A 72,089-nucleotide genomic window follows, 5' to 3' on the forward strand; every position below is an offset into this window, starting at 1 on the left:
CCCCCTCTCCGCACCGGCTCGGGGCTGTGCGAAAACTCCCGTCAACTGCCGGCGTCCCGTTCTTCCCTCTCTGTCTAGACGCGGCTCTAGCGGTCGCTTTTGAAAACTCGGCGAGACAGCGATAACCGCGCAAGGGAGAAATCCGCGCCCCTGGTGAGACGCCAGCTAAAGGTTATCGATAGCGGTGGCTTGCTAGGTCCCTCATGTCCGTTCCCAGTAGAACATGGATCGAAACAGCTCGGACGGGAAAATCCATCCCAGCGCAAGTATAGAGGATATTATAAGGATCAACTAGAACAATTGTGAGCCAGCATGTCTCTCGAAAGAATACAAGGCCGTTATGACATCCTTCCCAACCGAAACACTGAATGCATGATACCGATAATTTTTATTTTTTTCTGCCTAATTCTTTGTAAATTTTACTCGATATTGTTACGTAGAAGAAGGTGTAAGTGGATGAATGATGAACACTTACTTCATTTACTACAGCACTTGCACATACAAGAGCGCGAAGCGAACTGCCTCTGGCCAGAACACATACAGTATACGAGGGCAGTTCAATAAGTAATGCAACACATTTTTTTTCTGAAACAGGGGTTGTTTTATTCAGCATTGAAATACACCAGGTTATTCCCCAATCTTTTAGCTATTCAACACTATTTTTCAACGTAATCTCCATTCAATGCTACGGCCTTACGCCACCTTGAAATGAGGGCCTGTATGCCTGCACGGTACCATTCCACTGGTCGATGTCGGAGCCAACGTCGTACTGCATCAATAACTTCTTCATCATCCGCGTAGTGCGTCCCACGGATTGCGTCCTTCATTGGGCCAAACATATGGAAATCCGACGGTGCGAGATCGGGGCTGTAGGGTGCATGAGGAAGAACAGTCCACTGAAGTTTTGTGAGCTCCTCTCGGGTGCGAAGACTTGTGTGAGGTCTTGCGTCGTCATGAAGAAGGAGAAGTTCGTTCAGATTTTTGTGCCTACAAACACGCTGAAGTCGTTTCTTCAATTTATGAAGAGTAGCACAATACACTTCAGAGTTGATCGTTTGACCATAGGGAAGGACATCGAACAGAATAACCCGAAGTGATGAGCCCATGTTTCATCGCCTGTAACAATCTTTGACAAGAAATTGTCACCCTCAGCCACATGACGAGCAAGCAATTCCGCACAGATGGTTCTCCTTTGCTCTTTATGGTGTTCGGTTAGACAACGAGGGACCCAGCGGGAACGAACCTTTGAATATCCCAACTGGTGAACAATTGTGACAGCACTACCAACAGAGATGTCAAGTTGAGCACTGAGTTGTTTGATGGTGATCCGTCGGTCATCTCGAACGAGTGTGTTCGCACGCTCCGCCATTGCAGGCGTCACAGCTGTGCACGGCCGGCCCGCACGCGGGAGATCAGACAGTCTTGCTTGACCTTGCGGCGATGATGACACACGCTTTGCCCAACGACTCACCGTGCTTTTGTCCACTGCCAGATCACCGTAGACATTCCGCAAGCGCCTATGAATATATGAGATGCCCTGGTTTTCCGCCAAAAGAAACTCGATCACTGCCCATTGTTTGCAACGCACATCCGTTACAGACGCCATTTTAACAGCTCCGTACAGCGCTGCCACCTGTCGGAAGTCAATGAAACTATACGAGACGAAGCGGGAATGTTTGAAAATATTCCACAAGAAATTTCCGGTTTTTTCAACCAAAATTGGCCGAGAAAAAAAATGTGTTGCATTACTTGTTGAACTGCCCTCGTATATACAGCTACAGAACATTCCAGTACAATGATTCCTGACACTTGTGGATACTTCTAGAACGTACTCGAAACGAATATAGACGTGTTACGTCGTCCTAGTCCGGGAACGAGTCATCGGTCCTGCATACTCCGACTCCCAATAACTAATTCTCGCCCTGACGGTGGTCTTCTTAGAACTTCTTTTGCCACTACGCTCTTCCTCACCTTTCCGCTTGTTGCCTGTCGCTGGAGCTTCGTATTTACCCTGGGTTGCAGGATCCTTATTGGGCTTCATTCAAAGGACGTGGACTGTATGTCTGATCTTTCGTCGTCTTCTGTCGGGGTCGAGGTCTTCAATTTCATAAATAACATCAGACAACTGTGTTACAACCTTATAAGGTCCAAAGTAGTGCCTGAGGAGCTTATCAGAGAGTCCAACCTGACGAACAGGAGTGAAGATCCAGACGAGGTCACCAGGCTGGTAGACAACAGGGCATTGGCTCGCGTCATACCTTCGGCCATCGTTTCCTTGAGCCTGCAGCGTGCGGAGTCGAGCTAACTGCCGAACTTCCTCAGCTCTGGTTAACACGCGACCGATGTAGTCGTCGTTCACGTCATCAGGATGTAACGGAAACACAGTGTCCATCGTCGTAGTCGCCTCACGCACATGCACCAGGAAAAATGGCGTAAATCCTGTGGTGTCTTGTTTGGCGGTGTTGTAGGCAAACGACACGAAAGGTAGCACCTCATTCCAGTTGCTCTGCTCAACATTGACGAACATTAATAGCATGTCGGCCAAGGTCTTAATAAGGCGTTCAGTAAGCCCGTTAGCCGGCCGATGTGGCCGAGCGGTTCTAGGCGCTTTACTCTGGAATCGCGCGACCGCTACGGTCGCAGGTTCGAATCCTGCCTCGGGCATGGATGTGTGTGATGTCCTTAGGTTAGTTAGGTTTAAGTAGTTCTAAGTTCTAGGGGACCGATGACCACAGATGTTAAGTCCCATAGTGCTCAGAGCCATTAGAACCATTTTTGAAGTAAGCCCGTTAGTTTGCGGATGGTAGGCAGTCGTCATGTGGTGAGTAATGTTGCACCGACGGTTCATCTCTGTCACAAGATTCGATTGAAAAACGTTCCCTCGATCCGTTCTTGTTCATCTTCTTCTTCATCTTCGTCGTCACGGAGTTGCCGTCGGCTAAGATCGGTCTGCTGTCTTCTGGCGCGGGCGTCATCAAACATCCTCCACCTTTCTCAACAATAGCGCACCGCATGTCCCGGTCGTCCGCAGTGGGAACATACTGGTTGGTTATTCTGGGTCCTCCAGACGTCAGTCCTCCTTGGTGCCCAAAACGTTTCCTCATGCGGCACTGTGGGAACGTAACTCCGCCTGGGTGTCCATTTTTTCACCGTTTTAAAGGGAAATATACAATATAGAAATTAAAATTTTACATTCAAGGTGAGTTTAGATCTCACAACCCTCCAAGCCACAATTTATTATCATAACCACTACACCACGGTGCTACTCAGCTTTTTGTGTGACTATAATGTAATCACAGAAAAATACGTAAAGACATATAGGTTAAGTGAACATTTTAGAGACTTTGACACGTTCAGCCATAATATTCGGAAGCATTCGAACACGGAAAGCTGGCACGTGTGTCGACATTGATCAAGTTTCTGCCCAACGTGAGAAGGCCGATGACCAGCAGAGTTGGCGCAGTAGCAGTCAGCACTTCGACAGATGAACGACCGATCAGACGGGCAATGCTTCCAACGAGAACAGCGACCAGCGCTGTTCGCACATCAGCGGTCAATGCTCCCAGAGTTGTCAGCACACTGAACTCACGTGCGTGACTTATCTGACGACGCGGAGGAGGATGACAGGGCAATGCCCGACCACGCCAGCATAGAGACAAAACAATGGAAAACCGGCACGTGTGGCGACATTGGTCACGTTTCTGCCCAACGTGAGAAGCACGCATCAAGAACGAAGTCAGTCGCCGCCCTAGAAACTTTGCGGCATTGGCGAAAACACCGAATAAATATCTCTGACAAACGGGCATGAGGGGGTCCTTTTAGGGGAGAAGGAAGAAGCGAAGAAACGTCGCCTGGGCGGACGAACCGACGCTTAGTCAGCGGTCGTCGTACTTCGCTGCAATGACTTAGCCGCTACACTGCCCCACAGAAGATGATGTCGGTACCGCCCCAACAGGGCAACGCAGAAGATGCTAAGCCAGATGCTACCAGAAAGAAGTTCGTGTGGTACTTACCAAGGTGGCTGGTGAGGACGAAGGGACTGCGGCCTCACCAAATGGGCCACCTGTGAACCAGAGGTGGATTAACTCCGACAGAAGGCTCCGAACCTGAAGTCGCTGGTTGAATTCCGGGACAGAGCATTCCGCGCCAGGCCGTAACCGCTTGTTACTGACTCAACGAGCGAATTCACAAGGCGAAGACCGCTCCGCCGCCGTTGCGAGTCACGGGCACTGTACTGAATACACTCCTGGAAATGGAAAAAAGAACACATTGACACCGGTGTGTCAGACCCACCATACTTGCTCCGGACACTGCGAGAGGGCTGTACAAGCAATGATCACACGCACGGCACAGCGGACACACCAGGAACCGCAGCATTTGTGCACCGCCGCCGTCAGTGTCAGCCAGTTTGCCGTGGCATACGGAGCTCCATCGCAGTCTTTAACACTGGTAGCATGCCGCGACAGCGTGGACGTGAACCGTATGTGCAGTTGACGGACTTTGAGCGAGGGCGTATAGTGGGCATGCGGGAGGCCGGGTGGACGTACCGCCGAATTGCTCAACACGTGGGGCGTGAGGTCTCCACAGTACATCGATGTTGTCGCCAGTGGTCGGCGGAAGGTGCACGTGCCCGTCGACCTGGGACCGGACCGCAGCGACGCACGGATGCACGCCAAGACCGTAGGATCCTACGCAGTGCCGTAGGGGACCGCACCGCCACTTCCCAGCAAATTAGGGACACTGTTGCTCCTGGGGTATCGGCGAGGACCATTCGCAACCGTCTCCATGAAGCTGGGCTACGGTCCCGCACACCGTTAGGCCGTCTTCCGCTCACGCCCCAACATCGTGCAGCCCGCCTCCAGTGGTGTCGCGACAGGCGTGAATGGAGGGACGAATGGAGACGTCTTCAGCGATGAGAGTCGCTTCTGCCTTGGTGCCAATGATGGTCGTATGCGTGTTTGGCGCCGTGCAGGTGAGCGCCACAATCAGGACTGCATACGACCGAGGCACACAGGGCCAACACCCGGCATCATGGTGTGGGGAGCGATCTCCTACACTGGCCGTACACCACTGGTGATCGTCGAGGGGACACTGAATAGTGCACGGTACATCCAAACCGTCATCGAACCCATCGTTCTACCATTCCTAGACCGGCAAGGGAACTTGCTGTTCCAACAGGACAATGCACATCCGCATGTATCCCGTGCCACCCAACGTGCTCTAGAAGGTGTAAGTCAACTACCCTGGCCAGCAAGATCTCCGGATCTGTCCCCCATTGAGCATGTTTGGGACTGGATGAAGCGTCGTCTCACGCGGTCTGCACGTCCAGCACGAACGCTGGTCCAACTGAGGCGCCAGGTGGAAATGGCATGGCAAGCCGTTCCACAGGACTACATCCAGCATCTGTACGATCGTCTCCATGGGAGAATAGCAGCCTGCATTGCTGCGAAAGGTGGATATACACTGTACTAGTGCCGACATTGTGCATGCTCTGTTGCCTGTGTCTATGTGCCTGTGGTTCTGTCAGTGTGATCATGTGATGTATCTGACCCCAGGAATGTGTCAATAAAGTTTCCCCTTCCTGGGACAATGAATTCACGGTGTTCTTATTTCAATTTCCAGGAGTGTAGAAGAATACGCCGTTGGCGCGCGGCTGCAATACGAGCCGTCGCCGTATAAGCGGTCACTGGAATCTGCACGCAAAGACTCCGCCGCTCGGCAGCCGCGATTAACTGAGAAAGCTAAAACACATTGTATTACTTTGTTTGTTTGAAGTGTCTTATGTCTCAATAAATGACTGTCAGCGGAACCATCAATGTTCCTCTCACACTTCACCCACTAAGTCTAGAGCCCATTCCACCGCCCACAAAGTGTCGTTTTCCCTCCCGCCAATCCTATGTCACTGACGCTCAGTATCCAGTGTCACTAAATCACGACCCGCTATAATCTTAACACGTGTCGTATCGTCGTGTTCCTTCTTGTTCTTGTCAATGTATTCTTTATATTCGTTTCTCTGTCAATTCTACGGAGTACGTCCTCATTCCTTCCCTTACCAGTCCATCTAACTTTTAGTATTCTGCTGTAGCACCACACCTCAAATGCTTCGATAGATCTATGATCCGGTTTTCTCACCGTCCCTTATTAACAGCTACGCAATCCTGTTATATAGGCATACATTTTCAAAAATTTCTTCCACAAATTAAGGAGCACGTTTGACTCCAAAAGACTGCTCTGCGCTATTGTGCTTTTTATGACCTCCTTGATCTGCCAGTCATGGGTTGGTTTGCTTCCTAGGTAGCAGAATTCCTTAACTTCGTCTGCCTCGTACCCATCGATTTTGATGTCAAGTTTGTCGCTAATCACAGTTCCGCTACTTCCCATTATAACACTGTTTGTTTATGGTTCATCTAAACTTTTTATAATTTTTTTTCCTTTAAAAATTTCGCATATTGATACTATATCATCCGTATAGGTAAAGTGTGCTATACTCGACGTTGAAGTTCTTTGCATTGCCAAACGTTAGTACATATTTTAAACCACTAAATGAACTTCGAACTGAGTTGTCCTAGCTTCAATATAATATTATTCATACTGCGTTTCTTTCGAACAGCTGAGTAAGGAAAAGAGTTGAATAGCCTGATTTGCTTACCCGTTAGACATAACACACAGTCAAATCCTACAAGCTTTTCCTATTAACAGTGCTATCCTTCCATAGTGTACTTTATTTGGAAACTAAACTAAACTTAGTAAGAGGGTTACACGTGGCAACATAGAGACAGGATTTCTGTTGTTTAGGTACAACCATAGTAAGTTACAATAGTCGTGGTGGCTTTATACTTGGCACCTGATGACAGGACCTTTTACAGCAGTTACGAGTCCACAAGTAGTTAAGCACAGTTATAAAATGGTATTATTCAATTTCTCCAGGCGTATTTCACACTAAGCCGTTCACCCGAGGTTTATTTCGTCACAGTTACACATTTTACAGATAGGTAGGGTTCTTTTGGAAGAAATATGAATGTCTCAGGGGCACGAATTTGTTAAAGCGGTTAGGAGAAAGGTACAGCAGTATAAATTATTATATATGTGGTTTAAGTAATTATTAAAAATGGATAAAGATAAGTATATAGAGTATAGAGAGGTAAAGCAGGAGGATAATGGTGATAACAGTTCTGTAAAGAGTGATCAGAGGCGGGACACACAGGAATCCGTTTTACTGATGGAAAAGCAGGTAGAAAATATTGATTTGGGGGATGAGATTTGTATCTCAGATTACGAAAGAAGTAGGTTCAGAAGAGGAAGACAAGGGGGTAGACAATAATCAACAAAATGAACAACAACCGATTGACCTGTATGCATTACTACACAGTATGCATACACAGCTGATACTACAAAACTAGTACACTTCGGTTTTAAGCGAACAAACGCTAGCACAAAAGACGAACACTTCAATTTTAAGCAAACAAATGCAGGATCAAAACGAAAAACTTGAAAGTCAGAGTAAAATTAGTCAGGAACAGACTAAGGTTATAGCAGTCTATCTGAAAAAATGGAGACACACTCTAAAAACAATGTCAATATAAACGAAAAATTTAAGAAACAGAGTGAACAAATGGAAAGGAATAACCAAGAGTTAGAAAAATTAATAATAAAATTGATTTTATAGCTGAGGAACTGATTAACAAGAGTAAAAATGTGAAAGATTTAGGTGAAACGATTAGTAATATACAGGCAGAAATTGTGACTGGTTTGAAACCGAAGTAGAAAAAATACAGGAACAGGTCAAACCAATGGTAGAGTCAAAGGTTGAGGAAAAGTTTTGCCACGTTAAGAACGTAATAACGATAGATTTCTGAGCTGAGAATGACTGTTCACGAGACCGAGAAAAAACTAGAAAGGAAGGAAGAGTATTGGGAAGAGAAGTGTTGCAATAACATTTCCAGTATACAAGAAAACGTTGGTGACTTAGAAAGAAAGATTACGTGTAATGGCGCTTGTGTGGTCTACGAACACCAATTTACAATTTGTGAAGGATTTTATGATAGGAAAGAAGAAAGAAACCATCTGACTTAGAATGTAAAGATATGAATGCCATTTCATGGGAATATGTAATGGTAGTCCAGGACTTACTGTATGTGAAAGAAACAGAAAACCAAATTGCTGATGCACTGTCAATGCTACCTGAAGGCAATGAGCAAACCAATATAGTAACCAATGAAGATGGAACTTTTAAAATGTTATACTTAAAAGAGGTAGTTGGTAGCATAAGAATAGCCAATATATGTAAAAATATTAGCAGATTCCAAAACGGAGATGGTTTGGAAATCAGTGAAGGTCAAATTTGACAGTAATGATTGTCCACAGCTACCAAAATTTTACAAAATGCTTAAAAGGGCACTGTTTATTAGAAAAGGGAAAAATAGTGAAGGATGGCAAGTCGGTTGGCCATAACAGTCTGCAATAGAATTAACTGATTACTTTCATTTAGCATATGGACATGGTGGGGCGAAAAAGTGTCGTGAGAAAATTGCAAGTGTTGTCAAAATTGGGAGTAATGCTTTGAAAAATGTTACGGAACGTTTAAGATCATGCGATGTTTGTCAAAAGGCTAAAGTGGCCAACAATACCAACAGAGGTGCTATGCAGAGTCTCAAAACATTAGATATCTTAGTGCTACTGTCTGTGGGCCTTTATGGGCCCCTACCTAAAAACGCTGGAAATTTTATCTACATTATAGTTACTTTAGATGTATTTTCAAAATTTATTAAACTGTATCCAATCAGGAAAGCCACAGCTAAAGCAGGTTTCCATAAAATGTTAGAATACTTTAATGAGATAGGAATACTAAGGATATTACTATCTGACAATGGTTCGCAATTTATTGCAAAATTATGGTTAAAAGTAACGGAGCAAAAGGAATACTCGTAACACACATTTCAGCCAACTATCCATTAGTAAACCCGTAGCATGCTACCCGTATATGTGAGAATTAGGAAGACTATGCAGGACATAGTCATCAAAACCACACAACATGGGGCAATTTTATTCCAGAATATGAAATCACTGGTTTCACACCTGAAGAAATTATGTTAGGCCATAAAACTAAAAGGTTGATAGCAGAAGTGTTAGAATACTTACCCAATAAAGAAATTTATTTATTCCTTTATTTATTTATTTATTTATTTATTTAACCTGGCAATATTAGGGCCATTAGGCCCTCTCTTACATCTAAACAGGCATTCTATTTATTTTGCTTTCACATGTTTTGGTAGGCACGTTAAACTACATCTAGTACACAAAGTGAAATAAAAAATTACAAAGGCACACTTGGAAAAAGACATACATATACAGTTTATATTCATAGATGATCAGTACTGCTATAATTAGACATTATGACAGAGACAGATTTTAGGTAGGAGTGCTAGCAGCAGGGTGTATGAGGGAGACAGATGGTGAAGGGAGGAGAAGAATATGGACATGATGAGACATAATTAAGAAAATATAAAGGAAAAGAAGATTGCGTGGCTAATGGAGATAGACGAAGAGGAAGAAGAGAAAGGAGCAAGACAGGAGACACTAGCTTTGCTATTTGACAGAGGGAAGGATTGGCCTTGTACATTAATTTTGTGGAAAACATTATAAGGGTGACAGTAGGAAATGCTTCAACTTCTTCTTAAAAGTAGCAGCGGACTGAATTTTGCGCAAGGTAAGGGGTAGTTTGTTCCAGAGGCTAACAGTGGCAACTGAGAAGGAGTTTGCAAAAGTTTTTGCTTTGTGAGTGGGCATGAAAGTTGTTTAATCTCTGAAACAAGGTAGTGGGGTGCTTGCGCGACGAGGATCCAGTGAAGTAGACATAGAGTGTGGTAGTCACGCAATTTGTCCTGCCGCAGCCACCCTAGCTGGGATTATGAAGCACTGACATGATCATACCGACGAATGTTGCAGGTGTAACGCACACAGGTATTCATGGTTAGTTCTAACCGTCTTTTGTTTTCACTACCCAATTACATCACAACAGTAGAGGTTCGGTAGGACGAGTGCTTGCACGAGCTGGCGTTTCAAGTCCTGTGGAAATACGTTCCGAAACTTTTTCAGAGCATAGAGACAAGCAGACGTCTTTCGGCACACTGCGACTGTATTCTCCGCCCAGTTGAGATGCTCATCCAAAGTTACACCAAAGTTCTTAACTGTTTTCTGATATGGAATTGGAATACCGTCAAGCAGAATAGGAGGCAGCCATTCGCGGAAATCTGAACTTATTAATTTCTGATGAGCTATTAAAATTAATTGTGACTTTTTTGCATTTAGTTTAAGCCCCAGGTTTTTCGCCCATGTCACCACTGAAGACAGATCATCATTCATCTGAGCGATTGCAGTGTTTATATCTTCAGATCTGACGCTTAGGTAGAGCTGGAGGTCGTCAACACATTGCTGTCTGTCTTTTAAGTAGCTTTCAAACGATGACTTTCAAACCATCTCATTGCACTAACGGAGAAATTAAACTGTCGCATTTTTCTGAGCAATATGTCGAAGTTAACAGTGTCAAAAGCTTTGCTGAAGCCTAGTAGCGTCAATATTGTTGCCTTTCGGCTGTCGATGACATATTTCAGGTCGTCAGTTACTTTAATTAGAGCAGTGTTTGTGCTGTGATGTTTACGGAAACCGGATTGAAATTTGTCATATAGCTTGAATTCGTGCAGGTGTTCAGTGATTTGATCATTAACAATATATTCAAGCGCTTTGGAAACAGCAGGCAGTATGCTAATTGATCGGTAATCACTAGGCAGTTGAGGGTTTTCGATCTTAGGGATGGGTCGAATTATGCTTCTATTGCATGCAGTGGGGTATATTCCGTTCACGAGAGAAAATTAAATATGCCAGTTGAAACAGGTACTAAGATATCGGCCACATTCTTAATCATGGTTATACTGGTTCTGTCATTGCCTATCGCATCAGAAGAGATTCTCATTATTGCTTTTTTTGCCGTACTTATTGTTACGTGTTTTAGATGGAAGATATTGTTGTTAGTTATCAAATTATGGGATTTTTATGGACGGTAATTATCAGCCGTATGGGTACACAGAAGCTCAGAGAATAATTCATGTAATTCGTTAGCTGAGATATGAAAAGCAGTTTCCGATTTTGCCTTTCCGATACCAAGCTACAGAGACTCTTCCACAGAGTCGTGGGCGTCAGATCGCTGCATACAAGGGAGCGAGCGTGCCTGATTTTAGTATTGCGAATACATTGGTTAACTCTGTTCCGTAGCATTCTATATTCTTCGAAACGCTCGTGTTTCGGATCTGCCTTGAAACGCCTGTGGGCAGGATCCCTATTATTCATCATTTGATATAATTGTCAGCCATGAAGCAGGAGATTTTCTAACACGGATTGTGCGTACGGGTGCTTGTTTGTCATAGAGGGCAGTGAGTTTATCACCAAGTTCATTAATTTTGTCATCGATTGTAGGTTCTCTGATTATATGATGCCATGAGATTTCTGAGCTGTCGTCTGTTAGAGCGTCAAGATCAATACGTTTCATGTTCATGCAAGTTATGTAACGCGATTTGATGTTTGGAGGCTGCACAGAGTAGGCCAGGAATGTTACATCATGTGCTGAGAGGCCAGGGGCCGATGTTTGACCAACATCTATTACTTTGTCAGTCTGTTTCGTTGCGATTACGTCCATAAGAGTATGACTGTGCGTCTTACGGTGTGTAGGTTATAATGGAAGAATGTTCATGCTACTGCAAGTAAACAATCTTCTTACGTTTATTGCGGAGGGAGTGTCTCTTAGCAGGTCTATGTGCATGTCTCCCATTACGTATTGACACTGAATTGAATGTAATTCCGACTGAAAGGAAATTGAGCTTACTTTTGGCGGCTTGTACACGGCACCAGTCAAGCACTTCCGACTTTGTATATTTATGGATTTGTGTTTGGTAAAGCAAAAGGAAATGGCGAGAGAAGTAAGTAGAGGAAAAGCAGAAGAAAGAGTCAAAAGGCGCGATGAAAAGGTAAAATTTTCAAAATTTAATATTGGTGAACTGGTACCTAAATTGCACGAAAAATCTAGTGAGTTAAATCACAAGATTTCAAAATCTGAAATTCAAGGAATACCACACCCTAATGCATACTTTTTGGTTTATCCTAAGTCCAGAAAACTACTAGGAACTAGAAACATTGTTGACCTACAGAAGTACATAGCCAGAAATGTATAAAAATTTATAACTATTGTTATTGTCCAATGTCTGTGTTATGTATAAATTTTATTGCAACCATATTAATATCAGTCAAGTTTCAGGTTCTGAGATACTTTTGCATAAATGTGTAATGATGGAAAATTGAAACAAATGTGTCACTTAGAGGGCTGTTAAGTGAAATAATGCAGCCTAAGGGCCATAACAAACCTATTTTTTCACAAAAATTATGTCAAAATAAAAGGGGCAACCTGCGAGGAGGAATGCACAAAATGTTCATAAAGAAATTGTAAGATGGACTGTTTTTGATCTCATAAAGAGGCAGCCAAAGGAAAAGTGTATGCTATTGGTTCACAGGAGCCAAGGACTGCCATAATAGCTATACTGGGCGCAGCAAATTCTTCTATTAAAGTGTAGTAATTTGGTATTATTAATTTTAAAATGTTTATCTATAAAGTGTGATTTTATGATGTAACTTGTATCAGACTTAAGTATTTAGTGATTTTAATGTGTAATTAAGAGAGAATTATGGTTCAGGAGGACAATGCTTGAATGTAAATGAAGCAATGAGAACTATTATTTTTCGGTATTTCAATCATGCTTATCTCTAGGGGCACAAAATTGAAATAGGAACATATATAACATTATTTGTTTATGGTTCATATAATTTTTTCCTTTAAAAATTTCGCATATTGGTACTAAATTTTCTGTATAGGTAAAGTAAAGAGTGCTATAATGGAGGTTGAAGTTCTTTGCATTGTATGTGAGTAATTACGTAAAATACTATGTAAATTGTCTATTACATTAAATAATTTTCTGATAAATTTAATATTTAAAAATATTTGTGTGTATAAACTGTTCATGTTGATGTAAATTTGACAATTATAATAAATGGTCACGCTTAGGAACAATATAAGAAACAGGTGTTATGTAAAAGCCAGTGTGCTTTTGTTTGACATGAAAGTGGCTCTGGGGAGTGGAAAAGGTGGCAAGGGCGAACTTGCCCGCTACCTAGAGGAAATGCGGGAAGTAAGTCACACAGTCTGTAGGCAGCAGTGATTGAGGCAACACCTTTGTGGAGCAGGAGAAGCTTTCCCTGCAAATTTGGACAAAAATGGCTCGGATGAAGATTGAAAATGGCTTACGGCATAGTTTCGAGTTGTTAGGCTACTGTATGTAAAACTGAACCACGCTAAGAAGAGTAATTGAGCCCATACAGCAAGATACATGCTGGCAGTACTGTGGGTAGTGTAGCAGCTATAATTGTTCGCCACACCCAAGCCTATGGCCACCAGATAAGATTTTTTTTAATTCTTCTGTTTTCTTTTAGTGAATAATCATTCTTGAACTTTAAAGAAAGTGATTCACCCTGTTATTTCATCATAATCATACACCTATATAGGGCTCATTCCTGTTGTTTGATTAATCCGAGTATCCTGTTTTACAGACTTATGAAGTGCCGAGTTAATATAAAGAGGCACCATTTAAATTGGTTTTTGTGTAAATAATGAGAGTAATAGCTTATGAAAGTAAATTCCAGTAAGAAAGAGATTTTCTTGAAGTGAGCTGTTCAGTATAAAAAATGTGTGCTGTAGTATCTACGCGTTTTAGTATTTAAGTTTATTGATTGTGGAAAGTGCTTTCCTAAAGATCCCTCCTGGCCATTTTTTTTTTACCTTCCTTGAAGTTATCTACTGTTCCTTTTCTCTTCTGCAGTAATATTTATTTGAAGAAGCAACTTAAACAGTAGCAAGAAAGTAGCCAAAATTCATATTTCTGATTTTCCAATACTTTACTGTTCCATTGCCTAGATAGGCTGGCGAACGTAAGTACATATTTTAAACCACTAAATGAACTTGGAACTGAGTTGTCCTATCTTGAATATAATACAATTCATACTGCGTTTCTTTCGAACCGCTCGGTAATATCATAGGAAAAGAAATGAATAGTCTGATTTACCTATCCTTTAGACACAACACAAGGTCAAATCCTGTAAAAAGGGTAACTCGATTGATTAACTTTCTCTATTAACAGGACTGTCTTCCCATAGTTTACTTTGTTTGGAAACTAAACTAAATTTAGTAAGAGGGTTGCACGTGGCAACATAGAGACAGGGTATTCTGTTATTTAGGCCAGAGCGTACGGAATTACAATGGTAATAGTAGGGTTATACCATCACTTATTTCCTTGGTTATTCTCGGTGCAATTCTGTACTCATTAGACTGTTCATTCCATTCCAAACACGCTATAATTCTTCTTCACCCTCTCATTAGCGAATCTCATCATCTAATCCTTTATGTCTGAATTTTAATTCAAGTCTTCGACCTTTTTATTTTGTTTCCGTCACTACTTCTTCGATGTGAAGATTGAACAGCAGAGGCGAAAAACTGCATTCCTCTCTTAAGGCTTTTTAATCTGATCACTTCCTTCTTGATCTTCTTGTATTATTGTTCCCTCCTGATTCTTGCACGTACTGTTTGTTACTCGTCTTTCCCTATAACTTACCTCTATTTTTCTCAGAATTTCGAACATCTTACATTGTGGAACGCTTTTTCCATGTCGACAGATCCTAAGAACGTTTATTGATTTTTCTTCAGTCTTGCTTTCATTATGGAGCGCAACGACAGGACTGCCTCCCTGATGCCTTTACCTTACAAACTGATCGGCATGCAACAGACCATCCATTCTCTTTTGCATTCTTCTGTATATTATTTTCGTCAGTGGCTTGAATACAGGAGCTATTAATCTGATTTTGCGATGGTTGTCGCACTATCTGCCCTTGCTATCTTCGGAATTGTGTAGATGATACTTTTCGGAAAAAGTTTGATGGCATGTCGCTAGTCTAATACATTCTACACACTAAGAGGTTGCAAGCCTTCTGTCTTGAGTCCTTCCATTTATATGCTAAATTCATCTACCCCTTCTAACGACTGGTGATAGACCGGTTACTTTAGTTTCATCGACCTAAAAGTCTCATGACGTTATCTAATGCTGGGGAATGTGTTTCATAAAACTGCAGTGGTTGTCGGTCGAGGCATGTAGTTCCATTCTAAGAATGCGTGGGTAGCGCTCAGTTGGCACAGAGCTCAGAGAGCGAGAGGGGAGACCACACGGCATTCAGAGGCTTTGTTCCGGCTTACACGTGTCAGGGAGTCACCTGAGAGGGCTCATAGAACTCTACTGTCAATGAAACTAAGATGGGGTTCGAGGAATTCGATACGGTTCGTCGCTGTAGAACGCTGAGGGCGGTAGTCTGAAGTGTTGGCTGCCACCTAATAATTTACAATGAGACATCATAAGTCTTGCAATGTCTGTACCTAGCCGTCACGTTGGTCAGGCTTCTGAAAATTCAGAAGTGTTTTAAACAAGCTCTGATTCGCCCATCGCCTGCTGACTTCAGACGGGAATTTCTAGAGCAAACTGTCAAGGAAGAAGTGCTCTGATTGGTACACATCTGGAGACGTTATACCATGTGTCTGTATTAAACGTGACAGTCTTCACGCTATTTGAAGAAAGTCACATTTTTCCTGATTGGTGTTCGTGGCTGGCATGACCCAGACAGCAGAGTCGTGAGCAGGGGCTCGTGAAAACGGATACTCTGGGTTTGGATGTTGAAGATGAAAGGTCGCTGGTTCTAGTCGTCGAGGACTGTGTGTCCAGACTTTGTGGTGTCCGAGTCCTACCGAGCGAGATTCTCCTTCTTCAGAACCAACACGTACGGCCAATTTGCCACTACAGCAGACTAATGAGAGTATGCATCAGCACAGGCGATAATTGAACGTTGATGTTAGCAAATGACAATCACCGTTACTATCGCGTCATAGTATCGTCTCCATTTGTTATTCAGTGAACCAACTTTTGGTGGATTGCGTTCGTGTTAATCATTAAAAGTGCACCTAGGATACGGTAATGCTCTCCCAGTTGCTTCATACCTTAGTTACAATGACTTTTTCTAACAGTCATGTCACTGAGTCTTGTGCTATGCCATTACTTTTAACATAATAAAACACCAGTTTCATTTTGTCTTTCATTTGAAGTAAATTGTAGTTCTCTTAGGTTTATTATTATTATTATTATTGCATGATTGACTTTTCCGTCGGGTCTTGGTAGAATGTTATGAATGAAATACACACAACAATATATTACAATATCTATTATAATTTTTTATACTAATCAGTTTTCGGTTGTTATGCCATCGTCAGGTACAAAGACAAGCACATGATTCAGTAAAATTTTGTTGGATCGAAGAACTTAAACTAGTGCATGTATAGCGTATCTACATTTCCAGAGATGGAAATGTTAGTGTTAGAATAGGAATAAAACAAGCGGGATTATTTCAGTCTAAATGTGATGTAAGATTATTTAAATAAGACTAACTACGTGGAACATTAACTAATGAACTATAGCCAAATTATAAAAGTTGTACACAGAAGAACATACGGAACAATAAGCTTCGGTGACATATTCCAAAGATGTGGCTGATCTAAGTATGCTTAAAGAAGGCCATAGTTACGAGGTGAAACATGAAGTACTACATCACATCAACAAATGAAGTAACATGAACTGTCTTGAAATGATGGAAATTAATAAACACATGTCTATCATGCCAACCTAGTACTGAATTACCAGACGCAGTGCCTTTATTCGCCACTTCTAACTGCAAATACTACTCATAACCCCATCCAGGCCATGTTGTAAAATACCCCTATTACTCACCCGCGTCATCTACTTCATTTCACTTACTATAATTTTCTCTTTTTTTTTTAAATTACTTTGTGTAAACACTGTGGCATGACTCACCTGCTTAATATCACACCAAAGCTTATTGTTAAATTATTTTCTTCTGTGTGCAACTGTTGTAATTTGTCTATACTTCATTAGTTAATGTGCCACATATTTTATCTTAGTTCCCTAACCTTAGATGGCATTGACACCGCCATAACCACGCTTGTATTATTTCTGTTCTTACACTAACATTTTCATCTCTGGAAATGGAGACACTCTGTACAGCCACTAACTTAAATTCTTTGATCAAACGTAATTTCACTCCACGCCTTACATATCTTTGTACCTGATGATGCAGCTGGAAACCAGTTCGTGTAACAAATAGTAAATATGAAACTCCCTGGCGGAATAAAACGGTGTGCCGGACCGAGACTCGAACTCGTGGCCTAGACCTTTCGCGGGCAAGTGCTCTACCATCTGCCACGACACATCCTCATAACTTTACTTCTGCCAATACCTCGTCCCCTACCATCCCAACTTCACAGAAGCCCTCCAGGACAAGCACTCCTGGAAGAAAGGATACTGCGGAGACATGGCTTACTCACAGCCTGGGGGGTGTGTCCAGAACTATATTTTCACTCTGCAGAGAAGTGTGCGCTGACATTAAACTTCCTGGCAGATTAAAACCGTGTGCTGGACCGAGACTCGAATTCGGGACGTTTGCCTTCCGCAGGCAAATCCTCCAGCATCTGAGCTACGTAAGCAGAAGTACAGTTGTGAGGACTAGTCGTTACTCGTGCTCGGCTAGCTGACATAGTAGCCGGCACGGTAGCTCAGCCTGTTCGGTCATTGTCCTCTGTCACAGAAAAACTGAGTAAAGGAATCAACGATTAACTTGAACGAAACGAACAATACCGAACAAAATTATAGAAGGAAAAACAAAGAAAACATAGTACAGCACTTGCCCGCGAAGGGCAAAGGTCCCGAGTTCAAGCCTCGGTCCGACACACGGTTTTAATCAGCCAGGAAGTTTCATGTCAGCGCATACTCCACTGCAGAATGAAAATCTCATTCTGGATTGGTAAATATTGTAGAATAATACGCCAGTTTTGTGTGTGTTTCATTCATAATAATAATAATAATTATTATTATTATTATTATTATTATTATTATTTCTTTACTTGCTCAGTCGTTAAGTCTGGTTAAAAATGGAAAGTGACGCGGACCTTGATCAGGCGTCACTTCCTTTTAACAGTACGGTATGTGTTATATTGCATTTAGGAACTTTCGGGTAATTGAACATGTATCAATAATTACAGATTTCTGTAGTTGTATACATAAGTTTGGATGTAGCTGTATTGCATTGATGTACTGGTGGATATTGTGTGGTATGACTCCTGTAGTTGATAGTATAATTGGTATAATGTCAACTTTATCTTGATGCCACATGTCCTTGACTTCCTCAGCCAGTTGGATGTATTTTTCAATTTTTTCTCCTGTTTTCTTTTGTATATTTGTTGTATTGGGTATGGATATTTCGATTAGTTGTGTTAATTTCTTCTTTTTATTGGTGAGTATGATGTCAGGTTTGTTATGTGGTGTTGTTTTATCTGTTATAATGGTTCTGTTCCAGTATAATTTGTATTCATCATTCTCCAGTACATTTTGTGGTGCATACTTGTATGTGGGAACGTGTTGTTTTATAAGTTTATGTTGTAAGGCAAGCTGTTGATGTATTATTTTTGCTACATTGTCATGTCTTCTGGGGTATTCTGTATTTGCTAGTATTGTACATCCGCTTGTTATGTGATCTACTGTTTCTATTTGGTGTTTGCAAAGTCTGCATTTATCTGTTGTGGTATTGAGATCTTTAATAATATGCTTGCTGTAATATCTGGTGGTTATTGTTTGATCCTGTATTGCAATCATGAATCCTTCCGTCTCACTGTATATATTGCCTTTTCTTAGCCATGTGTTGGATGCGTCTTGATCGATGTGTGGCTGTGTTAGATGATACGGGTGCTTGCCATGTAGTGTTTTCTTTTTCCAGTTTACTTTCTTCGTATCTGTTGATGTTATGTGATCTAAAGGGTTGTAGAAGTGGTTATGAAATTGCAGTGGTGTAGCCGATGTATTTATATGAGTGATTGCTTTGTGTATTTTGCTAGTTTCTGCGCGTTCTAGAAAGAATTTTCTTAAATTGTCTACCTGTCCATAATGTAGGTTTTTTATGTCGATAAATCCCCTTCCTCCTTCCTTTCTGCTTAATGTGAATCTTTCTGTTGCTGAATGTATGTGATGTATTCTATATTTGTGGCATTGTGATCGCGTAAGTGTATTGAGTGCTTCTAGGTCTGTGTTACTCCATTTCACTACTCCAAATGAGTAGGTCAATATTGGTATAGCGTAAGTATTTATAGCTTTTGTCTTGTTTCTTGCTGTCAATTCTGTTTTCAGTATTTTTGTTAGTCTTTGTCTATATTTTTCTTTTAGTTCTTCTTTAATATTTGTATTATCTATTCCTATTTTTTGTCTGTATCCTAGATATTTATAGGCATCTGTTTTTTCCATTGCTTCTATGCAGTCGCTGTTGTTATCCATTATGTAATCTCCTATTATTAATATTATTATTATTATTATTATTTGTCTAGTGGGTTAAAAATTAGTCGTTGAAGACGATTTTATGTCAGTTCCCCACCTTAAGATTCTGTGTTAACGTCATTTTTGAGAAAGCGATTACGTGGGGAATTTGAAACTTAACATTCAGTCTTAAGGGGTGCGCGACAGAGTGTGGGCAGTTTCATCATTGGCGGTACGATTTCACATCCACACACCTACATCTACATCTGTATTTATACTCCGCAATCCACCCAACGGTGTGTGGCGGAGGGCACTTTACCTGCCACTGTCATTACCTCCCTTTCCTGTTCCAGTCGCATATGGTTCGCGGGAAGAACGACTGCCGGAAAGCGTCCGTGCGCGCTCGAATCTCTCTAATTTTACATTCCTGATCTCCTCGGCAGGTATAAGTATAGGGAAGCAATATATTCGATACCTCATCCAGAAACGCAACCTCTCGAAACCTGGACAGCAAGCTACACCGCGATGCAGAGTGCCACTTGAGTTTGCTAAACATCTCAGTAACGCTATCACGCTTACCAAATAACCCTGTGACGAAACGCGCCGCTCTTCTTTGGATCTTATCTCCTCTGTCAACCCGACCTGGCACGGATCCCACACTGATGAGCAATACTCAAGTATAGGTCGAACGAGTGTTTTGTAAGCCACCTCCTTTATTGATGGACTACATTTACTAGGGACTCTCCCAATGAATTACAACTTGGCACCTGCTTTACCAACAATTAATTTTATATGATCATTCCACTTCAAATCGTTCCGTACGCATACTCCCAGATATTTTACAGAAGTAACTGCTACCAGTGTTTGTTCCGCTATCATATAATCATACAATAAAGGATCCTTCTTTGTATGTACATTTGTCTATGTTAAGGGTCAGTTGCCACTCCCTGCACCAAGTGCCTATCCGCTGCAGACCTTCCTGCATTTCGGTGCAATTTTCTAATGATGCAACTTCTCTATATACTACAGCATCATCCGCGAAAAGCCGCATGGAACTTCCGACACTATCTGCTAGGTCGTTCTATATACAGGGTGTTACAAAAAGGTACGGCCAAACTTTCAGGAAACATTCCTCACACACAAAGAAAGAAAATATGTTATGTGGACATGTGTCCGGAAACGCTTACTTTCCATGTTAGAGCTCATTTTATTACTTCTCTTCAAATCACATTAATCATGGAATGGAAACACACAGCAACAGAACGTACCAGCGCGACTTCAAACACTTTGTTGCAGGAAATGTTCAAAATGTCCTCCGTTAGCGAGGATACTTGCATCCACCCTCCGTGCTTGGAATCCCTGATGCACTGATGCAGCCCTGGAGAATGGCGTATAGTATCACAGCCGTCCACAATACGAGCACGAAGAGTCTCTGCATTTGGTACCGGGTTTGCGTAGACAAGAGCTTTCAAATGCCCCAATAAATGAAAGTCAAGAGAGTTGAGGTCAGGAGAGCGTGGAGGCCATGGAATTGGTCCGCCTCTACCAATCCATCGGTCACCGAATCTGTTGTTGAGAACCGTACGAACACTTCGACTGAAATGTACAGGAGCTCCATCGTGCAAGAACCACATGTTGTGTCGTACTTGTAAAGGCACATGTTCTAGCAGCACAAGTAGAGTATCCCGTATGAAATCATGATAACGTGCTCCACAGAGCGTAGGTGGAAGAACATGGGGCCCAATCAAGATATCACCAAGAACGCCTGCCCAAACGTTCACAGAAAATCTGTGTTGATGACGTGATTGCACAATTGCGTGCGGATTATCGTCAGCCCACACATGTTGATTGTGAAAATTTACAATTTGATCACGTTGGAATGAAGCCTCATCCGTAAAGAGAACATTTGCACTGAAATTAGGATTGACACATTGTTGGATGAACCATTCGCAGAAGTGTACCCGTGGAGGCCAATCAGCTGCTGATAGTGCCTGCACACGCTGTACATGGTAAGGAAACAACTGGATCTCCCGTAGCACTCTCCATACAGTGACGTGGTCAATGTTACCTTGTACAGCAGCAACTTCTCTGACGCTGACATAAGGGTTATCGTCAACTGCACGAAGAATTGCCTCGTCCATTGCAGGTGTCCTCGTCGTTCTAGGTCTTTCCCAGTCGCGAGTCATAGGCTGGAATGTTCCGTGCTCCCTAAGACGCCGATCAATTGCTTCGAACGTCTTCCTGTCGGGACACCTTCGTTCTGGAAATCTGTCTCGATACAAACGTACCGCGCCACGGTTATTGCCCCGTGCTAATCCATACATCAAATGTAAACATTGCACTGACTGCAAAACCACGTTCGTGATGAACACTAACCTGTTGATGCTACGTACTGATGTGCTTGATGCTAGTACTGTAGAGCAATGAGTCGCATGTCAACACAAGCACCGAAGTCAACATTACCTTCCTTCAATTGGGCCAACTGGCGGTGAATCGAGGCAGTACAGTACAAACTGACGAAACTAAAATGAGCTCTAACATGGAAATTAAGCGTTTCCGGACACATGTCCACATAATATCTTTTCTTTATTTGTGTGTGAGGAATGTTTCCTGAAAGTTTGGCCGTACCTTTTTGTAACACCCTGTATATTTTGAAAAGCAATGGTCCCATAACACTCCCCTGTGGCACGCCAGAGGTTACTTTAACGTCTCTAGACGTCTCTCCATTGAGAACAACATGCTGTGTTCTGTTTGCTAAAAACTCTTCAATCCAGCCACACAGCTGGTCTGATATTCCGTAGGCTCTTACTTTGTAAGCGGCGTAATGTAACAACAACATGTACGTCGTATGGTTGCCACTTTCCCCAATAATTTTATAAATTCCGATACCCTAACAGGTCAATTCAGTTTCAGTTCCGCTCCTTGTGGGGCCTTCTTTTGCCAATTGGTGGAGACAGTAGAGACAATTGAGCAGGTAGCTGCTCAGAGACGGGATGGTTGGAAGTGGCGGCCCGGCGACGTGCTGTTCCGGCTCACGGACTGGTTGGGTGGCGCGGCGCGCTGCCCGCCATGACGCTGCTGTGTGCGGCGACCGCTCGGCTAATCCCGGCGCGTGGCGTCGCGACGCTGCGCTGTGTGCCGTCGTATATTTTTGCAGGCGCCGCAATCAGGGCGGGATAAGCCGCCGCCCGGCGCGAGCCCGGCTAAGCCGCGCATTAGCCCGCCCTCTGCTGTGTACCGCGCCCTCTGGCCTCGTCTGCATAGCACCCGACCGGCTAGCGGTCCGGTCACGCACACGCTGGAAGCCGTCTCGCAAAAGTATCTTCCATACTGCCTATCACTCCTCCAATTGCGGGTCACTGTTCGCGTTTTCCTCCGCTAGGACCGTCCCCATTTTGGTTATGCGGCATATGCGTTGGGGCGAACAACAGACAAGGCGGAAAAAAATTACATAAATTAGTGAAAAAAAATTCAATATTCAAGACCCCTCACACTATACTGGGTGGTCAATTGATAGTGATCGGGCCAAATATCTCACGAAATAAGCATCAAACGAAAAAACTACAAAGAACGAAACTTGTCTAGCTTGAAGGGGGAAACCAGATGGCGCTATGGTTGGCCCGCTAGATGCCGCTGCCATAGGTCAAACGGATATCAACTGCGTTTTTTTTTTAATAGGAACCCCCATTTTCTTATTACATATTCGTATAGTACGTAAAGAAAGGTAGGACATGTTCTGCGCCATCAAGGGATCACCAGTTTAGTATTGGAGGGCAGTGTGGACGGTAAAAATCGTAGAGGGAGACCAAGAGACGAATACACTAAGCAGATTCAGAAGGATGTAGGTTGCAGTAGGTACTGGGAGATGAAGAAGATTGCACAGGATAGAGTAGCATGGAGAGCTGCATCAAACCAGTCACAGGACTGAAGACCACAACAACAACAACGTAAGGAAATATGAATGTTTTAGTTGGACCACTTTTTTCGCTTTGTGACAGTTAGCGTTGTAATAGTCACAAACGTATAAGTACGTGGTATCACGTAACATTCCGCCAGTGCGGACGGTATTTGCTTCGTGACACATTATCCGTGTTAAAATGGACCGCTTACCAATTGCGGAAAAGGTCGATATCGTGTCGATGTATGGCTATTGTGATCAAAATGCCCAACGGGCGTGTGCTATGTATGCTGCTCGGTATCCTGGAGGACATCATCCAAGTGTCCGGACCGTTCGCCGGATAGTTACGTTATTTTAAGAAACAGGAAGTGTTCAGCCACATGTCAAACGTCAACCACGACCTGCCACAAATGATGATGTCCAAGTAGGCGTTTTAGCTACTGTCGCGGCTGATCCGCGCGTCAGTAACAGACAAATTGCGTGAGAATCGGGAATCTCAAAAACGTCGGTGTTGAGAATGCTATATCAACATCGATTGCAACCGTACCATTTTTCTGTGCACCAGGAATTGCATGGCGACGACTTTGAACGTCGTGTACAATTCTGCCACTGGGCACAAGAGAAATTACGGGACGATGACAAATTTTTTGCACGCGTTCTGTTTAGCGACTAAGAGTCATTCACCAACAGCGATAACGTAATCCGGCATAATATGCACTACTGGGAAACGGAAAATCCACGATGGCTGCGACAAGTGGAACATCAGCGACATTGGTGGGTTAATGTATGGTGCGGCATTATGGGAGGAAGGATAATTGGCCCCCATTTTATCGATGGCAAGCTAAATGGTGCAATGTATGCTGATTTCCTACGTAATGTTCTACCGATCTTACTACAAGATGTTTCACTGCATGAAAGAATGGCGATGTACTTCCAACATGATGGATGTCCGGCACATAGCTCGCGTGCGGTTGAAGAAGTATTGAATAGCATATTTTATGTCAGGTGGATTGGTCGTCCAAGCACCATACCATGGCCCGCACGTTGACCGGATGTTACGTCCCCGGATTTCTTTCTGTGGGGAAAGTTGAAGGATATTTGCTATCGTGATCCACCGACAACGCCTGACAACATGCGTCAGCGCATTGTCAATGCATGTGCGAACATTACGGAAGGCGAACTACTCGCTGTTGAGAGGAATGTCGTTACACGTATTGCCAAATGCATTGACTTTGACGGACATCATTTTGAGCACTTATTGCGTTAATGTGGTATTTACAGGTAATCACGCTGTAACAGCAGGCGTTCTCAGAAATGAGAAGTTCACTAAGGTACATGTATCACATTGGAACAACCGAAATAAAATGTTCAAACGTACCTACGTCCTGTATTTTAATTTAAAAAACCTACCTGGTACCAACTGTTCGTCTAAAATTGTGAGCCATCTATCACGAAGCGAAAAAAGTGGGCCAACTAAAACATTCATATTTCTTTACGTACTACACGAATATCTAATAACAAATGGGGGTTCCTATTTAAAAAAAACGCAGTTGATATCCGTTTGACCTATGGCAGCGCCATCTAGCGGGCCAACCATAGCTCCATCTGGTTTCCCCCTTCAAGCTAGACAAGTTTCGTTCTTTGTAGTTTTTTCGTTTGACGCTTATTTCGTAAGATATTTGGCCCGGTCACGATCAATGGACCACCCTGTATATAAATGACCTTGTGGATGACATCCGAAGTTCACTAAGGCTTTTTGCGGATGATGCTGTGGTATATCGAGAGGTTGTAACTATGGAAAATTGTACTGAAATGCAGGAGGATCTGCAACGAATTGACTCATGGTGCAGGGAATGGCAATTGAATCTCAATGTAGACAAGTGTAATGTGCAACGAATACATAGAAAGAAAGATCCTTTATCATTTATCTACGATATAGCAGGTCAGCAACTGGAAGAAGTTAATTCCATAAATTATCTAGGAGTAGGCATTAGGAGTGATTTAAAATGGAATGACCATTAATCGTCAGTAAAGCAGATGCCAGACTGAAATTCATTGGAAGAATCCTAAGGAAATGCAGTCCGGAAACAAAGGAAGTAGGTTACAATACACTTGGTCGCTCACTGCTGGTATATTGCTCACCGCTGTGGGATCCGTATCAGATAGGGTTGATAGAAGAGATAGAGAAGATCCAACGGAGAGCAGCGCGCTTCGTTACAGGGTCATTTAGTAATCGCGAAAGCGTTGCGGAGATGACAGATAAACTCCAGTGGAAGACTCTGCAGGACAGACGCTCAGTAGCTCGGTAAGGGCTTTTGTTGATGTTTCGAAAACATACCTTCCCCCATGAACCATGGACCTTGCCGTTGGTGGGGAGGCTTGCGTGCCTCAGCGATACAGATGGCCGTACCGTAGGTGCAACCACAACGGAGGGGTATCTGTTGAGAGGCCAGACAAACATGTGGTTCCTGAAGAGGGGCAGCAGCCTTTTCAGTAGTTGCAGGGGCAACAGTCTGGATGATTGACTGATCTGGCCTTGTAACATTAACCAAAACGGCCTTGCTGTGCTGGTACTGCGAACGGCTGAAAGCAAGGGGAAACTACAGCCGTAATTTTTCCCGAGGACATGCAGCTTTACTGTATGATTACATGATAATGTCGTCCTCTTGGGTAAAATATTCCGGAGGTAAAATAGTCCCCCATTCGGATCTCCGGGCGGGGACTACTCAAGAGGACGTCGTTATCAGGAGAAAGAAAACTGGCATTCTACGGATCGGAGCGTGGAATGTCAGATCCCTTAATCGGGCAGGTAGGTTCGAAAATTTAAAAAGGGAAATGGATAGGTTAAAGTTAGATATAGTGGGAATTAGTGAAGTTCGGTGGCAGGAGGAACAAGACTTTTGGTCAGATGATTACAGGGTTATAAATACAAAATCAAATAGGGGTAATGCAGGAGTAGGTTTAATAATGAATAAAAAAATAGGAGTGCGGGTTAGCTACTACAAACATCATAGTGAACGCATTATTGTGGCCAAGATAGACACAAAGCCCATGCCTACTACAGTAGTACAAGTTTATATGCCAACTAGCTCTGCAGATGATGAAGAAATTGATGAAATGTATGACGAGATAAAAGAAATTATTCAGGTAGTGAAGGGAGACGAAAATTTAATAGTCATGGGTGACTGGAATTCGTCAGTAGGAAAAGGGAGAGAAGGAAACATAGTAGGTGAATATGGATTGGGGGGAAGAAATGAAAGAGGAAGCCGCCTTGTAGAATTTTGCACAGAGCATAACTTAATCATAGCTAACACTTGGTTCAAGAATCATAAAAGAAGGTTACCTGAGTTTCTCCTGGCGTATACAACTTTCAAATAACTTCCGGGAATTCAGCCAGGTAACACTTTCAGCGACCGCCGATATTTTGGCGGGAGAACACCCCGCCATTTTCAAGGCAAACTGCAACGGGCAGGCGGCGTACATGCAAATTTAATACCTCGGTTCTGCGACAGAAGCAGGAAAGATAACACACACACTGAACACTAGTGCCACCAAAGATGACCAAAGTCAGAGCTATCGATAGTGAGACTATGAATTCACAGGTGAGGCAGCATTGACTCTGTTCCTCTGTTTTTTGACAAGGGAGAGAGCCGGATTCCAAACAGAGTTTAAACAGAAACCTCCATCCCTGTTAACGAGGTTGCTCGCTAGTTTAATCTCAACTGCCTCCCTAATGACACTGTCCCAATAGCTGGACGTGCATGCCAATATCTCGGTGTTAATATATAACATGGGGTGACCAGTATCCAAGCAATGTTCGGCAATAGCAGATCTATTTGGCTGCTGTAATCGTGTGTGCCGTTTATGCTCAGTACATCTGTCCTCCACGGTCCTGATAGTTTGACCAATATATGCCATACCGCAGCTACAGGGAATACGATATACACCTGCCTTACGCAATCCAAGATCATCCTTAACGGAACTCAAAAGTGCTCTAATTTTAGATGGAGGTCGGAAAACACATTTCACATCGTATTTCCGTAAAATACGACCGATCTTATTGGACGTGTTTCCTACGTAAGGCAAAAAGGCAGTAGACTTAGGTGTTGACTCAGAATTATCATCAATCACCCGATGTACAGTTGGTCGATAGCGCAACGCACGTTCAATCTGTCTATCACTATAACCATTTTGACCAAATGCAACTTCAAGATGGGACAGCTCAGCTGGCAAAGTCTCAGCGTCAGAAACGACATGTGCCCTGTGTACCAAGGTACGAAGTACCCCTTCACGCTGAGCCGAATGGTGACAACTATTAGCTTGTAAGAACAAATCGGTGTGAGTACGTTTCCTGTAGACTGCATGTCCCAATGATCCATCATCCTTCCTCCTAACCAACACGTCGAGAAAGGGAAGGCAACCATCCTCTTCCACCTCCATCGTAAAACGAATGTTCGGGTGGATCGAGTTCAGATGTTCTAGAAAGACATTCAAATTCTCCCTACCGTGAGGCCAAACAACGAAGGTATCGTCAACGTATCTAAAGAAACAGGTGGGTTTTAAAGGCGCCGACTCCAATGCACGTTCCTCGAAGTCTTCCATAAATAAATTTGCGATCACAGGAGACAACGGACTACCCATCGCAACTCCATCTGTCTGCTCGTAATACTGGTCATTAAATAAAAAGTAAGTGGATGTCAACACATGCCTAAAGAGATTAGTTAAATCAGCACCAAACCTGGCTTCAATTAACCGCAACGAATCAGACAGAGGAACACGAGTGAAGAGAGAGACCACATCGAAACTCACTAAAATATCAGAGTCATTCAGCCTCAGTCCCTCCAAACGACGTAAAAAAATCAGCTGAGTTCCTGATATGATGTTCACACTGTCCTACTTGTGGACTCAACAGAGAAGCAAGATGCTTGGATACACGATATGTCGGAGCGCCGATGTTACTCACTATAGGACGGAAAGGAACCCCTTCCTTATGAACCTTTGGAAGGCCATATAACCTAGGGGGAACGGCACTATAGGTGTTAAGCCTCTTGATTGTGTCCTGCGAAAAACTACTTTTCTTCAGGAGGCTGTTGGTCTTTCTCTCAACACTTTTCGTGGGGTCAGCATCGATTCTGCGATACGCTGAATCAGATAGTAAACTTTGCATCTTTTGTACATAATCAGGTTTATTTAAAACAACGGTGGCATTGCCCTTGTCAGCAGGTAAAATAACAATACTGGGATCAACTTTGAGAGAGCGTAAAGCAGCCCTCTCTGCTGCTGTTACATTACTCTTGGGTGGACGAGACCTAGTCAAAAGAGTAATGTAACAGCAGCAGAGAGGGCTGCTTTACGCTCTCTCAAAGTTGATCCCAGTATTGTTATTTTACCTGCTGACAAGGGCAATGCCACCGTTGTTTTAAATAAACCTGATTATGTACAAAAGATGCAAAGTTTACTATCTGATTCAGCGTATCGCAGAATCGATGCTGACCCCACGAAAAGTGTTGAGAGAAAGACCAACAGCCTCCTGAAGAAAAGTGGTTTTTCGCAGGACACAATCAAGAGGCTTAACACCTATAGTGCCGTTCCCCCTAGGTTATATGGCCTTCCAAAGGTTCATAAGGAAGGGGTTCCTTTCCGTCCTATAGTGAGTAACATCGGCGCTCCGACATATCGTGTATCCAAGCATCTTGCTTCTCTGTTGAGTCCACAAGTAGGACAGTGTGAACATCATATCAGGAACTCAGCTGATTTTTTACGTCGTTTGGAGGGACTGAGGCTGAATGACTCTGATATTTTAGTGAGTTTCGATGTGGTCTCTCTCTTCACTCGTGTTCCTCTGTCTGATTCGTTGCGGTTAATTGAAGCCAGGTTTGGTGCTGATTTAGCTAATCTCTTTAGGCATGTGTTGACATCCACTTACTTTTTATTTAATGACCAGTATTACGAGCAGACAGATGGAGTTGCGATGGGTAGTCCGTTGTCTCCTGTGATCGCAAATTTATTTATGGAAGACTTCGAGGAACGTGCATTGGAGTCGGCGCCTTTAAAACCCACCTGTTTCTTTAGATACGTTGACGATACCTTCGTTGTTTGGCCTCACGGTAGGGAGAATTTGAATGTCTTTCTAGAACATCTGAACTCGATCCACCCGAACATTCGTTTTACGATGGAGGTGGAAGAGGATGGTTGCCTTCCCTTTCTCGACGTGTTGGTTAGGAGGAAGGATGATGGATCATTGGGACATGCAGTCTACAGGAAACGTACTCACACCGATTTGTTCTTACAAGCTAATAGTTGTCATCATTCGGCTCAGCGTGAAGGGGTACTTCGTACCTTGGTACACAGGGCACATGTCGTTTCTGACGCTGAGACTTTGCCAGCTGAGCTGTCCCATCTTGAAATTACATTTCGTCAAAATGGTTATAGTGATAGACAGATTGAACGTGTGTTACGCTATCGACCAACTGTACATCGGGTGATTGATGATAATTCTGAGTCAACACCTAAGTCTACTGCCTTTTTGCCTTACGTAGGAAACACGTCCAATAAGATCGGTCGTATTTTACGGAAATACGATGTGAAATGTGTTTTCCGACCTCCATCTAAAATTAGAGCACTTTTGAGTTCCGTTAAGGATGATCTTGGATTGCGTAAGGCAGGTGTATATCGTATTCCCTGTAGCTGCGGTATGGCATATATTGGTCAAACTATCAGGACCGTGGAGGACAGATGTACTGAGCATAAACGGCACACACGATTACAGCAGCCAAATAGATCTGCTATTGCCGAACATTGCTTGGATACTGGTCACCCCATGTTATATAATAACACCGAGATATTGGCATGCACGTCCAGCTATTGGGACAGTGTCATTAGGGAGGCAGTTGAGATTAAACTAGCGAGCAACCTCGTTAACAGGGATGGAGGTTTCTGTTTAAACTCTGTTTGGAATCCGGCTCTCTCCCTTGTCAAAAAACAGAGGAACAGAGTCAATGCTGCCTCACCTGTGAATTCATAGTCTCACTATCGATAGCTCTGACTTTGGTCATCTTTGGTGGCACTAGTGTTCAGTGTGTGTGTTATCTTTCCTGCTTCTGTCGCAGAACCGAGGTATTAAATTTGCATGTACGCCGCCTGCCCGTTGCAGTTTGCCTTGAAAATGGCGGGGTGTTCTCCCGCCGAAATATCGGCGGTCGCTGAAAGTGTTACCTGGCTGAATTCCCGGAAGTTATTTGAAAATAAAAGAAGGTTGTATACCTGGAAAAATCCTGGAGATACTAATAGGTATCAGATAGATTATATAATGGTAAGACAGAGATTTAGGAACCAGGTTTTAAATTGTAAGACATTTCCAGGGGCAGATGTGGATTCTGACCACAATCTATTGGTTATGAACTGCAGATTGAAACTGAAGAAATTGCAAAAAGGTGGGAATTTAAGGAGATGGGACCTGGATAAACTGAAAGAACCAGAGGTTGTAGAGAGTTTCAGGGAGAGCATAAGGGAACAATTGACAGGAATGGGGGAAAGAAATACAGTAGAAGAAGAATGGGTAGCTCTGAGGGATGAAGTAGTGAAGGCAGCAGAGGATCAAGTAGGTAAAAATACGAGGGCTAATAGAAATCCTTGGGTAACAGAAGAAATATTGAATTTAATTGATGAAAGGAGAAAATATAAAAATGCAGTAAATGAAGCAGGCGAAAGGGAATACAACCGTCTCAAAAATGAGATCGACAGAAAGTGCAAAATGGCTAAGCAGGGATGGCTAGAGGACAAATGTAAGGATGTAGAGGCTTGTCTCACTAGGGGCAAGATAGATACTGCCTACAGGAAAATTAAAGAGACCTTTGGAGAGAAGAGAACCACTTGTATGAATATCAAGAGCTCAGATGGCAACCCAGTTCTAAGCAAAGAAGGGAAGGCAGAAAGGTGGAAGGAGTATATAGAGGGTTTATACAAGGGCGATGTACTTGAGGACGGTATAATGGAAATGGAAGAGGATGTAGATGAAGATGAAATGGGAGATAAGATACTGCGTGAAGAGTTTGACAGAGCACTGAAAGACCTGAGTCGAAACAAGGCCCCAGGAGTAGACAATATTCCATTAGAACTACTGATGGAATTGGGAGAGCCAGTCATGACAAAACTCTACCATCTGGTGAGAAAGATGTATGAGACAGGCGAAATACCCACAGACTTCAAGAAGAATATAATAATTCCAATACCAAAGAAAGCAGGTGTTGACAGATGTGAAAATTACCGAACTATCAGTTTAATAAGTCACAGCTGCAAAATACTAACACGAATTCTTTACAGACGAATGGAAAAACTGGTAGAAGCGGACCTCGGGGAAGATCAGTTTGGATTCCGTAGAAATGTCGGAACACGTGAGGCAATACTAACCTTACGACTTATCTTAGAAGAAAGATTAAGAAAAGGCAAACCTACGTTTCTAGCGTTTGTAGACTTGGAGAAAGCTTTTGACAACGTTAACTGGAATACTCTCTTCCAAATTCTGAAGGTGGCAGGGGTAAAATACAGGGAGCGAAAGGCTATTTACAATTTGTACAGAAACCAGATGGCAGTTATAAGAGTCGAGGGGCATGAAAGGGAAGCTGTGGTTGGGAAAGGAGTGAGACAGGGTTGTAGCCTCTCCCCGATGTTATTCAATCTGTATATTGAGCAAGCAGTAAAGGAAACAAAAGAAAAATTCGGAGTAGGTATTAAAATTCATGGAGAAGAAGTAAAAACTTTGAGGTTCGCCGATGACATTGTAATTCTGTCAGAGACAGCAAAGGACTTGGAAGAGCAGTTGAACGGAATGGACAGTATCTTGAAAGGAGGATATAAGATGAACATCAACAAAAGCAAAACGAGGATAATGGAATGTAGTCAAATTAAATCGGGTGATGCTGAGGGGATTAGATTAGGAAATGAGACACTTAAAGTAGTAGAGTTTTGCTATTTAGGGAGTAAAATAACTGATGATGGTCGAAGTAGAGAGGATATAAAATGTAGACTGGTAATGGCAAGGAAATCGTTTCTGAAGAAGAGAAATTTGTTAACATCGAGTATAGATTTAAGTGTCAGGAAGTCGTTTCTGAAAGTATTTGTATGGAGTGTAGCCATGTATGGAAGTGAAACATGGACGATAAATAGTTTGGACAAGAAGAGAATAGAAGCTTTCGAAATGTGGTGCTACAGAAGAATGCTGAAGATAAGGTGGGTAGATCACGTAACTAATGAGGAGGTATTGAATAGGATTGGTGAGAAGAGAAGTTTGTGGCACAACTTGACTAGAAGAAGGGATCGGTTGGTAGGACATGTTTTGAGGCATCAAGGGATCACAAATTTAGCATTGGAGGGCAGCGTGGAGGGTAAAAATCGTAGAGGGAGACCAAGAGATCAATACACTAAGCAGATTCAGGGGGATGTAGGTTGCAGTAGGTACTGGGAGATGAAGAAGCTTGCACAGGATAGAGTAGCATGGAGAGCTGCATCAAACCAGTCTCAGGACTGAAGACCACAACAACAACACAACCTTCACCGAGGAGTCAAGCAGTATATTGCTCACTCCTACGTATATCTCGCGAAGAGACCACGAGGATAAAATCAGAGAGATTATAGCCCACACAGAGGCATACCGACAATCTTTCTTTCCACGAACAATACGAGACTGGAACCGAAGGGAGAACCGATAGAGGTACTCGAGGTACCCTCCGCCACACACCGTCAGGTGGCTTTGGGATTATGGATGTAGATGTAGATGTACACCACATAAAAGATTTTTTTTTATTTAAGGCAACCGGTTTCAATAGACTTTGTTTTATTTTTTTAAGCATGCTCTTTTTATGGCAGGAAGTCAAATCAAACACCTTTCACCCGTCTAATTTCCGAACCGTTATTTTATTGGCCTGCAAGTTTCGGCGTTTTACTACGCCATCTTCAGGCTCCCTGACCGAAGTGTAGGAAGATTCCATTCAAGGTTCCGGTCATAATAGGGGCGTGCACTCAAATACAGGTATCTGTAGATGTCTGCTTGATACGGCGATCTCTTCAACCACCATCTGCCTATGAATCGGTAAGGGGGCCTGAAGATTGCCTAGCAAGTCGCCGAAACGGATAGCCAAATAAAATAACACTTCGGAAATTAGGCGGCTGAAAGGTGTCTGATTTGACACCCCGTACTGAACAGCCGAGTCTGGCATCCATCTCTGAAAAGATGAACATACGAAGATGTATATTTACCCTGAACTTAGCGCGCAAGGTGTCAAATGGATAAAAATCAGCACGTTATAAAAGATCTGTCATCGCTAAAATATTTAAATACAGAAAGTACCGGGGGCAAAAGATCATGTTCATATACATATTGCTCGAAGATGTTTGTTAAATCATACAGACACTTTGCACAGTAGCACATCTGTTTACATATGCTGGACATATTCTGAACATTGCAAATCCACTTCAAATGGCGTATAAGTTACCTTATATGCCATTTGTGCGTAAAGTTCAGAGTAAAATGAACATGTTTTACAATAGAAGGATTTTAAGGCCTGAAAATAACAGCAAAGTCTGTTGAACTCGGCTGTCTTAAACAAAGAAATGTTTTATGTGATCTTGGCTGTTGAATGGTTTGTTACAATTAAAAAAGATCGCCCTTCAGTACTCTCAAAATGAGAAAATTCAATAAATTGGTGATGCTAAATTCAAAACAGTACAGACTACCTCTATCATTCATACGCACATACCACTCTTGACTCTTCGAATCAGTACTCAGCTTCTCAATTAGCAGATGGTCACACGAACTGAACTTTCTCGCTAACAAAGCATCAGTCAGATGAGGGCAGAGAAGTATGCCACGTAGACCATCTGGAGCCTTTCGCACAACCTCAGTGGATGCACTGTGTGCTGGGCTCAGAGTGTGGCCCATCGATATAACTAACAAATACAGAGCTGCAAGGTACTGGTTACAGATGGGGAGACTAGATGAGGTACACACAGTAACTGGTGTACCCACACAGACGATACGCCAGGTTAAAAAATGGCGGTTGCATACATGGCAACACGGGCGGGAAGTAAGTGATAAGGGATGTACACCGCACGACTTCCTGCCTGACATATGGGAGCAGTTGAGAATGACACATATCGATCCCAGCCGCTGGTACATTTCTTAACTGGATACGGACCTTATCACATGCACTAACAACGCGTGATTCTTAAACAGACTCGTACATGCACATGCGGGGAAGAAGGTTCCCCAGAACATGTTGCCTTCTTCTGCGAATGGAACGCACTACACATAGTCTTCCCTTAGACTACATTCAAACACACATACATAGTGTATAAACAGCTATAACAGACGAAGAGCAATGGACACAACTAAATGTATTAAGAAATAATAGTTAAAAAACAACACATGAAGAATACGGGCGGACACGACATAACAGACTGCCTATATGCAACATAACAACGATCTCCAGAAGGTGAACAGGGACACCCACACTGACAGCGAAAACAGTGACACTGAATAGGAGCAGAAGGGGAATGAATATGAGACGTAACAGTAAAAAGGACACTTAGAATTATGAACCAGACGTAACATGCAAATATATATTGACAAATTATACATATCACTCAAATAATAGTTAAGGAAAGCGAATACTAAAGTAAATCCATTGTAAGGTGCTGGCAATGTAGTCAAGAAAGCACCCAGTCTCGTACACGGGTGGGAACCTGATGTCAGTGAGTGGGATTAGCAATACCATTCTCTACTACTAACTATATGTTATTGTGACTGGCAGTCAACATCTCGAAGAAACCATTCCGAGGTATTCACTGCCAGTCACAGTCGGACAAGGCACTAACGTACCTATCCTATCATATTTTTACAGTCTTCTTAGAACAACAAAATTTTATTCATATCTCAGCTTCAAATTGTTGTTATTTTTTTAAAAAAATGTTTCAGAATAAAACAATACATAAAACTACAAAACAGATGACAAGCGAGAACTGTAATATGCACAACCTACTGTATTTTAAAAGATCAGGTTACCGGTCTTCAAAATTGACAACAATTAAATAAAATGAAACTTCCTGGCAGATTAAAACTGTGTGGGGGACCGAAACTCGAACTCGGGACCTTTGCCTTTCGCCGGCATGTGCTCTACCAACTGAGCTACCCAAGCACGACTCACGACCCCTCCTCACAGCTTTTAATTCCGCCAGTATCTCGTCTCCTACCTTCCAAACTTTACAGAAGCTCTCCTGCGAACCTTGCAGAACTAGCACTCCTGGGAGAAAGGATACTGCGGAGACATGGCTTAGCCACAGCCTGGGGGTTGTTTCTAGAATGAAACTTCTGCCAGCATTGTTAGTTCTGCAAGGTTCGCAGGAGAGCTTCTGTCAAGTTTCGAAGGTAGGAAACGAGGTTCTGGCGGGATTAAAATCTGTGAGGACGGGGCGTAAGCCGGCCGCTGGTGTACGAGCGGTTCTGGCGCTACAGTCTGGAACCGCGCGACCGCTACGGTCGCAGGTTCGAATCCTGCCTCGGGCATGGATGTGTGTGTTGTTCTTAGGTTAGTTAGGTTTCAGTAGGTCTAAGTTCTAGGGGACTTATGACCTCAGCAGTTGAGTCCCATAGTGCTCAGAGCCCTTTGAACCATTTTTGAACGGGGCGTAAGTCGTGCTTGGGTAGTTCAGTTGGTAGAGCACTTTCCCACGAAAGGATAAGGTCCCGAGTTCCAGTCTCAGTCCAGCACACAGTTTTAATATGCCAGGAAGTTGCATATCAGCGCAGACTCCGCAGTAGAGTGAAAATTTCATTCTAGATTAAATAAAATAATAAAATATAAATGGTTCAAATGGCTCTGAGCACTATGGGACTTAACATCTGTGGTCATCAGTCCCCTAGAACTTAGAACTACTTAAACCTAACTAACCTAAGGACATCACACACATCCATGCCCGAAGCAGGATTCGAACCTGCGACCGTAGCAGTCGAGCGGTTCCGGACTGAGCGCCTAGAACCGCGAGACCACCGCGGCCGGCAAAACTGATGAGAAAGCGACATGTACATATGTCTATGCGGTAGTATAACACAGGCGTGGTATAAAATGGTAGAGCTTTGACCGAGTTCTCATTTGTACTCGAGTGCTTCATGTGAAAATGTGTCTGACGTGCTTATGGCCACGCGACGCGAATTAACAGACATCGAACGCGGTATAGTAGTTACATCTAGATGCTTGGGACATTCCATTTCGGAAATCTTTAGGAAATTCAATATTCCGAGATCTACAGTACCAAGAGTGTGCAAGAATACCAAATTTTAGGGAGTATGGCTCACCACAGACAATGCAGTAACTGATGGCCTTCACTTAACGACCGAGACCAGCGGTGTTTGCGTAGAGTTGTCAGTGCTAACAGACAAGCAACCATGCTTAAAATAACCGGTTACACGAAAAATCAGTCTAATCTAAAAGCCGTAAATTCAACTAAATACATAGGTATTACAATTGCGAGCAACTTAAATTGGAAGGAACACATAGAAAATGTTGTGGGGAACGCTAACCAAAGACTGCCTTTAATTGGCAGCGTAAATAGGGTGTTTAGGTTTTTATGTTGGTTACGCCATGTAGTGCTGTGTATGAAAATCCCTGACTGCGCTGTGTGCAGTCTGTGGCTGGTTGGCCTCATTTTTGGAATATTCGTTTGTGTAGTGTTCGGCAGTTGGATGTGAACAGCGCGTAGCGTTTTTCAGTTGGAGGTGAGCCGCCAGCAGTGGTGGATGCGGGGAGAGAGATGCCAGAGTTTTGAGAGGACGATCTGGACGTATGTCCGTCTTACTGACGGATGTCACAAAATTATATATATATATATATATATATATATATATATATATATATATATATATATATGTGTGTGTGTGTGTGTGTGTGTGTGTGTGTGTGTAATGACTTTTGAACCCTATTAAGGTGTTGTTGTTGTTGTGGTCTTCAGTCCTGAAACTGGTTTGATGCAGCTCTCCATGCTACTCTATCCTGTGCAAGCTTCTTCATCTCCCAGTACTTACTGCAGCCTACATCCTTCTGAATCTGTTTAGTGTATTCATCCCTTGGTCTCCCTCTACGATTTTTACCCTCCACGCTGCCCTCCAATACTAAATTGGAGATCCCTTGATGCCTCAGAACATGTCCTACCAACCGATCCTTTCTTCTAGTCAAGTTCTGCCACAAACTCCTCTTCTCCCGAATCCTATTCAATACGTCCTCATTAGTTATGTGATCTACCCATCTAATCTTCAGCATTCTTCTGTAGCACCACATTTCAAAAGCTTCTATTCTCTTCTTGTCTAAAACTACGTATTTATCGTCCATGTTTCACTTCCATACAAGGTCACACTCCATACAAAAACTTTCAGAAACGACTTCCTGACACTAAAATCTATGCTCGATGTTAACAAATTTCGCTTCTTCAGAAACGCTTTCCTTGCCATTGCCAGTCTAGATTTTATATCCTCTCTACTTCGACCATCATCAGTTATTTTGCTCCCCAAATAGGAAAACTCCTTTACTACTTTAAGTGTCTCATTTCCTAATCTAATTCCCTCAGCATCACCTGATTTAATTTGACTACATTCCATTATCCTCGTTTTGCTTTTGTTGATGTTCATCTTATATCCTCCTTTCAAGACACTGTCCATTCCGTTCAACTGCTCTTCCAAGTCCTTTGCTGTCTCCGACAGAATTACAATGTCATCGGCAAACCTTAAAGTTTTTATTTTTCTCCATGGATTTTAATACCTACTCTAAATTTTTCTTTTGTTTCCCTTACTGCTTGCTCAGTATACAGATTGAACAACATCGGGGAGAGGCTACAACCCTGTCTCACTCCCTTCCCAACCACGGCTTCCCTTTCATGTCCCTGGACCCTTATAAATGCCATCTGCTTTCTGCACAAATTGTAAATAGCCTTTCGCTCTCTGTATTTTATCCCTGCCACCTTCAGAATTTGAAAGAGAGTATTCCAGTCAACATTTTCAAAAGCTTTCTCTAAGTCTACAAATGATAGAAACGTAGGTTTGCCTTTTCTTAATCTAGCTTCTAAAATAAGTCGTAGAGTCAGTATTGCCTCACATGTTCCCATATTTCTACGGAATCCAAACTGATCTTCCCCGAGGTCAGCTTCTACCAGTTTTTCCATTCGTCTGTGAAGAATTCGCGTTAGTATTTTGCAGCCGTGACTTATTAAACTGATAGTTCGGTAATTTTCACATCTGTCAACGCCTGCTTTCTTTGGGATTGGAATTATTATATTCTTCTTGAAGTCTGAGGTTATTTCGCCTGTCTCATACATCTTGCTCACCAGATGGTAGAGTTTTGTCAGAACTGGCTCTCCCAAGGCTGTCAGTAGTTCTAATGGAATGTTGTCTACTCCTGGTGCCTTGTTTCGACTTAGGTCTTTCAGTGCTCTATCATTCACGCAGTATCATATCTCCCATTTCATCTTCATCTACATCCTCTTCCATTTCTATAACATTGCCCTCAAGTAAACCGCTCTTGTATAAACCCTCTATATACTCCTTCCACCTTTCTCCTTTCCCTTCTTTGCTTAGAACTGGGTTTCCTTCTGAGCTCTTGATATTCATACAAGTGGTTCTCTTTTCTCCAAAGGTCTCTTTAATTTTCCTATAGGCAGTATCTATTTTACCCCTAGTGAGATAAGCCTCTACATCCCTACATTTGTCCTCTAGCCGTCCCTGCTTAGCCATTTTGCACTTCCTGTCGATCTCATTTTTGAGACGTTTGTATTGCTTTTTGCCTGCTTCATTTACTGCGTTTTTATATTTTCTCGTTTCATCAATTGAATTCAATGTTTCTTCTGTCACCCAAGGATTTCTACTAGCCCACGTCTTTTTACCTACTTGATCCTCTGCTGCCTTCACTACTTCATGCCTCAAAGCTACCCATTCTTCTTCTACTGTATTTCTTTCCCCCATTCTTGTCAATTGTTCCCTTATGCTCTCCCTCAAACTCTGTACAACCTCTGGTTTAGCAGTTTATCCAGGTCCCGTCTCCTTAAATTCCCACCTTTTTGCAGTTTCTTCAGTTTTAATCTACAGTTCATAACCAGTAGATTGTGGTCAGAGTCCACATCTGCCCCTGCCCCTGGAAATGTCTTACAATTTAAAACCTCCTATTAAGGTAAATACATTATTTGTTAATTATCAAAATCTTTCATTTGCTAGATATGCCAATCAGTAGTATGTGCCTTCAGTAGTTAGAATCATTTATTTAGCTGGCAGTATTGGTGCTCGCTGTATTGCAGTAGTTCGAGTGACGAAGATTTTTATGAGGTACGTGATTGATGAAAGGTATAGGTTATTGTTAGTCAGGGCCATTCTTTTGTAGGGATTATTGAAAGTCAGATTGCGTTGCACTAAAATTTTTGTGTGTCAGTTTAGTGGTGATCAGAATAAATAAAGAGAGAAATGCCTGAGTACGTTCAGTTTTGCTCAGCTGTTTGAAAATCAAATAACGTAGAAGTCTACCAGCAACGTCATTCATAATTTTTCTATGGGGACGTTTCAGCACGACACTTAGAAAATGTTACAGACCTACTAAGGAGACTGCCTACACTACGCTTGACCGTCCTCTTTTATAATACTGCTGCGCGGTGTGGGATCCTTACCATATAGGACTGACGGAGTACATCGAAAAAGTTCAAAGAAGGTCAGAAGATTTTGTATTATAGCGAAATATGGGAGAGAGTGTCACAGAAATGATACAGGATTAGTGCTGGACATCATTAAAAGATAGGCGTTTTTCGCTGCGACGGAGTATTCTCACGAAATTTCAATCACCAACTTTCACCTCAGAATGCGAAAATATTTTGTTGACACCGACCTACATAGGGAGGAAGGATCACCAAGATAATAAGGGAAATCAGAGCTCGTTCTTAAAGATATAGGTGTTCATTATTTCCGCACCTATACGAGATTGGAATAATAGAGAATTGTGAAGATGGTTCGCTGAACCCTCTGCCAGGTACTTTAATGTGATTTGCAGAGTATCCATTTAGATGTAGATGAAACTAACATGGTACGCACGACGAATGTGTCCGTTAGAACAGTGCGGCGAAATTTGGCTATATGGGCTATGGCAGCAAACGACCGACGCGAGTTCCTTTGCTAACAGCACGAAATCGCCTGCAGCGCCTCTGCTGGGCTCGTTTCGATGTCGATTGGACCATGTTGTTGTTGTGGTCTTCAGTCCTGAGACTGGTTTGATGCAGCTCTCCATGCTACTCTATCCTGTGAAAGCTTCTTCATCTCCCAGTACTTGCTGCAACCTACATCCTTCTGAATCTGCTTAGTGTATTTATCTCTTGGTCTCCCTCTACGATTTTTACCCTCCACGCTGCCCTGCAATGCTAAATTTGTGATCCCTTGATGCCTCAGAGCATGTACTAACAACCGGTCCCTCCTTCTTGTCAAGTTGTGCCACAAACTCCTCTTCTCCCCAATTCTATTCAATACCTCCTCATTAGTAATGTGATCTACCTATCTAATCTTCAGCATTCTTCTGTAGCACCACATTTCGAAAGTTTCTATTTATTGTCCAAGTTTGACTTCCATACATGGCCACACTCCATACAAATACTTTCAGAAACGACTTCCTGACACTACTCCGACCATCATCAGTTATTTTGCTGCCCAAATAGCAAAATTCGTTTACTACTTTAAGTGTCCCATTTCCTAATCTAATTCCCTCAGAATCACCCGACTTAATTCGACTACATTCCATTATCCTCGTTTTGCTTTTGTTGATGTTCATCTTATATCCTCCTTTGAAGACACTGTCCATTCCGTTCAACTGCTCTTCCAAGTCCTTTGCTGTCTCTGACAGAATTTCAATGTCAACGGCGAACCGCAAAGTTTTTATTTCTTCTCCATGGATTTTACTACCTACTCCGAATTTTTCTTTTGTTTCCTTCACTGCTTGCTCAATATACAGATTGAATAACATCGGGCTGAGGCTACAACCCTGTCTCACTCCCTTCCCAACCACTGCTTCCCTTTCATGTCCCTCGACTCTTATAACTGCCATCTGGTTTCTGCACAAATTTTAAATAGCCTTTCGCTCCCTGTATTTTACCCCTGCCACCTTTAGAATTTGAAAGAGAGTATTCCAGTGAACATTGTCAAAACATTTCTCTAAGTCTACAAATTCTAGAAACGTAGGTTTCCCTTTCCTTAATCTTTCTTCTAAGATAAGTCGTAAGGTCAGTATTGCCTCACGCGCTACAATATTTCTACGGAATCCCCGAGGTCGACTTATACCAGTTTTTCCATTCGTCTGTAAAGAATTCGCGTTAGTATTTTGCAGCTCTGACTTATTAAACTGATAGGTCGGTTATTTTCACATCTGTCAGCAACTGCTTTCTTTGGAATTGGAATTATTATATTCTTCTAGAAGTCTGAGGCTATTTCGCCTGTCTCCATACATCTTGCTCACCAGATGATAGAGTTTTGTCAGGACTGGCTCTCCCAAGGCAGTCAGTAGTTCTACTGGAATGTTGTCTACTCCAGAGGTCTTGTTTCGACTCAGGTCTTTCAGTGCTCTGTCAAACTCTTCACGCAGTATCGTATCTCCCATTTCATCTTCATGTACATCCTCTTCCATTTCCATAATATAGTACATCGCCCTTGTATAGACCCTCTATATGCTCCTTCCACCTTTCTGCGTTCCCTTCTATGCTTAGAACTGGGTTTCCGTCTGAGCTCTTGATATTCATAGAAGTGGTTCTCTTTTCTTCAAAGACCCTAGACGCCCGGAAAATCGTGACCTGGTCAGATGAGTCACGATTTCATTTGTTTAGAGCTTGTGGTGGGCTTCGAGTGTGCCGCAGACCCCAGTTGTCAACAAGGCACTGTGCAAGCTAGTGGTGGCTCCATAATGACATGGGCTGTGTTTGGACGTAATTGACAGGGTCCTCTCGGCCAATTGGCCGGGTAATTGACTGTAAATGGTTATGTTCGGCTACATGAAGACCATTTGCAGCCATTCATGGACCTTATGTTACCGAAACTATGCCATTTTTATGGATGCCAGTGTGTCATCTCACTGCCCACAACTGATCCCGCTTGGTCTGGAAAACAATCTGGCCAGTTTGAGCGAATGCCTTTGCCACCCAGATCGCCAGGCACGAATCCAATCGAACACTTATGGGACGTAATGCAGAGGTCAGTTCGTGCACAAAATCCCAGCAACACTTTCCTAGTTATGGACGGCTAGAGAGGCAGCATGCCTCAGTGCTCCTAACGGGACATCCAGCGACTTGTTGAGTCCTTGCCACGTCGATCTCCAGCACTACGCCGGGAAAAAGGAGGTCCGACACGATATTAAGGGGCGTCCCATGTCTTTTGTCACCTCAGTGTCCGCCTCCGTTAGCTGTGTGGTCACCGCTGCGGAATTCCACGTTATGGGACCCGGGTTCGATTCCCGGCTGGGGCAGGAGATTTTCTCCGCTCAGGGACTGGGTGTTGTGTTGTCATTATCACCATTTCATCCCCATCTCCGACGCTCAAGTCGCCCAGTGTGGCGTCGAATACCATAAGTACTTCCCCTCGGCGGCCGAACTTCCCATAATGGGAATTCCACGTTATGGGATCCGGGTTCGATTCCCGGCTGGGGCAGGAGATTTTCTCCACTCAGGGACTGGGTGTTGTGTTGTCATTATCACCATTTCATCCCCATCTCCGACGCTCAAGTCGCTCAGTGTGGCGTCGAATACCATAAGTACTTCCCCTCGGCGGCCGAACTTCCCATAATGGGAATTCCACGTTATGGGATCCGGGTTCGATTCCCGGCTGGGGCAGGAGATTTTCTCCGCTCAGGGACTGGGTGTTGTGTTGTCATTATCACCATTTCATCCCCATCTCCGACGCTCAAGTCGCCCAGTGTGGCGTCGAATACCATAAGTACTTCCCCTCGGCGGCCGAACTTCCCATAATGGGAATTCCACGTTATGGGATCCGGGTTCGATTCCCGGCTGGGGCAGGAGATTTTCTCCACTCAGGGACTGGGTGTTGTGTTGTCATTATCACCATTTCATCCCCATCTCCGACGCTCAAGTCGCTCAGTGTGGCGTCGAATACCATAAGTACTTCCCCTCGGCGGCCGAACTTCCCATAATGGGAATTCCACGTTATGGGACCCGGGTTCGATTCCCAGCTGGAGCAGGAGATTTTCTCCGCTCAGGGACTGGGTGTTGTGTTGTCATTATCACCATTTCATCCCCATCTCCGACGCTCAAGTCGCCCAGTGTGGCGTCGAATACCATAAGTACTTCCCCTCGGCGGCCGAACTTCCCATAATGGGAATTCCACGTTATGGGACCCGGGTTCGATTCCCAGCTGGAGCAGGAGATTTTCTCCGCTCAGGGACTGGGTGTTGTGTTGTCATTATCACCATTTCATCCCCATCTCCGACGCTCAAGTCGCCCAGTGTGGCGTCGAATACCATAAGTACTTCCCCTCGGCGGCCGAACTTCCCATAATGGGAATTTCACGTTATGGGACCCGGGTTCGATTCCCAGCTGGAGCAGGAGATTTTCTCCGCTCAGGGACTGGGTGTTGTGTTGTCATTATCACCATTTCATCCCCATCTCCGACGCTCAAGTCGCCCAGTGTGGCGTCGAATACCATAAGTACTTCCCCTCGGCGGCCGAACTTCCCATAATGGGAATTCCACGTTATGGGACCCGGGTTCGATTCCCAGCTGGAGCAGGAGATTTTCTCCGCTCAGGGACTGGGTGTTGTGTTGTCATTATCACCATTTCATCCCCATCTCCGACGCTCAAGTCGCCCAGTGTGGCGTCGAATACCATAAGTACTTCCCCTCGGCGGCCGAACTTCCCATAATGGGAATTCCACGTTATGGGACCCGGGTTCGATTCCCAGCTGGAGCAGGAGATTTTCTCCGCTCAGGGACTGGGTGTTGTGTTGTCATTATCACCATTTCATCCCCATCTCCGACGCTCAAGTCGCCCAGTGTGGCGTCGAATACCATAAGTACTTCCCCTCGGCGGCCGAACTTCCCATAATGGGAATTCCACGTTATGGGACCCGGGTTCGATTCCCAGCTGGAGCAGGAGATTTTCTCCGCTCAGGGACTGGGTGTTGTGTTGTCATTATCACCATTTCATCCCCATCTCCGACGCTCAAGTCGCCCAGTGTGGCGTCGAATACCATAAGTACTTCCCCTCGGCGGCCGAACTTCCCATAATGGGAATTCCACGTTATGGGACCCGGGTTCGATTCCCAGCTGGAGCAGGAGATTTTCTCCGCTCAGGGACTGGGTGTTGTGTTGTCATTATCACCATTTCATCCCCATCTCCGACGCTCAAGTCGCCCAGTGTGGCGTCGAATACCATAAGTACTTCCCCTTGGCGGCCGAACTTCCCATAATGGGAATTCCACGTTATGGGACCCGGGTTCGATTCCCAGCTGGAGCAGGAGATTTTCTCCGCTCAGGGACTGGGTGTTGTGTTGTCATTATCACCATTTCATCCCCATCTCCGACGCTCAAGTCGCCCAGTGTGGCGTCGAATGCCATAAGTACTTCCCCTCGGCGGCCGAACTTCCCATAATGGGAATTCCACGTTATGGGACCCGGGTTCGATTCCCGGCTGGGGCAGGAGATTTTCTCCGCTCAGGGACTGGGTGTTGTGTTGTCATTATCACCATTTCATCCCCATCTCCGACGCTCAAGTCGCCCAGTGTGGCGTCGAATACCATAAGTACTTCCCCTCGGCGGCCGAACTTCCCATAATGGGAATTCCACGTTATGGGACCCGGGTTCGATTCCCGGCTGGGGCAGGAGATTTTCTCCGCTCAGGGACTGGGTGTTGTGTTGTCATTATCACCATTTCATCCCCATCTCCGACGCTCAAGTCGCCCAGTGTGGCGTCGAATACCATAAGTACTTCCCCTCGGCGGCCGAACTTCCCATAATGGGAATTCCACGTTATGGGACCCGGGTTCGATTCCCGGCTGTGGCAGGAGATTTTCTCCGCTCAGGGACTGGGTGTTGTCATTATCACCATTTCATCCCCATCTCCGACGCTCAAGTCGCCCAGTGTGGCGTCGAATACCATAAGTACTTCCCCTCGGCGGCCGAACTTCCCATAATGGGAATTCCACGTTATGGGACCCGGGTTCGATTCCCGGCTGGGGCAGGAGATTTTCTCCGCTCAGGGACTGGGTGTTGTGTTGTCATTATCACCATTTCATCCCCATCTCCGACGCTCAAGTCGCCCAGTGTGGCGTCGAATACCATAAGTACTTCCCCTCGGCGGCCGAACTTCCCATAATGGGAATTCCACGTTATGGGACCCGGGTTCGATTCCCGGCTGGGGCAGGAGATTTTCTCCGCTCAGGGACTGGGTGTTGTGTTGTCATTATCACCATTTCATCCCCATCTCCGACGCTCAAGTCGCCCAGTGTGGCGTCGAATACCATAAGTACTTCCCCTCGGCAGCCGAGCTTCCCAGAATGGGGGACTCCCGGCCCACAATTCCCTACGCTCATTTCCATTTCTGTCGCCTCAGTATACTACAGCAACACTCTGAAGGCAACAGCCTTGTCATCCAATCAGGTCAGTAGGCGTTTAGGTATGTACGCGGACGAAGTACAGTTTTCCATCCCTTCCTCGCCACACCCACACTTGGAAGCGGTGTTTACATCGCTCTGCACTCCGACGACTAACTCAACTTGAGATACGTTGTCTTGTGAGTAATCTGACACGGGTATTGCTCAACTGCAACATAGAGGAATTTCGGTGAGAATGCTGCACGCTTGCGCTGCATTGGCGTATTTGCGTTTTACATGGTATTTCAGCTGCAATTTTCTATCAGTGTCCGTAAGGTTAGGTCTCTTTGTTCCAATGAGTACATTTCCCGAATACGAAACTATCAAGTCATCCGTGGATATATAGGTCGGATTTCATTTTACTGTCCCACTTGTTTAATGCTATTACGGGCATTGGAAAGTATATGGAGTTCATTTCAGCTTTTGTGAATATGTGGTTCTTGCAGAATCACGTAGTCCGACTGTGGACAATCGTATCTGTGATTCAGGAATATTCACGTTTATTTTCAATAATAACTGAAATTGACACGAAACGCGTTCCTTTTTCCAGAAATCAAAGTTTACAAACTATTACAGTCAGTGGCACATGCGCTCGTTTAGCTTTTGCTCTGAGCAGTAATGTTGTGGGACAAGTTAATATAAACGATTTGCCTTCAGTACCTTACATGGCTTTGATAAACTGCCTTCATGAGATGAAATATTCCACAGTTTTCTACAGGATTTTCAGCCCAGTTTGGATAAGTCGCAAGCTGCAGAGAAGTTTGAGACACATTACATTTCTTCTATTTTTACTAAGGATTAGGCTACACAGAAAGCTGTCCCTTTTGCATTGCATGCTTTTTTTCTATACGAAAAGATGCATACACACATATTATGAAACGTCCGCTTAGAAAAATTATAAATGACTGTGCTTAAACTGACACACAATATTTTTAGCGCAACGCAATCTGACTTTGAAAAATCCCTACGAAAGAATGGCCCTGACTAGCAATAACCTATGCCATTCACGAATCACTTACCTCACAAAAATCTTCGTTACTCAAACTACTACAATACAGCGTGCGCCAGTACTGCCAGCTGAATAAAAGATTCTAACTACTGAAGGCACTAACTACTGATAGGCATTGTTAGCAAATGAAAGATTTTGATAGAGAACAAACAATGTATTTGCCTTAATAGTGTCCAAAAGCGATAATATATATATATATATATCAGTTCATGACATCTAGTCTTACAAATTTACTGTGTCTGATGCACACACGTCCAGATCATCCGGTCTCAAAACTCCGCCATCTCTCTCCCCACACCCACCACTGCCGGCGGCTCACCTCCAACTGCGCAACGTACGCGCTGTTAACATCCAACTGCCCAACTCTACAATAGAGAATATTTCAACAATGCCAACCAGCCACAGACTGCGCTCAGCACAGTCAGTGATTTTCATACAGAGCGCTACGTGGCGTTACCCACATAAAAACCTACTTACAATATGTTTTGTGTAGAACGGCTGAAAACTTCAGACATTACTTTGTCTAATTTTAGCACTTTCTTGAGGACCACATGGTGGTCATAAAGAGTCTGAAAAGCCTGTAACGTGTTACAGCGTAGGTTGTGCTCAGACATAAATCTTAGGAAAAAAGCTTGATACGTTCCGCCTTTTCCGAGTTAATTAGCACTGAAGTTAGCCAATCAGACCGTTGTGCGCCCAAATTCAAGCCACTCTCCAGATGGATTTAGTGTCAGTCGATCTTACAGCGTAGATCATAGCGCACAGACTGCCTAGCCTTTGACTCGGCTTCGATTCTTAGTGCCGCCCCATCGCTCTCTCGTTCGGTGTTAGGAAACGTTCGGCGACAGCGTCTCCGACGAGCCACTTGAAACTGTGCGCAGAATGGCCTGGTCGGTGAACTTCTATGCTAATTAACTCGGAAATGATATAACGTATCGAAGTTCTCCCCTAATAATTATTTCACGATACAACGTACCCTGCAACATCCTATTCACACTGTTTGTGACCACCCTGTCTCTTCCGTTGTGCTATAAAAGTTCGACCACTATCACATGCTGCCATAGCAGTGCTCAAATCGCGTTGTTTGTTCATTCGCGGGTTAAATACAATTTCAAAAAGGACCTTACAAATTTAAAAATTCATATAAATTTATTGAAAGGAGGTATAGAGCTGGATTTAGTGTTATTTTATAGGGAATCACATCAAATATTCTTACCTTAAACTAAAGATGTTGCCGGCCGCGGTGGTCTAGCGGTTCTGGCGCTGCAGTCCGGAACCGCGGGACTGCTACGGTCGCAGGTTCGAATCCTGCCTCGGGCATGGGTGTGTGTGATGTCCTTAGGTTAGTTAGGTTTAAGTAGTTCTAAGTTCTAGGGGACTTATGACCTAAGATGTTGAGTCCCATAGTGCTCAGAGCCATTTGAACCATTTGAACTAAAGATGTTGTATGTAGCTGCCGTTGGTTATCCTGCACACATCCCACTGGAAATCAATTTCTTCCCAAACTCGTTGTAGCATTGCTAGTGTATCCCACTCATTGGCGGTATCCTCAGTGGATCTTTTAAAATTATCACCTTGGTCGAACATACCCGTAGTGCAGCATCTCCAAGCAACATTAATGCCGAAACCGTAATGACTTATGTTGGTTGTTCCAGCCAGACTCTACATGCGGCGTCACAGGTGGACATGTACACTTAAGGTCCTGCTCAAATATCATACAAACACTGCATCGCTACCGTGCGTTACGTCGTCAGTGGAACGTCACATGACCGCCTATTACCATTTGTACGCAATACACTGCAAAGCGACCAATTTTCTTGCAGAGGGGTGAATGATATTTTGGCCGTGTAGCTCAGGTGACGGTTTATGACTTTGTAAAGATGCTGCACTGTTTTCGTAAATAACGTCCAATATTTCCTCTCACAATGGTGAAATAACGGATATATACTAAGTCAAACACTGGAGTCCGCGTAGAATGGTATAATCAAAATGGTTCAAATGGCTCTTTGAACTATGGGACTCAACATCTGAGGTCATCAGTCCCCTACACCTAGAACTGGCTCAAATAGCTCTGAGCACTATGCGACTTAACTTCTGAGGTCATGAGTCGCATAGAACTTAGAACTAATTAAACCTAACTAACCTAAGGACACCATACACATCCATGCCCGAGGCAGGATTCGAACCTGCGACCATAGTGGTCGCTCGGCTAAAGACTGTAGCGCCTAGAACCGCACGGCCACTCCGGCCGGCCAGACTTAGAACTACTTAAACCTAACTAACCTAAGGACATCACACACATCCATGCCCGAGGCAGGATTCGAACCTGCGATCGTAGCAGCATCGCGGTTCCGGTCTGAAGCGCCTAGAACCGCTCGGCCACAGCGGCCAGCAAAATGGTATAATCCTCGCGATTAGTAACCTGGAGTGTGTAGCATTAAATTCGTTTGTCCAACAATCTCATCGATTCACATACACTAGAAGTGCCCCGAACCAACTTCACACGCGGCATAATCGTAGACTGCATGTTTCTGACACCCAGAAGTGACGCACACTGCGTGAATGTGGCTGTCAGAGAATGGGCATAGGTGCCTCAAAGACATCATGTCATAAACAATTTTATTTCAGCACCATTCACGAACTATCCTTTTCTGGACGACTGAGCATACCGCTCGGAATGTTAGTTCTAAAGAAAGCCTTAGTCCTCATGTACTACTATGGTCAAAGCAAGTAGGGAATGTCAAGAGACGTCAAACAAAACGTAATGAAAAACTAATGGTTTCCTGTATTATGGAAACTTTTCATTCAGCTCCTTTGCAATACAGGTTGAAACGTATTTACATTAAATGATGTTTCAAGGGTGTAAACCGAAAGCATGGTTTCTGTAGCTCGTACCTTCAGCGCAGCATAGGATATTTTAATATGACATTTAAATGGAAACTGGAAAGAAAGAAAGCTCTATCAACCTGCCAGTTAACTGACCCCTGTGCTGCCTTATTCCTAGCAGATAGCACCTATTTGCCTACGGCAATCATTCTTTTATGTATGTTTCCATCTCAAACACCGGCTGTGCTGTACCATATTGTTATAGCTGCTCTGTAATTTCCTCTGTATGATTCAGAAAATAATAGCACAACGTATACGACACCGCAGTAGCCCAGAAAAATGTCAAGTAAACGCAACGACTCTGTACACAAGTAAACAACGAAAACAAAATGCAAACATGGTTGAGCATGAAAATGGGGAATACCGGAGGTGGAGATTTCTGACGTATCTGCAGTGCCTCACCTGAGTGAAACTCAAGCTAATTGAAGATGTGCCCGACAGCAACCCAGATAGATCCCGTAGGACACACATCAGGCGAATTTGGAAACCGATACATCAACGTGAGATCACTATAACTCTTCTGAAACCACTGCAGCATGTTTTTGGCTCCGAGACACGGACAGTTAAACCTCTGAAGAATTGCTTCGCCGTCGGGGAAGACGTCAAGCGTGAAGGGATGCACGTGTTTCGAAGCTGTCAGCGTGTCCACAGGTAATAATCCAACTTCGCACCATGAAACACATGCAGACTTGGGTCGTCGTCAATAAAATTTGAAAGTTGACCAGTACAAGCATGTGGGGCGGTGGTGGAATTTATTTTGTTATATAAAATGTTCCTTTTATTTATGCTGTCTTTTGCTGTTCTCAACACTGGCTCTCTAACTACAATATTGGCAACCAGAAAGTGATTAGCAAAACGTGAAGCCTGTAATTAGAATTCCTAGTGCCCACTTCATCTGAGAAACACACTTATAGCTGCAGCTTATAGCTCTGAAAAATTAGGAGATTGTCTGGGATTCATAATCAAAAACCGATTTTCTAAAAATTGTTCAGTATATTCTGAAAGTCACAGATGAAAAAAAAAGAATCCACACAATCTGACTAACAGAGCAGTTCAGAGTCTAATGCGCTGATGCCACTATAACTGTCCAAATTAAATGTTTAAGTGAATGCTCGCCATAATTTGATGATAATGTTCACCAAACGCCACGCTAAATAATGGTAGAATGTTTGTCCCGCGGCAGCACGTGAAAATACGACATACGCAAACTGAAGATAGATAATTAAAGTCATCCCAGAATTAACTCTTCACTCGAAAATGATTTCATGGTTACGCATATCCCGAGTAACTTAATACGACATCCGAGGCTGTTTATAGCAATGATACCGACGCGACGCGACTCCCGACACAGATGGTGTGCTATTCAGCGTCTGGAGAGAACTGGGGCCTTTCTTCCTCGCGCAGCGCTCTTATATATAAAGCCGCGGTGCGGACGGCTAGGGGAACGCCTGATCAAATCGGCTCTCCCGACTAGCCGCTGGGCTAGTAATGCACCACATTAAGTTACCGAATAAATCATAGCTTCTTTTGCTGATGGCCGATGAAGTTCTCAGTTTAAATGTGCATTCAGCACACAGATAAGTAATCATAATAAAAGTTTGACGTGGCTAAGTTAAAAATTTAGGGCGAGAGAATTAATTTAATTACACTACACGCAGTAGAGGAGCTCTGAACTTGCCCTTTGGAGATACGCTATCGCTATAGTTATATAGTTATTGAGTTGAAACTACTCACATCTTTATGATTATAGCGGATCTCTACGTAAATATAAACATCCTAGCCTCATTTATTAGCCTACTTAATCTATCTCGCTTCCTTATTTTTTAAGACAAAAACCAGAAAATTATGAATTTCAACAAAAATTTTAATTTGTGAGATCCATAGTACTGTTTCTATTAAATTATTATGGAAGAGGAATCTAAATATACATTTTTAAGTCTCTAGCTCTTTTCTGTTGCGCCAATGATTTTTACAGAAAAACGTCCAAATTTCGAAAATGGTTAAAGTTGTCGAACTGATATTCAACACATATTAATTTAGTATTACTCCTGACATGCTAGAACCGTTTCAGGTTATTTACTTGATTTTAAAAGTATTGCGCAACATTTATGACGTCAGAGCTAGTTACAGCGGACTGGCTGGTACACAATGGAAAGACTGATGTGAATTTACTACGGCGTGAGTAGGCTGCTTCCCTACAAGCATATGACGGGACATAGCGTTAGAAGATGGCGATTCTATTTCTCGAGCCGTCAAAGAACTTTTGCGGACGGCGATAAGGTCCATTCCTCCACGAGCGCCGATTTCTGTGCGCACCATCACTCTGGCGTCTCTTTGCTACAATTTTCGAACTCTAATGTTTATGTACTTAATTTTACACGTAACTTCGCTATCTAGACGCGTTGTTTCTCAGAATTTACAGTAGATAACCATTTGGCCAAAACAAAACATACACATACGATGTACCCCTCTAACCACAAAGTTCCTCCAACAATGTACTCGGGCAGAGCTCAATCGCGTCTTTGAGAAATATGTGGTGTTCATAGAGACGTTCGAGAACTGCGGAGGACACTATTAGCTGACGTTTCTCGCGCTGTTTCTGTGTGATCTTACAGCGTTGTTCTGCTCCGTTGGACCTGCTGAGAGCATAATGTAAGCACCTCACCATTGTGACGTCTCCAGTATGACAGATGAATGTCTCCATTTTTTTTTTTTTTTACGTTATCCGAGACTGGAGTGGTATCAGCTATAACGAACTGGATTCTCTCACAGGTTCACCATGCTATAGTCAACGCTCCATTACATTTCTACGACATGCTGAGGAGAAACACGAACAAAAATGGGTGACCCGGAAAATATTTCATGCACCTTAAGGTATGCAACCCAGCTTAAATCATCCGCAACAGATGCGGGTAAGGTGTATGAGGTATCTTTCGTGCGTTTCGCTTTGCGCACGCACCCTATAAAACAACGCTGAAAATATCAACCTGCCACACAAACGTGTGTGATTAAACACTACACATAATATGGTGCTCTTGCTACAACACACAATTCAGTTTCTTAGATTAGAAATATATCAGCTTAAGTAAAACATCCTATACCAATAACGAGGTGTATTGTTCAGCCAAAGCAACAATTAAGTATTAACCAAGCCCAAAGTACACAGTAAAAGCCATCCGCTGCCACGTTTACTTTCAACTGAGTCATTGTTTCCTTCTCCACTCTGTATGGCGAATCTACACTCCTGGAAATTGAAATAAGAACACCGTGAATTCATTGTCCCAGGAAGGGGAAACTTTATTGACACATTCCTGGGGTCAGATACATCACATGATCACACTGACAGAACCACAGGCACATAGACACAGACAACAGAGCATGCACAATGTCGGCACTAGTACAGTGTATATCCACCTTTCACAGCAATGCAGGCTGCTATTCTCCCATGGAGACGATCGTAGAGATGCTGGATGTAGTCCTGTGGAACGGCTTGCCATGCCATTTCCACCTGGCGCCTCAGTTGGACCAGCGTTCGTGCTGGACGTGCAGACCGCGTGAGACGACGCTTCATCCAGTCCAAAACATGCTCAATGGAGGACAGATCCGGAGATCTTGCTAGCCAGGGTAGTTGACTTACACCTTTTAGAGCACGTTGGGTGGCACAGGATACATGCGGACGTGCATTGTCCTGTTGGAACAGCAAGTTCCCTTGCCGGTCTAGGAATGGTAGAACGATGGGTTCGATGACGGTTTGGATGTACCGTGCAATATTCAGTGTCCCCTCGACGATCACCAGTGGTGTACGGCCAGTGTAGGAGATCGCTCCCCACACCATGATGCCGGGTGTTGGCCCTGTGTGCCTCGGTCGTATGCAGTCCTGATTGTGGCGCTCACCTGCACGGCGCCAAACACGCATACGACCATCATTGGCACCAAGGCAGAAGCGACTCTCATCGCTGAAGACGACACGTCTCCATACGTCCCTCCACTCACGCCTGTCGCGACACCACTGGAGGCGGGCTGCACGATGTTGGGGCGTGAGCGGAAGACGGCCTAACGGTGTGCGGGACCGTAGCCCAGCTTCATGGAGACGGTTGCGAATGGTCCTCGCCGATACCCCAGGAGCAACAGTGTCCCTAATTTGCTGGGAAGTGACGGTGCGGTCCCCTACGGCACTGCGTAGGATCCTACGGTCTTGGCGTGCATCCGTGCATCCGTGCGTCGCTGCGGTCCGGTCCCAGGTCGACGGGCACGTGCACCTTCCGCCGACCACTGGCGACAACATCGATGTACTGTGGAGACCTCACGCCCCACGTGTTGAGCAATTCGGCGGTACGTCCACCCGGCCTCCCGCATGCCCACTATACGCCCTCGCTCAAAGTCCGTCAACTGCACATACGGTTCACGTCCATGCTGTCGCGGCATGCTACCAGTGTTAAAGACTGCGATGGAGCTCCGTATGCGACGGCAAACTGGCTGACACTGACGGCGGCGGTGCACAAATGCTGCGCAGCTAGCGCCATTCGACGGCCAACACCGCGGTTCCTGGTGTGTCCGCTGTGCCGTGCGTGTGATCATTGCTTGTACAGCCCTCTCGCAGTGTCCGGAGCAAGTATGGTGGGTCTGACACACCGGTGTCAATGTGTTCTTTTTTCCATTTCCAGGAGTGTATATATCCTAAGGAATTAACCTAGACATTGATACTCAACCGTAAGAAGTAACGAAGAAAATGATGATCAAAATTGACTAAACAAACACTTTTTTTGTTATTTCACATACTTTATTATAGTTATTGCACAACCTAGGTTTCGGGTTATAAGACCGTTTTCAAGTACATACTGATTCCAAAGATGACAATGCACGGATGGTGATAAGGCAAAGATAGCCATCCGAACTTCTTAATGTATCGATCCTTCGCTGAACGTAAAATTACTTCAATGACATTTTTTTCAAATTACTTATGGAATTACACAATTCAACAATTGCACTAACATGACTAAACATAGCTGGGAATAAAGTTCTGCATTGACCAAGAACTTTTTATCTACTGATGGATTCAGGCCGAAAGTCTTATTTCCAGCCTGGACTTGTGATATCATCTAAAAGAAGTAAATAATTGAAGTGCGTTTGCTCGTTTAATAACAGGCGTGTATGCATCTGTTTTTAAATTTCTAAAATTTCTAATTGGCTGATTTTAGCCCTCTTTTCCCCCGTGTGTAAGACTTGTAAATCTATTATGTAGCCGGCCGCGGTGGTCTCGCGGTTCTAGGCGCGCAGTCCGAAACCGTGCGACTGCTACGGTCGCAGGTTCGAATCCTGCCTCGGGCATGGATGTGTGTGATGGCCTTAGGTTAGTTAGGTTTAAGTAGTTCTAAGTTCTAGGGGACTGATAACCACAGCAGTTGAGTCCCATAGTGCTCAGAGCCATTTGAACCATTTTTTTCTATTATGTATTTGCGGTTTTTGTTAAGGCAATGTTCCGCAAAGGCTGAATCAAGCGTCTTCAATCTCCAGCTTCTGTGATATTCGTTAAGGCTGGACAGACGCGGAGGTCAATCTGCACCAGGGCTAAAGAACACCATAGAAGCTACACATTGAAGAAGCCTGATTCAGCCTTTGCGGAACATTTGACTTAGCAAAAACCACAACTGAGCCTTCTGGCTGTGAGCATTCTCTTTTAAAGGGTAGATACAGATAGTGCTCGGGTACCTATCCGACTACGCTATCTGTTGGTGGACGACGTTGAAACCATCATCAGTACATCTGCTACCTCCCAGGTGGAATATGCCGTCATCGATGAAAATCAACGTCGTCTCTTCAGGTGTAGTTTTTTTTTTTTTTACGACAGTGGACGTAACTTAAACATAACAGCATAGAGAGAAGAAGCAGGCGGCAAGAACTGGGAGTAACGGTGGTATATGTGTGGTAGATCCTGAGTCAAAAGCTCGTAATCCCAGATACAATAGCAAGACGCATGTGCTATTGTGTTTACAGGCTTAAAAAAGACGTATGACTCTGTTGACAGAATGTGTCTATTCAGACATACATACACTGATAAGCCAAAACATTATGACCACTGCCCACCACAACGTTGGACGCCGCCTGGTGGCGTTCGGGCACGTGACGCGGTAACCAAAGTACGTAAGCTGAGCTGATATGGAAGGAGGATCACCCTAGGAATATAAGGGCAGCAAATGGGGAAGTCCATTGAGACAAGCGACTTTGACAAAGGGCTGATTATTATTATTACGCAGTGCCTGTAAACGAGTATCTCGAAAACAGCGGAGCTGGTCGAGTGTTCACTACCACTACGGTGAACATCTATGGAACCAAGGACAATGAAACTATCACTAGGCGTTAAATGATCGGACGTCCACGACTCTTCACAGAACGTGGGACTCGAAGACTTGTCTGCTCTGTGAAGTAGGACAGATGGTGATGTGCGACATCTCTGCTGAAAGAGCACAGTGCAGGTGCACCATTCAGTCATCGTTCAACGCTGAATATAGAGCTCCGCAATAGACCGCCCTTAAGTGTTCACACGTTGATCCACCAACGACTTAGTCAATTACGATTGCAGTGGGCACGGGACCATCAGAAGTCGACCGCAGTTCAATGGAAACGTGTCGGCTCTTCGGAAGAATCAGGCTTTTGCTACACTAGGTTGATAATTGTCTCCACAAACGACATCAAATGGTTCAAATGGCTCTGAGTACTATGCGACTTAACATCTGAAGTAATCAATTCCCTAGAACTTAGAACTGCTTAAACCTAACTAACCTAAAGACATCACACACATCCATGCCCGGGGCAGGATTCGAACCTGTGACCGTAGCAGTCGCGCTGTTGCGGACTCAAGCGCCTAGAACCGCTCGTCCACCGCGGCCGGCTCAAACGACGTCATTGAGGTGCTGTTCGTCATGGACACCGGCTAGGGAGGGCAATAATATGCTCTGGAGAACATCTTCCTGGGCTTGCTTGGGACCTGTGGACACGCTGACAGCTTCGAAACACGTGCATCCCTTCACGCTTGACGTCTTCTCCGACGGCGAAGCAATTCTTCAGCGGTTGAACTGTCCGTGTCTCGGAGCCAAAAACATGCTACAGTGGTTTCAGAAGAGTTATAGTGATCTCACGTTGATGTGTCGGTTTCCAAATTCGCCTGATGTGTGTCCTATGGGATCTATCTGGGTTGCTGTCGGGCGCATCTTCACTTACACAAATCAGCGGTCCGTTTTTTAATAGAATTACATGCCCTGTGCGTAGACATCTAATGCCACATACCTCCACAAGCTTACCAACTAACTTTCTGATCCCTGATAAGCATGATCAGCGACGTATTTCGTTTCAAAGATGGGCAAATAAGCTGTTAAGCACGTAGTCATAATGTTTTGGGTTATCACTGTATGTTCGTCTGGAATCGAGAACGAATATGTTACTGGTCTAGTCCACTATGTTGAATTGCTACATCACAAATTTTGTAATTTGTAGTTCTACACTACACTTTATATGAGTGCACTGCGTTTCTGTACTTCGTATCAGAGGGATCTCTCTGTCGTGTTGCGGTAGAACTCAGGATTCACAGGTGCTGTGTTGCCGCACTGGTCAAACAGAAGAGAGAGGGGAACGGCCCTCAGGGTCTCAGGGAGTGCTTCCTCGTCGTCCGTGAGGCTCACCTCCTCGCTGATTCCGGCGGGTCGCTGTTGAATGTTTTGTCGTGGCGCGTCTCGTCATAACGTATGGCCTCTTCTTAGCTGTCTCTCAGCCACGTGGAATTGCAGTTCGTAAACTGAAATTGTGGCTGTCAGCAAGTTAGGCTTGTGCCACAGTTCCTCGTTCCTCACTATGTTATAGACTGGCGTAATACCGTAGATGTTGCTATCCTGGTCCACAGGATATTGTCTCTTTGTACATTCCCAGAAAATATGGTCCGGTGTTCCGACTGCTCCATATCGTATTTTCAGTAAGTAACCGGGATACGTACTATGTCCCGACATCCAGTGTAACTCTTCTGCTATGAAACAAGTATGACATTCTTAATCTTTCTTTTATGTTACTGGTAGGCTCTCCCACCTGTTTCCGTCCTGTCCCAGATGCCATTCTCTATTAACGCATGCATTCGTTTCCGTATCTGATGATGCTCTTGTGCGCAGATTCTCCTTTATCTTATTATATTCGCCCTTTTTGAGGCAACTTTTCATTTATTCGGCTTGTGGATTGTTTGCATCTTAATGTTCCTTTTAGTAACGTAGAAACTGATTAGTGTGATGCTATCATTAATTTATTTCTACGCACCAACTACTATGTGTTTCATTCTGCTCTTTTCGTCTATTTTAGCACTCGTTTTGTCAGATACTATAATTAGCAAATCGTTCATATAGGCGATGCAGCCTCTCGTGTAAGTGATATTCTATTGCTGGTTGCGTAATGGCTCTGCACCAACATCTCAAAACACTGGACTACAAACAGACTCCCAAGAGCAGCCTACGATGCTGTCTTCGACAATTTTATTTCCAGAGAATTCCGATTTCACCTACGTGGCTGCGCAGTAGTTTAGTAGCCTGTTACAGACACACCAGAGACAATTTTATTTCCAGAGAATTCCGATTTCACCTACGTGGCTGCGCAGTAGTTTAGTAGCCTGTTACAGACACACCAGAGACAATTTTATTTCCAGAGAATTCCGATTTCACCTACCTGGCTGCGCAGTAGTTTAGTAGCCTGTTACAGACACACCAGAGACAGTCAGTCAGTTTGAGTATTTTGAGCAAAGTAGGCCACCGTACACTATTGAATGCCTCCGTTATATCATCGTCTGAGGTTTTCATAATACGCATTGCGTGAATTACCACATCCTCGTTCGATTCCCCTTTTCTGCAGGGGGCTCGTGGCATTTGTCTGTCTCGTATATTCGCTCATTCGGCGGCACAGAAGGTTTCCTGTATTATGGGCGCCACGCGGGGTTGCCGCGCGGTCTCAGGCGCCTTGCCACCGTTCGCGCGGCTCCCTCCGTCGGAGGTTCGAGCCTCCCCCGGACATGGGTGTGTGTGTGTTGTCCTTAGCGTAAGTTAGTTTAACTTAGGTTATGTAGTGTGGAAGGAGTATATAGAGGGTTTATACAAGGGCGATGTACTTGAGGACAATATTATGGAAATGGAAGAGGATGTAGATGAAGATGAAACGGGAGATAAGATACTGCGTGAAGAGTTTGACAGAGCACTGAAAGACCTGAGTCGAAACAAGGCCCCGGGAGTAGACAACATTCCATTAGAACTACTGATGGCCTTGGGAGAGCCAGTCATGACAAAACTCTACCATGTGGTGAGCAAGATGTATGAGACAGGCGAAATACCCTCAGACTTCAAGAAGAATATAATAATTCCAATACCAAAGAAAGCAGGTGTTGACAGATGTGAAAATTACCGAACTATCAGTTTAATAAGTCACGGCTGCAAAATACTAACGCGAATTCTTTACAGACGAATGGAAAAACTGGTAGAAGCGGACCTCGGGGAAGATCAGTTTGGATTCCGTAGTAATGTTGGAACACGTGAGGCAATACTAACCTTACGACTTATCTTAGAAGAAAGATTAAGAAAAGGCAAACCTACGTTTCTAGCATTTGTAGACTTGGAGAAAGCTTTGACAACGTTAACTGGAATACTCTCTTTCAAATTCTGAAGGTGGCAGGGGTAAAATACAGGGAGCGAAAGGCCATTTACAATTTGTACAGAAACCAGATGGCAGTTATAAGAGTCGAGGGGCATGAAAGGGAAGCAGTGGTTGGGAAAGGAGTGAGACAGGGTTGTAGCCTCTCCCCGATGTTATTCAATCTGTATATTGAGCAAGCAGTAAAGGAAACAAAAGAAAAATTCGGAGTAGGTATTAAAATTCATGGAGAAGAAGTAAAAACTTTGAGGTTCGCCGATGACATTGTAATTCTGTCAGAGACAGCAAAGGACTTGGAACAGCAGTTGAACGGAATGGGTAATGTCTTGAAAGTAGTATATAAGATGAACATCAACAAAAGCAAAACGAGGATAATGGAATGTAGTCAAATTAAATCGGGTGCTGCTGAGGGGATTAGATTAGGAAATGAGACACTTAAAGTAGTAAAGGAGTTTTGCTATTTCGGGACTAAAATAACTGATAATGGTCGAAGTAGAGAGGATATAAAATGTAGACTGGCAATGGCAAGGAAAGCGTTTCTGAAGAAGAGAAATTTGTTAACATGGAGTATAGATTTAAGTGTCAGGAAGTCGTTTCTGAAAGTATTTGTATGGAGTGTAGCCATGTATGGAAGTGAAACATGGACGATAACCAGTTTGGACAAGAAGAGAATAGAAGCTTTCGAAATGTGGTGCTACAGAAGAATGCTGAAGATAAGGTGGGTAGATCACGTAACTAATGAGGAGGTATTGAATAGGATTGGGGAGAAGAGAAGTTTGTGGCACAACTTGACTAGAAGAAGGGATCGGTTGGTAGGACATGTTTTGAGGCATCAAGGGATCACAAATTTAGCATTGGAGGGCAGCGTGGAGGGTAAAAATCGTAGAGGGAGACCAAGAGATCAATACACTAAGCAGATTCAGAAGGATGTAGGTTGCAGTAGGTACTGGGAGATGAAGAAGCATGCACAGGATAGAGTAGCATGGAGAGCTGCATCAAACCAGTCTCAGGACTGAAGACCACAACAACAACAACAACATGCCTAGGGACCGATGACCTCAGCAGTTTCGTCCCATACGAAGTTACCACCACCTGCATTTTGGCTGTAGCATTGACCAAACAAATTGCACTGTAAAATTTCATATTTCTTGCCTTTTCGTCTTCCCCTTTATTGGTACCATGGTATTTGAGATTTTACAGGTTCTGGGCTGCCGTCCCTGCAAAAGACATTCTTTAATAACACTGTCATCATGCGATCGGATCGTCTCAAAGTTGATAATTCAGTGGCTGACCTCAGCTTGTTTGTCGCAAGTTTGTATGAAAAAAACTGAGCTCCGTCCGAACAGGCCTTGGAAGGCCCAGCGGTACCGACCAGCCGCCGTGTCATCCTCACCCCACAGGCGTCACTGGATGCGGATGTGGAGGGGCATGTGGTCAGCACGCCGCTCTCCTGGCCGTATGTCAGTTTACGAGACCGGAGCCGCTACTTCTCAATCAGGTAGCTCCTCAGTTTGCCTCACAAGGGCTCAGTGCACCCCGCTTGCCAACAGCGCTCGGCAGACCGGATAGTCACCCATCCAAGTGCTAGACCAGCCCGACAGCGCTTAACTTCACTGATCTGACGGGAACCGGTGTTACGACTGCGTCAAGGCTGTTGGCGCAAATGTGTATAGAAAACTCAAAATACCGGTTACCATTTGGTCTCTGATGTGCCCGCATCTCGTGGTCGTGCGGTAGCGTTCTCGCTTCCCACGCCCGGGTTCCCGGGTTCGATTCCCGGCGGGGTCAGGGATTTTCTCTGCCTCGCGATGGCTGGGTGTTGTGTGCTGTCCTTAGGTTAGTTAGGTTTAAGTAGTTCTAAGTTCTAGGGGACTTATGACCACAGCAGTTGAGTCCCATAGTGCTCAGAGCCATTTGAACCATTTTGAACCTTTGATGTATGCCTGCCATGTTTCCTCTCCTATTTGGTGCAACAGTTTTTTGTAACGGTGTTTTATTGGTCCACAGAAACTCAGCCTTCTGGTTGCCCTATGAATCCCCGGTAGTATCACCTCGCCTGCACTGCTCTGGATCTTAAAGGTGATAGGGCAGGAGTCAAGGCAATTTTCAGCACTTTCCAGTTCCTAATGACTCTTGGTATCGCCTTGCTGGCGCCATGGACAACAATCGCACCAATTCTATGGCCTTTGCGTCATCGTCAAATCCGCTTCATTGCACTGGTTGTACTTTGAATTCTGTGTAAAAGTTACCAATTCTCTTTGCTTAGCTTGTGTATTCGCTCGTACTGTGAAATGTCTCCATGTGGGCCCTTCCACTGATCTTGGAAAGAAGCCTTCGGTTTTTCTATAATTCTTAATGACTCAAATGTTCGATATTACTATTCCTGGAGAGAAAGATGGACGAGAATGCGCGATATTACAGCGGCATTTCAACGCCAAAGACATTTTTTTCAGTTTCAAATTCATAACTATGTTCTGTATGTGTCAGTGTCATCCATAATTATGTATTCAGGTCGTATCTTTCTTGTCTCCACTGTCGTCTGCTAGTATGAATGTGTGGTTTGTTATGAATCTGTGGTTTGTCTGTAGCTATCACTTCAGGATTCCTTAGTTGCCAGGAGCTTTCCTGGAATGTTAAGGGCAGTTTGGCCAACCTTTGTGTAGAGCTGTGAATACGACTACTTTGGGTCAGAGAGGCACTAGTGGCCACTGGTCAGTATCCATTGTGAGGTTGGTACGGTAGAAACGGCTTACACTCCCTGGGCCCTTCCGGCCTGCTGTGTAGACCCCGGTGACGGGACAGGTTAGTTTTACTCTTCGCTAGGATGCCGCTGAGCAAGGACGCTCTGAGTAGAATCCCTAGTTGCTAAGTTGAACTAATCCAGTCAGGAAATTGTATTAATTACGAAAGTCTTCAGTTTATCCGATGTTATCTTTTGTGCAACTGAAATGTGTCGTCGACGAGCGGTACGGCCACGTGATGTACAGTTTGTTACTTCCGTGTATCATCTGTGGATGTGTCGTGTGCTTCGTGGAACGCTTGTGTTACATTTTATTCAATTTATCGTCCAATTTGCATCGAAACTATGTCTTTAATTATTTTTATCATTTAAACCCTGACCTACAGAATTTTCCCTGACAAAGACAATTCAAACTTAACCTATTAATGTATGACCCAAAATATAGAAGCCGAACGCAATCTGACTGCTCTGTAATGACGACATCACATCAAATAATTCATTCAAAAGAATGGCCCTGATTTACAAGAAATCCTAACAATAGCCCATACATTCATAGCCGGCCGAAGTGGCCGTGCGGTTAAAGGCGCTGCCGTCTGGAACCGCAAGACCGCTACGGTCGCAGGTTCGAATCCTGCCTCGGGCATGGATGTTTGTGATTTCCTAAGGTTAGTTAGGTTTAACTAGTTCTAAGTTCTAGGGCACTAATGACCTCAGAAGTTGAGTCCCATAGTGCTCAGAGCCATTTGAACCATACATTCATAAGTCACTTACCTCACAGAAAATCTTCATAACTACAGGAATTACTGGAAGCAGGAACCACAGCCAGCTGAATAAAAAGGTTCAACTACTGTGGGTTCTAACTACTAGTAGGCTTATGGTTAGCGAAAGAAAGATTTTGTTGAAGAGCAAACAATGTACACTACTGGCCATTAAAATCACTACCCCAAGAAGAAATGCAGATGATAAACGGGTATTCATTGGACAAATATATTATACTACAACTGACATGTGATTACATTTTCACGCAATTTGGGTGCATAGATCCTGAGAAATCAGTACCCAGAACAACTACCTCTGGCCGTAATAACGGCCTTGATACGCCTGGGCATTGAGTCAAACAGAGCTTGGATGGCGTGTACAGGTACAGCTGCCCAAGCAGCTTCAACACGATACCACAGTTCATCAAGATTAGTGACTGGCGTATTGTGACGAGCCAGTTGCTCAGCCACCAGTGACCAGACGTTTTCAATTGGTGAGATATCTGGAGAACGTGCTGGGCAGGGCAACAACGAACATTTTCTGCATCCAGAAAGGCCCGTACAGGACCTGCAACGTGCGGTCGTGCATTATCCTGCTGAAATGTGGGGTTTCGCAGCGATCGAATGAAGGGTAGAGCCTCGGGTCGTAACACATCTGAAATGTAGCGTCCACTGTCCAAAGTGTCTTCAATGCAAACAAGAGGTTACCGAGACGGGTAACCAATGGTACCCCATAGCATCACTCCGGGTGATACCCCAGTATGGCGATGACGAATACTCGCTTCCAATGTGCGTTCACAGCGATGTCGCCATACACGGATGCTACCATCAGAACCGGATTCATCCGAAAAAATGACGTTTTGCCATTCGTGCACGCAGGTTCGTCGTTGAGTACACCATCGCAGGCGCTCCTGTCTGTGATGCAGCGTCAAGGGTAACCGCACCCATGGTTTCAGAGCTGATAGCCCATGCAAACGTCGTCGAACTGTTCGTGAAGAAGGTTGTTGTCTTGCAAACGCCCCCATCTGTTGACTCAGGGATCGTGATGTGGCTGCACGATTCGTTACAGCCATGCGGATAAGTTGCCTGTCACCTCGACTGCTAGTGATACGAACCCGTTGGGATCCAGCACGGCGTTCCGTACTACCCTCCTGAATCCACCGATTCCGTATTCTGCTAACAGTCACTGGATCTCGACCAACGCGAGCAGCAATGTCGCGATACGATAAACCGCAATAGCGATAGGCTACAATCCGACCTTTATCAAAGTCGGATACGTGATGGTACGCATTTCTCCTCCTTACACGAGGCATCGCAAAAACGTTTCACCAGGCAACGCCGGTCAAGTGCTGTTTGTGTATAGAAATCGGTTGGAAACTTTCCTCATGCCAGCACGCTGTAGGTCTTGCCACCGGCGCCAGCCTTGTGTGAATGCCCTGAAAAGCTAATCATTTGCGTATCACAGCATCTTCTTCCTATCGGTTAAATTTCACGTGTGTAGCACGTCACCTTCGTGGTGTAGCAATTTTAATGGCCAATAGTGTATTTAGCAGAGTTTACCTTAGTCATGTGACATCCATTTCCAAAAATTATATAATCGGTAATAATTCCACTACCCGAACATTAGCAAATACATCAATCATCATTTTGCAATGCATGTCCTACCAACACTGAATTTCCACGAAGGACACACCTCCAAACCGTCCGCTTGCTAACTGCTAACCGCTAGCTGCTTGCTGCAAGTCCGTTCGACCACAGAGTCCCTTACCGAGGGCGCACAGCGCTGTCAGTGATATTAACACAGTCTACAGCGCTGCCAACATACAAACATATAAACAGGCTACTTACAGTATTTCATCCCCACGGACGTAGTAGCCCGTACTCTGTTGCATCACGTGCTTTTCTTTGTAAACAATGAGAATGCAATTCGACGTAAACATCTCTCGTCCTCGAATTGCAAACTCAGTTTCATCGCGGAATAAATGTGCTCACGTTTGGTAAATTTATTTACTGAGTTGTACGGAATTTCTGAAGGGGCTTTGTTCTCTTAGATTGACCGGTAAAGCCAGCCGCGCACTGACCCTGTGAGCTTACACGTGGAGTAGGAAAACTATCTTCTAAATTCTGTCCTTTCTTGTGTGAGTGATCAGTGTAAGGTAGTGTGTGTTATCTTGACCAGTAATTTAGCAGACTTGTCCCCATACGTGTCGGGTAAATTGTTGCTTTGTATAACGTGCCATGTGCCCAGATTCACGTGCCAGCGTTCCAGTTAATTCTGTTTTAACTTAACATCTAGGTGTGCGATACTTTTGATGAGAAAGTGAATGTTAATTACTGCTAAATTAAAAATTCCTTGCAGATTAAAACTGTGTGCCAGACCGAGACTCGAACTAGGGACCTTTGCCTATGGCGGCAAGTGTTCTACCATCTGAGCTACCCAAGCACGACTCACAACCCCCCTCACAGCTTCAATTCTGCCAGTAACTCGTCTCCTACCTTCCAAACTTCACAGAAGCTCTTCTGCAAACCTCGCAGAACTAGCACTCCTGGAAAAAAGGATATTGCGGAGACATGGGTTAGCCACAGCCTGGGGGATCTTTCCAGAATGAGATTTTCACTCTGCAGCGGAGTGTGCGCTGATATGAAAATTCCTGTCAGATTAAAACTATAAGCCGGACCGAGACTCGAACTCAGGACCTTTGCCTTCAACGGGCAAGTGCTCCACCAAGGCAAAAGTCCCGAGTTCGAGTCTCCGTCCGGCATACAGTTTTAATCTGCCAGGAAGTTTCATATCAGCGCACACTCCGCTGCAGAGTAAAAATCTCATTCTATTGCTAAATTATTTGCTATTAAATCTCACAACGCCTTCCCGCTCCCTATTCATGATTCTTAAAATCAGTTTGTACCTCCGCTTAGTAATGTTTCAATGATATTTATGATGACTATTGTATCTCCAGTGCATAAATTTGTATTATATTAAATCATCAATTGATCTGTGAGGTGGCGTCTTTTTATCAGTTTAAATAATTAATATTGAAATAAATTTGGCCCTCTAATCAGAAAGTTTGTGTTTTGTACTTGGCGAGGAAAGCTAACGTAGGCTCTACTTGCATAGTCATTCCTGGGATTTGGGAAATCAGAAAAGACATGTTTTGCGAAACTGATCCTGCCAGTACCTTACGCTAGTAACAGACGACAGGTATCTTTCAACTGGATGGCAGCGTCTAATCATTACCTACGTCTGTAATTGTGAACTGAATGAGATCATGGTCACTTGTTGCAACTCCGTTATAGCTTCTGGTTTGTAATGTGATCACTGACTTTCGAGTTTGCTAATGTGATATCTATAAGTGATGCCACACCTGCCCGATTTCGGAAAGTAGGCGAGTTAAGAGGCCTATTCATGACATAAATCCCAAGTTCTATAGAGACCGTTTTCTTTCATCAGTTACTCTGCAATGCCACAATGTTGATTTCGCGCAGGCCGAAGTGGCCGTGCGGTTAAAGGCGCTGCAGTCTGGAACCGCAAGACCGCTACGGTCGCAGGTTCGAATCCTGCCTCGGGCATGGATGTTTGTGATGTCCTTAGGTTAGTTAGGTTAAACTAGTTCTAAGTTCTAGGGGACTAATGACCTCAGCAGTTGAGTCCCATAGTGCTCAGAGCCATTTTTTTTTGTTGATTTCGCATTTGTGTCCATTACGAAAATGTCGTCACGTCGACGCAGTATTACTGATGTTTTCCTTTTTTTTTAAAAAAAAATCTGTATTTGCTTGTTTCTTTCGACTGTATTGACAATGATGTTGAGTGTCTTCTTACTCCTATTAAAGAGAACGTCAGGTAGGGTCCATAGTTCCTCTGCGTTTGTAGTAAGCTGTTGACCGTGAGCTGAATATGATTTACTTCCTGGGTGACAGGAAACGTTATCGTACAGCATACTGGAAGAATGTGCCTAAACAGGAGCACATATCCTCCGGTTTAACTAGTCTCATTGCCTTCTTACACGTCTCGTAAACAGGCCTGGAGTCCGATCAGAAACTTCTTCCATTTCTCTGTGATGTCCATCGCTGTTTATGGTCTCTTCGCGATTCCTGTTATCATCTTTAATTTCTCCTATAATCTGCGGATTTTGGTAGCCTTCCTCTCCTAACTGTTGCTTCTTATCACATCCCGCCGTTGCAACATGTTGCGCGCTGCCACACATTGCATTAATTCCATTTCCAAATTGTTCTCATTTTAAATAATCCTCTTCAAATATTCCATGTTTAGAGGTAGACATACTGACCGTTCCGTGTTTTCCTTTCTTCTTAGCCAATTCGAGAAACTCCACTCCTGCTCCCTATTATTAATATACTTCTTAGTGTCCACCTCATTGTCACTCTTGTCTGTATAGTAGTCTGTAACTGCTTCGGTTCATATCGTTATGTCTCTTCTCGTTCCACTCTCCACACTAGACTAGAATCTTTTGGCTCTTTCTGCACCCCGTTTTATATTTCACGGAAGTTTCAGTTTCTTCCAAATACAACCCTACCACTACCATTGTAATTTAGTCTGCTTTTACCTAAATAACAGAAAACTCTGTCTCTATGTTGCCACATATAACCCTCTTACTCAATTTAGTTTAGTTTCCAAACAAAGCACACTATGGGAGGGCAATCCGTTGGTAGGAAAAGCTAATCAGCAGAGTACCCTTTTTACAGGATTTGACAGCGTGTTGTGTTTATGGATAAGTAAATCGGAGTATTCAATTCTTTTCCTAACATCTTACCCAACGGTTAGGAAGAAACTCAGTATGAATAGTATTATAATGAAACTAAGACAACTCAGTTCCAAGTACATTTAGTGGTTCAAAATATGTACTGACGGTCGCCAGCTTATCCAGGCAATGAAACAGTGAAGTATTGGAAAAGTAGAAATATGAATTTTGCCTACTTTTTTGCTACTGTTTAAGTTGTTTCTTCAAATAAACATCACTCCATGTAAACAGTGTTGGTGCAGACACTGGAATTATTTGACTACTGAAACCTTACATATTACGTTTTTAAAAGAGAAAAATCCCAGTAGACAACTTCAAGAAAGCTAAAAAAATTTGGCCAGGGGAGGGGGGGGGGGACCTTTAGAGAAGCATTTTCCATAACCACCATTCTTAAATAATAAAATACTTAGATACTAAACCATACACTTTTTGTACTGAACATTTCACTTCAAGAAAACTTGTTTCTTAGTGGAATTTACTTTCAAAGGCTACTACTCTTTGAACTCTGTATAGTCATCTAACAGATTCTAGTACCTTTGCTTCAATCTGACTGAATTTTACATAAGCAAATTTTTCCTATAACACTGTGCTTCAGAAAACTTTTAAAAGAAAAATAGTTTGACTTTATTTCTCTGTAATGTGCTAAAGTATGGACGTGTTATTACTCTAACTAAAAGTTTCATTGCGCCTTTCAGTGAACAAATAAGACTACTTTACTTTATGTATAGCTCAAGATGAAAATATTTATGAAGTCTTTAACCTTATTGTGCAAAATTAAATTCACTCTATTCATTTTACACTCTTCCACTACTGAGACGTAATTTCGTCACTACAGGATTTAGAATCTCACACATATATCTCATTATTTAAACAAAAATAGTTTAAATAGTTCCTGTTTATATTAACTTGGCACTTCATAAGTCTGTTAAACAGGATACTCGGATTAATGAAACACCAGGAAGGAAGCCTATATAGGTGTATGATTAGGATGAAATAACAGGGTGAACCAGTGAACCAGTTTTTTTTATTCGCTGTACGAAAGTAAAATACCAAAAAAATCTTCTCTGGTGGCTGTAGGCTTGGGTATCGCGAACAGTTATGTCGGCCTGCAAGTATCTTGCTATCTGAGCTCAATTTCTATTCTTGTCGTCGTGCAGTTTTAGATACAGTAGCCCAACAACTCGCAGCTATGCCGTAAACCGTTTGCGTTCTTCATCCGAGGCATTTTTGTGCAAATTTTCAACCAAAGCTTCTCCTGCTCCACAAAGGGTGTTGGCTCAGTCACTGCACCCTACAGAGTGTGTGACTTACTTCCCGCGTTTGCTCTAAGTAGCAAGCCAATTCATCATCTTTTCCACTCCCCTGGGCCACTTTTGTTTCAAACAAAAGGACACTGGCTTTTACATAACACGTATTTCCTACACTGTTCCTAAACGTGACCATTTCTTACAATTCTCAAATTTGCATCAACATGAACAGTTCATACACACAAATATTTTTAAATACAAAATGTCATCAGAAAATTATTTAATATAATAGACAATATACATAGTATTTTACATACATTATTCAATACAAAGAACTTCAGTCTCCAGTATAGCACAGTATAGCACACTTTTCATATACAGAAACTATAGTACCAATATGCGAAAATTTTAAAGCAAAAAATTATGAAAATTTAGATGAACCATAAAAAATAATGTTATACAAAGATGACATGTAATTTATAATCCAGCTTATCACAGGGATCGGGTTGAATGGTTTTCTTGCTGGGAGGTGTTACATCCTCTTCGACTATCGTCTTGACAATTGTTGCGTTTGTAGTTAGTCTGTGGCTTCCTGTAGTGCTTGTTAGCAGATCACTCAACGTTACAGGATGCACATCCCCTCCTACGAATTTCCAGCTCCAGAAATATCTGGTGCGTCGCCAAGTCCTTATCTGGATGGCTGTATGATCCTTCCTTTACGCTCATGGAACGCCGTTAGCTGGTTGTTGCTGTGTATTTCTCCTTATTTACACGCCACACTTTGCTTTGGGTACTTCTTTCACATGCACTGAAGAATTGTCGTCTTTCATAGCGCTTCTGTTCAAAAAGGCACGACGTGCGTAATTGCTTAATTTCTCGTACAACGTAACGATAGTTCAGGAATTGTTTCATCGCAGCCCTAGTATATTACCGTACACACGGCGTCATGAAATACGTTTACTGTTTCAATTGCGGGCGTAAATCAGTGCACCGCCGATGTACAACAGCTGAAGCTTTTGAAATAGTGGAAATCGCGAGCATTAATAAAGTGGAGGAAACCCGACAGTACGGTTTGATACAGGCTGCGCTGTTCAATTGTGCGTGATGATCAACGACCCCATAAAACACTCCTGAAGTAGGCGCTGGCATCCCGCACATCGCTACGCACCTCACGCATCAAGCACAGACTGTTTATATTTACCGCGTGTCATAATTCTTCAGTTCGCTTGTTTTGTCACGTCCTATGGCAGAAATGAACTGACTCATGGGAGCGACTTCTGACTGCTCACTATCTTTAAAGCACAATGACGAAAATGGAATCCCAGAGAAAAATCTTTAAACACCGGACATGCATTGTTTCTCTACAAATCACCGTTTCATTAACCTGTTTTAACTGAAGTTCCTTTTTGGCTGTGCGGTAATCAAGATTTTCTGTCATCCTCTTGACAATTTAGTCGGCTTCTTCTCATCATTTCCACACCACTTCTTTCCATGGATCACTGCGCATCTCTCAGTATTTGATTTTATTGACCGCGGTAAGAGGTGGGGAGTTTATAGCACGACATTTGCAAAACGAATGAGTGGCCAGTCTCAGGTTTTATAGAGTTTCCCTTCCATTTCAGGCGTTCTGTGAATTTGAAACTTTCTGGCAGATTAAAACTGTGTGCCGGACCGAGGCTGGAACTAGGGACTTTTGCCTTGTGAGGACAGGGCGTGAGTCGTGCTTGGGTAGCTCACTTGGTAGAGCACTTGCCCGCGAAAGGCAACGATCCGGAGTTCGAGTCTCGGTCCGACACACAGTTTTAATCTGCCAGGAAGTTTCATATCAGCGCACACTCCGCTGCAGAGTGAAAATCTCATCGTGGTTTTGTGAATTTACTTGTGAATGCTGCATTGAAGGCCTCCGATGTACTGTTAGCTTCATTCTCCTGATCATGTCTTCCATTTTCCATTCTTCCATCCAGTCCGTATTTTTCAGCTGCTGAAATACATGAATCAGGTGAATGGTTTTATAACGTCATTTGAATCTTCTAAGACTTCCCTTCAAGAAACGATACATCACTTTAGTCTCATTTTAGTTTACCAAAATAATGGCTAAAATTCTGGTACATCATCAGCACGGTTCTTATCTAATGAGCTCTTTAAAAAACAGAAATGTTCCCTTAGGATTGACCAGACAGTGGTACGAAAGTCTGTTTGTTTTGTTTGGCTTTACTGCGCACGAGTCAAAACTAAAGAACACGAACATAGATAGGAGTTAAACGACTGTACGTAAATCCCAGTGGACAGAATAGGAGACAGCTGAAAACAGGCACGTGGAAAAAGAGCTAAGAAAAAAACACCATAGAGAAATGAAGGTCCAAAACTAGAAATTAAATTGCCTTCGCCATATTGCTTCGGCGCATAAAAGGTAAAACGGGGTCGCCAGCCCGCGGGTAATTTGCTAAAACTGCTGCTAAGTCAGACGGCAAAACCAGGCTGGAACGTAAATTGGTAAAAAAAGGGCATTCCATCAGGAAGTGGCGGACAGTTAAAATTTGGGCGCAATGTGTAAAAAGTGGTGGGGTACCGCCACTGAGCAAATGACGATGGCTAAAAGGCAGTGACCAATACGCAGCCGAGTTAAAACAATCTACTCCCAGCGCGGAGGGGGTGGGGGGGGGGGAGGGGCGAGAGGAGGTCTTCCAAGGCCCTGGGAGAGGCTTGATAAGCCGAAGCTTATTCCCGTGAAGGGAGTACCATTGGCGATGCCAAAGGGATACCACCTCCTGACACACGGCAACGCAGAGATCATCGGAGGGAATATAGGAACCAGCGGGCTGAGGCACGAGGACTGCAGCTTTGGCAGCAGCGTCAGCAGTCTCGTTTCTTGGCAGACTGACATGTCTGACACAGACATGGCAGACTGACACAGGAACCCACAGAAACATCACACTGGCTCCATCAAGAGCGAGCAAGTGACAGTTGTC

The sequence above is a fragment of the Schistocerca nitens genome, chromosome 5 (assembly GCF_023898315.1).
Source record: "Schistocerca nitens isolate TAMUIC-IGC-003100 chromosome 5, iqSchNite1.1, whole genome shotgun sequence".
NCBI classification, from domain to species: Eukaryota; Metazoa; Arthropoda; class Insecta; order Orthoptera; family Acrididae; genus Schistocerca; species Schistocerca nitens.